Source organism: Hippopotamus amphibius, chromosome 4 (genome assembly GCF_030028045.1).
Source record: "Hippopotamus amphibius kiboko isolate mHipAmp2 chromosome 4, mHipAmp2.hap2, whole genome shotgun sequence".
In the NCBI taxonomy this organism is placed as follows: domain Eukaryota; kingdom Metazoa; phylum Chordata; class Mammalia; order Artiodactyla; family Hippopotamidae; genus Hippopotamus; species Hippopotamus amphibius.
The window spans coordinates 132,890,343-132,962,047 of NC_080189.1; the positions used below are offsets into that span (position 1 = coordinate 132,890,343).

At 46.7% G+C, this 71,705-nt stretch overlaps 2 long non-coding RNA genes across 4 annotated transcripts; both read left to right on the forward strand.

Annotated features, from left to right (window-relative positions):
• Positions 1 to 5,726: 5,726 nt before the first annotated feature.
• LOC130852503 (uncharacterized) lies at positions 5,727 to 43,441 on the forward strand. Of its 2 annotated transcripts, none has more exons than XR_009053370.1 (5): positions 5,727 to 5,885; positions 10,074 to 11,153; positions 12,265 to 12,717; positions 42,911 to 43,031; positions 43,236 to 43,441. It is a non-coding gene; the product is annotated as an uncharacterized LOC130852503 (long non-coding RNA). The 2 variants fall into 2 exon arrangements; XR_009053369.1 differs by having other exon boundaries at positions 10,949 to 11,153.
• A 1,669-nt stretch (positions 43,442 to 45,110) lies between these two features.
• Positions 45,111 to 50,715, forward strand: LOC130852502 (uncharacterized). 2 transcript variants are annotated; one of them, XR_009053368.1, is made up of 4 exons: positions 45,111 to 45,880; positions 46,003 to 46,181; positions 48,765 to 48,885; positions 49,435 to 50,715. It is a non-coding gene; the product is annotated as an uncharacterized LOC130852502 (long non-coding RNA). The 2 variants fall into 2 exon arrangements; XR_009053367.1 differs by having other exon boundaries at positions 45,111 to 46,181.
• The last annotated feature ends 20,990 nt before the right edge of the window (positions 50,716 to 71,705 follow it).

Below are 71,705 nucleotides of genomic sequence, written 5' to 3' on the forward strand. Positions count from 1 at the left end.
TTTTGAAGCTCTGCTGTTGGTATATTCATATTAAGGTTTATTATAGCTTCTTGGTAAATTGACCTCTTTATCATTATGAGATGTTCTTCTTTATCACATATAATCTCTGATAATATTTCATTCTCTGAAATCTACTGTTTTATAATAACATAGCCACTCCAGCTTACTTTTGATTACTGTTTGCATGGAGTATTTTTTCCATCCTTTAACTTTTAATCTATCTGTGTCTTTACACACAAAGAGGATTTCTTATAGACAGAGTATGTTTGGGTCTTGCTTCCCCACCCCCCCCCAGTATGACAATCTCTGCCTTTTAACTGTGGTGTTTGGAACATATACATTTAATGTATTTAATGATGTCATTGGATTTAAATCTATCATCTTACTATCTCTTTTCTGTTCATTCCAGCTTTTCTATGTTTCTTTTTTCTCCTTATCTGCCTTCTTTTGAATTAGGTATTTTTAAGGATTCCATCTTATCTCCACTCTTGGCTTATTATGTATGCCTCTTTTTTTGTGTGTGGTTGATCTAGGGTTTAAAATGCACATTGTTAACTTATAACCATCTATCTTCAAATAATGTTAAGTCACTTCATGTCTGGTGTAGAACATTCACAACATTACAGTCAGATTTCCCTTGCCTACCCTTGCCCATCCTCTATGCTATTGTTGTATTAAATTATCCTACATATGTCATAAACCACACGATATACTGTTATTTCTTTTATTGTCAGTCAACTGTCAACTAAAAGAAATGTTAAACATGAGAAAATCCTTTTAGATTTACCTGTTTCCCCCGTTATGGCCTGCTTCATTCCTTTTGTACATCCATCTGCCATCTGGTATCATTTCCGTCTGCCTGAAGAACTTGCTTAGATTCTTCTTGTAGTGTAGGTATGATGGCAATTCTCTCAGCTTTTATTTGTCTCAGATAAGACTGAATGCAATGGAAAATGAGAGTGATAAACATAAACCCAAATATTTTACTAATTGTGATACATTTTAGTATCATTTTGATACATTTTGTATCAGACTGGATTTTTAAAAACCTTGTTCTATGCTCTTTACAAGAAACATACCTAAAACATAATGACATAGAAATGTTCACAGTAAAGACAGATACTAATTAAACCGATGAAGCCACATTAATAACAGATAAATTTTAAAGCGAAAAGCACTATTAGGAATAAAGAAGTTCATTACATAATGATCAAAGAAAAATTCAGCACAAGACATAAATCTGAACTTGTGTCTAATAATTTAACTTCAAATCATATAAATACAAATTGGACAAAATTATAAGGACACATTCACAAATATACAATCTTGGTAGGAGATTTTAACTCCCTTTCCTTAGTCTTTGATAGAGGAAATAGGCAAAAAATTTAAATGACGTAGGGATCTGAATAGTATAATGACAAAGCTTATATATTGAATATAAATCTCTATTTGTATATCTAGCTACATGTAGAGAAAACCTCAGAGCCAGCAATTAGAAAATACACATTCTTTCATTCGTGTGTGTAATTTATAAAATGTATGATTTATAAAAACAGAGAAGACTTTAAAAATGTTAAACATTTAATATACTATATCCCACGTTCTCTACAACAAAGGAAAAAAAGAAAACAATTAAGTATCACAAGAAAACAAACAAAAAACAACATTGGTAAAATTAAAAACCCAATTCTAAATAATTAATGGTCAAAGAAAGAATCATGATAAAAATTTTAAATTAAATTAAACTTGTGGGATACAGCCAAAACAGTCTTCTGAAATAAATCTATACTTTTAAATGAATATAATAGAAGTGGAGAAATATAGTTATTAATAAAAGAGCAACTGATTAAGTAGAAAGTATAAGAAAAGAAATAATCAAAATGAGAACAGAAATTAACAAAATAGAAAACAAAGACTTGAAAAGATTAACAAATCAGATGGCTGGTTCTTTGAAAAGACTAGAAGAATAAACAAATCTCTGGCAAGGTTTAGCTAGGAAAAACAAGTAATGATACTAAACATACATATGATTGACATTTTAGAAATCTTTAGGCAAATTCTGTGGATGAAAACATGACAACTGAAATGAAATAGTTCCCTAGAAAAATTTAGCTTATAAAAGTATACTCAATAATAGAAGACCTACCTAGGTCTATAATCCATAAAAAAAATGAATTTGAAATTAAGTATCTGCTTGATTCCTGTCCTTTATAAAAACAAAATCCACTGCATTCTGCTGACACTGTAAGGGACAAATATACTTTCTACCTTATGCCATTTGTTCACAGAATATTTTAAAAAAAGGGAAAGTCCCCCTCCAACTCATTTTATGAGATTAGTGTAACCTGAATACCAAAACTCAGAGAAGAGTAAGAAGTAAATCATTGACAACCTCAGTTATGAGTATTGATACAAAATTCTGAATAAAGTATTAGCAAAATAAACCCATCAATATACAAAATATATTATTACCAAATTCTTAGGTTTTCTGAGAATACAAGAGTCACCCACCACTTTAATAAATTAGTCATTTCAGTAGGTACGAAAAATAAATTTTATGAAATTTAAAACCCATTCCTAATGAAAATCCTTAGTACATTGTGAATAGAGGTGAACTTTCTTAACTTAATAATCTACCAAAACTCTACAGTAAACATGATACTTAGGGTAAAATATCAGAAGCATTCCTTTTTAAACCAGGATCAAGATGAGGGTATCTGCCATCACAGCTTGTATTTAATATTAATCTTGAAGTTGTAGCAATAAGAAAAAAGAGCTGTATTGATGGGGAAAGAAAAAAATCTTAACTAGCAATATTTCAAGATAATATGTTTATCTGCAGATAAACTGTTAGATGAGAATAAGTATCTAAAGTGTTTAGACTATTAACTAAACTGCAGACAAATGAATGGGAGAATTCAGCGAGGTTGCTATATAAGACTTACATACAAAACTTAATAGTTCTTCTATATACCTGCAATAAATTATTAGGAAATGCAATTACAGACAATATTTTCTGTAGCAACAAAAAAATAGCAGTGCGATATGATGTGACAAAATAACAGGTCTTTATAAAAAAATTATAAAATGTATCAAAAATATCAAACAAGACCTAAATAAGTGAAGAGACATTGTCATGATGGAAAGGCTCAATATTATATAGTTAGTAGTTCTCCTAAATTAATTTATAAATGCAGTGCAATTCCATTCCTGACTGGGAATTTTCCAAATTGATCCTAAAATTATTGTGGTAGAGTAGAAAAGGCCATGCATAGCAAAAGCTCTTTCTTCTTTTTAAAAAATTAATTATTTAATTAATTAATTTATTGGCTGAGTTTGGTCTTCATTGCTGCACGTGGACTTTCTCTTGTGGCAAGGTGAGTGGGGGCTACTCTTTGTTGTGGTGCACAGGCTTCTCATTGCGGTGGCTTTTATTCTTGTGGCGCATGGGCTTTAGATGCACGGGCTTCAGTAGTTGTGGCATGTGGGCTCAATAGTTGTGGCTCGGGGGCACTAGAGCACAGGCTCAGTAGTTGTGGCACACGGGCTTAGTTGCTCCACAGCATGTGGGATCTTCCCGGACAAGGGCTTGAACCTGTGTCCCCTGCGTTGGTGGGCGGATTCTTAACCACTGTGCCACCAGGGAAGTCTGCAAAGGATGTTTTGTGGAAGATTAATGGTGCGGCAAGGTGGGGGATCCTTGTAGATACTGGTGAGGGATGGATAAACAGAGCAGTGGGACAGATTATCAGTTCAGAAAAAGATCCCATATTTGATAACTTGGCATTTGACAGAGGTCTCATTACCCATTAACAGAGAAGACATGCTACTCAAGAAATACTGCTGGGACAGCTGGCTCTCTCTCGAGAAAAAGAAAAGTACGTTTTTATGTTACTTCAGTCACAAATTACAGACTTGTATGAAACGCTATAAAACTTTAGAAGAAAACATGCCAGAATACTTTTATGACATCAGGGTAGGGAAGCTGTTCTTAGGAAAGGACAGGCTTGATCATTTGATCAGATTAGTGTTACTTCTGCATCACAAATCAGACCATAGACAAAAAGACAAGCCACAGAGAAGGACAACATATCCGCAAGCCCTGTAAGCAACAAAGGATGAATCCACACCGTATAAAGGAATCATACTGTATAAATGAACACTGTTAAGGCAAACACCTCCACGGAAAAATGAGCAAAGGATGTGAACAGACCATTCCAGAAAGGAAACCGAAGTGGTCAATGTGGAGATCTCAGCCGTAGTAATAATCTGGGAAAAAATTTTAAAGGGTAACAAGTTATCGTTTATACCCTTCAGGTAGGCAAAGTTTAGAAGTCTGATAAGACTGGCGAGGATGCGGGGAGATGGGAATCCCAGTAGCATGCTGGTGGGAGTATACATTGGTACAATCCCAGAGGGAAGTGGGGTGCTCTTGCGTTTGAAGGTGTGCATATGCTGTGACTTGGCCGTTCTTAAAGGAGCTGTGAGCAAGGCTGTGCATGGCAGTCAGCCCTCTGTGTGGCAGAGTCATTTCACCAGTGATCATACCACGTGATGTTTAATCTGAAAAATACCAACCATGCTCCCTACCCCCCTGCCCCGACACACACTTCTTATCCCCTTGTCTTCCTTAAATGTTCTCCTTAGCACTTACCACTGCCTTAGTATATTTTTCATATATACAATATTTCATATAAATCAGAGTATATATTTTACTTATTCTTTTTATTGTTCATCTCATGAGATTAGGGGTTTTGTCTTTGTCCCCTTTTTTTCAATTTCAGTACCCCCAGAGTTGCCTGGTTTCTTGTAGGTACCCTATAACTATTTGTAGCAAAAATAAATAAGTGAAATTGCAAAAACGTAATACTAAGTGAAAAAAGAAAGATGCAAAAGGGTGTGGATACCACGCATGTAAATTTGAAAACACATAATAGTCCAAAGTTTATGGCTATCTATTGGAAATGTATTTAAAAAAAAATGTGTGTTCACTACATGATAGTAGCTCTCTCTGGGGAGCCAGTGTCAGGGAAGTTTTGGGGTGGGATTTTAGCCCTATCTATAACATTGTATTTCTCAGAGAGTCCAGCTGACCTGATGTAAATTTAGCAAACTGTTAACATCTGTCATCTCCATTGTATGAAGCATTTTATAATTTTTTAAAGTTGCAGGTAAATAAAGAAGAGAAAGTTTGTCAGGTTATTGCCTTACATTAAGGCCGTTCCTGGGGTTCTGACACAAGGCCACCTTGGGTAGATGGAATTCTTCACATGAATCCCACTCTCCTGAAGGTCACTGATGCCGCCCTAGGCCATCATGCACGGTGTTTCTGCTTCTCTTCATGTTGGAAGATCTAATTCCGCTGTGCCTTATTTAATCAGGGCCCTCTTTTCCTGGGAGGAGAGGGCATCAAGTGCCAGAAATGAGCCCTTGCCCGCAGTCAGTCCCAGCGGCCTGTCCCGTCCCCGGGGTGCAGGAGCAGACACAGTCACCTCGCTGATCAGATGAGGGGTGTCTGCCAGCGAAACAGACTCCGAGGCTGGAGCAGACACAGACATTTATTGACACAGATAAGTTTTTATTGCGTTAAGAGAGAGCGCTTAGAAGGCAGACTGGAGAGAGTAAAAGGATTAAGTCATCTTGAAACGTTCTCCTGTCCAGGGGGTGAGTGAAGCATCATCGTGACCATCTGATTCCGACTCTGATTCTGATCCATTCAAGCGCGTGGCAGGGCAGCCACCGGAGGCAAAGGAAAGCGCTCATGGGCAGTGTCCAAGAAAAGCCACTGTTGGTGGCCGTCAGAATCCCCTGCCTACAGGACAGTTCAGTGACCAGAATTTCCAGAGAACACACTGCTCTGATTCCAGAGGAGGGCAACGTATAAGGTACCAGGATTTTTTTAATTATTAAAAATACCATTAAAAGTGTCCATGTGCTTTCCTTCCTCCATCAGTTTCTATCCGTAAGAGTAGACTGTGTTACACAAAGTGTCCGCCACCTTCACCACAGCCGTGCGCGGTCTTTATCATCCTTGTTGTGCAGAACGGCAGGCTCTGGGAAGGTTAAACACTGCTGGTCATGGGGCAGGGGCAGGACTCCAGGTGCCAGTGCCTGTGCCTCTTTCCAGCGCTCTGCCCTTCCCCCTTCCCTCTCCCCTCCCTACCCACCCACCCTCCCCGCCCACGCACATACCCACTTGAGACTCCCTTTGATGACCAAGCATCTTTGGCTCACATTCTGAACGTGAAATTGTATGCAAGGGATGGTTGAACATGTACTAAACTGAGATAATACTGTATAAACTGCTATTCCAGTGATCGTTTCTCTTTTCCAAGATTCCTAATTGGTTTTTTCCCCCGTCCATCTTTTCTTGTTTCATCGCTTCCTAGTTTGGTTATGGAAAGCCTTGTTAATAGTCGTGAGTGGCCCTCCTTTATGTCTTCAAGAGCTCAACATGCTCATTGTAAATTCCTTTGGTGAGATTGCTTCTATTACACAAATTCACAGAGAGGCGGTTTCTCTGGTGCTTATTGCTTGCGGGAGCCCTTTCTTGGGGCTACATTTCCAGCGTCCTTTAGAACTTCTGTTTGTAGGGCGGCCTGGACTGGAGATCGTTTCTGATTTCTCTCTGCCTGGTTTTGTGGTCATCTCCACCCGTCCACCTGAGATGGCCCATGTCCCTGACCTGGGGCTCTCTTCCTCGGTGGTAGGAACCCAGGTGAAGCCCTCTCTGATCCTTCCTCAGCTCTGAGGATACTTTCTGGTACCAGCCACACACTGTCCTTCCTGCCTCACTCCCCGGAGCCGGCTCTGGTTTCCCACCAGGAAGGGGAAGCCTTCAAACCCATTTCCCTCCAGGACTTAGTTTGGCCTCCTCTGCCTGGAGCCCCACAGACCTGTGACATCAGTGTTCAGCACTGTGTGTCTGTGCAATTTCTAGTCCTTGAATATGTTTCTTTTGGTTCTAATTGGGACCCTGTCTTTTTTATGTAAAGAAAAATTCATCTCTAAGTGCCCTGCTTGGAAAACAGAAGGGACTCAAAGGGTAAACGCCTAGTATCACTTTGATCTGCAGCCCCAGAGCTGCTATTAATTTCTTTTTTATTCTTTGAACAGGAATAAATGTTTTGTTTAACTGTTTTTCCTGCCTCCTTTTATTTTTATTTCACCTAGAAGGAGAATGCAGAACATTCTGCACTCCCGGTGGAAAGTCTCGATTTCTGAGGGTATTGGCAGGACGGTGCTGATTTTTTTCAGAGTTTTATGGTAGCACATTCAGCTGTAATGGGTGGAGCCTGGCCCATTCCTGTATTAAGAGGGCTAAAAATTGGAGGAAGGGAGGGAGGGGATGAGAGCTGCATTCCACACCTTATCTTTAGCTTTTACAAGAACGTATAAATGTATTCAAAGTCCCTCAAGCAGGAAGAGAGTAGTAAAACCCGTGTGTTCATAGGAAATTCCGGGGCTGTTTGCTCTGCTATGGGTTTTGGAAAGTACCAAGAGGTAAATGGCCAGAAGGGAGGTGGCCTGGGGGCCCAGAGTGGCCACTGTGCCCAGGTCACCCATCCCCAGCTTCTCCCAGGTCCCTGTGGATGCACAGTGACATTTGCATGCCAGCATGGGCTGGTGGCCTGCTCCAGGCCTGACATCTGCATCCTCATGTCTGGGTTTTAAAGGGTCTCAGGGTTGAGAAGTTGGGGAGACTGTCTTCCTGCTTGGCTGCTCTCCACTTTCCACAATAAAATAGACAAAATATCCGAGTCTTCAGGCAGCATGGCGCAGAGTTCAAGAGCACAGACCTAGGACTCAGGAGAACTAGGTCAGCATCACAGCCCGGCCACTTGCTGAGCAGGGACACAGGCTCCTCGGTCTCCCTGGATCTCAGGCCCCTTGGCCGATGGTAAGGTGGGACTAAGTACCTGGCTCATGGCAAGGCTCTTGTGAAGATTAAAGGGAGGAATGCACTGTGAGCACTTAGCACGAGGTAAATTACCCTGATTTGCATTATTTTATCATCTGTGCTCAGAAAGGCATGGCAGGCAAATTAGAAAGCCAACATTTTTGTTCCTGGGCCAGGTTCCAAGCACTGAACTCTCCCTGCCCCCAGTCCCCAGCCCAGCCCTAACCGGGATGCTCCTTCAAATTAACCTTGTAATTCTAACTGCATGTCTGTGTTGCTTAAGGTTTACGGCGTCTTGATTTCTGCTCCCGGTCTGTCTGAAACGCCACTGTTTCCATAAAAGTCAGTGAAAGAACACATTTCTCCAGGGTCTCAAATGCCTGCTTGGGAGGTGGCAGTGAGGGCTCCGAGCCGGGGTGACCCTGAATCTCACCACATTGCCCCCACCCCACTGAGAAAAGACACCATCCAAAGGAACCGCCCGTGACCACGTGTATCTGTCGGTCCCACGCCGCCCGGGCTGCCTGCCCCACCGTTCCACCCTTGAGGAGATACGTGGAAAATGAGAAACTGCTGTCCTCATCACAAACTGCAGTGGGCCGTATGCCTCTGTTTTCAGTGTGAACCGTGTTTGTTGAGGAGGATCACAAGATTGCCTCTAATGGGACTCCAGCTTTATATAGTAGGAGTGTGGGTGAGAATATGTGTGCCTGTTTTCAAGCACGTTATAGCTACACTTTTTGTGCTCCAGGAATGTAAATACGATTAATCTTCAAAACAGAATTAATCTTATTTTAATCTGTGGCATTTTTCCCATTAACTTATTATTGCTTCTCTGTATTGTCTATTTTTTTTTCGCTCATTGAATCAACAAACTACTTTCCCTAGTCAAACCTAACATTTTAGAACTAATTTTCTACATATTGGCTCAAATTCTCTAATGATCTTCTGACTGTGCTCTGAGGGCCCCAGAGGTCCAAGGCCCAGGGCGAGTGGGGAGGGGAAGGAGGTGGGGAGTGGCCAGGGTTGGCGAGGTTGTTCTACCTTGTTTTAATCCAATCAGCCTGAGTTTTATATAACATATTGGACTTCTGTGTAAGATTTTGCTTGAAGGAAGAATTCTGTTATTCCAAAATAGGTATTCAGTGCTTTTTGTGTGTGTTCACACGTAGTGGATTGTTGCTATATGAGTGTGATTAAAAGGGTATAACTAGTTTATCAACCAGAACTCATACCTGATATAAGTGGTTCCCCTTTGAAGTTAACACATTAAAACACTGCAGACCTATCCCTATGATAGTGATATTTCTCTAAACATTTTGGCATTTTTAAAGAATTGATTCCAGGGCTAATTTTTATATTCCTGTGGCTCTTTTTTTTTTTTACTAGAGACAGAATCTCATACATAAAATGGAGATTAAAAATAATACTTACTTCTGTTGTCCTGATGAACAAGGGAAAATCGTATAGAACTTACTTGGCAAAGTGTAAAACACTAAACAAATTTTATGTTTTAAAAAATTCTCTGGGGGGTGGTTAAATTTTTTAAATGGCTCCAAATCATTGCAAATGAAAACAATTAAACAAGGTGGATAATCAAACTAGGTAGTATAGTAAGTGGTCCAAAAATAGGAGTGACTCTAATGCAATGGGGCTGACTTTCTTGGTGGTTTAACCTTGACTCTGAAGGCAATTTCAGAAGGACAGCTTTCAAGATTAGAATAATATTACAGAGCAACACTTTTTTCTTGGCCACAGCTTGTGGCATGCAGGAATCTTAGTTCCCCAGCTAAGGATCGAACCCATGCCTCTTGCCTTGGGCGCGTGGAGTCTTAACCACTGGACCACCAGGGAAGTCCCCAGGGCAACACCTTTGAAAGACACCACTGGTGGATGTACTCTGCTTGTTAACATTGTAGCCCCACGTCTGGGGATGGGGATTTAGAGAGCGTGGGTCCCCTAAGGCAGTGAATGTCCCCAATCCTTGCCCCCAGAACCTGGCACAGTTGCTAGCAGGAGGCAGGTGAAGAACGGATGTTGGTTGAAAATAAAGCTTTTTCAAGGCAAAATATGTGCATACTTATAGAAATATTTATTCCTAGAAGGTGGATTTTATAAATAGCAAACTAGATTTGAAACCTTTATTTTCCTCATATCTTGTTCTTTGTCTCAGGTTTTTAGATGACCCAGAGACACTAAGTGACTCACCCATAGTCACACAGCAAGCACGTGGCAGCATGAGGACCAAACCTGGGGCTGCTGACTCTGGGCTTAGTGCTCCCTGCATCCTACCTTGTCGCCCAGGACCCAGGCCAGCTTCCTGGACATGTGACCTGTGCATTCACCTAGGGCCCTGTGCTTGGTTTAATGCTCTGCTATGCCAGTCTTGAAATTTTTAATAATTTTCAAAAATGGGGCCCCACATTTTAATTCTCCTCTGGGGCTCAGAAATTATACGGCATGTCCTGCCAGGACCTATGTGGGTATGATTCCAGGATTAGTCATGTCTCCCTGGAGAGCCGTGTTCCAGAACCATGACTTTCTAATGCTCTATCTTGAGGATCAAAGACAGAAGCTGCCAGCAAGGGAGGATCACCCAGGACTCTCTCTCCTTGGCCTTGGCTTCTGTTTGTTGCTTCATTCATGGCAACTGCTTACTGGTTGGCGTGTTCCATTCCAGCTCTTCCTGGGGCTCCTCCCTGTGCTGGGAGGTGGCCTGGAGCAGATGCCAGCAATACCGCCAGAGTCGGCCGGCCTCAGAGTAGCTGGTGCAAAAGTGAAAAACCCTCTCCTCGGGCGTAAGCACTGGCTGTTTGGTATATTGCCAAGAGAGTTTAGCTATTATTTTTGTTTATTTGTTTTCCCATTAGCTGATTTTGCAGTGAATTGCCTGAAATGAACAGTTGTTTTGATGTTGTGTGTGTTTTTGTTGTATAGAGTTGGTTTCTTTTGTGGTGGGATTGCGCCAAGTTATAGGCTCAGCTGATTAAGAGTGGAACCTGCTCATAAAAGCTAATTTATCAGCTTAACTGTCTTCTTCCTTCCAAGGCTGGTCCTCGGCAGTGCTCGGAGATGAGCACCGTCCGTCCACACTCTCCCCTTTCCTCTGGGCATTCCCTGACATTCTTCCCACCACATAAAGTGCCCACACGCTCCACCTCGGCCTGGAACATTGCTCTGCGTTTTCCTTCCCCATCGGTTTACCTGTACTGGTCCTTATTTCCTTGGAGATCGTGCCCTCTGCTGCCTGACGGTGAGCCATCTTCAGTTGATCCCTTCACCCCAGTGCCTGTCTTGTGTTGGCATGAGACCCACCGAGGGACTCACCGGTGACTGTCTTCTGGGTCATGGTTGGTGGCGGGGGGGGGGGGATGCTCTTGTGGAACTGGGCTCCCCCGAATTGACACATATGACAGAGGCCACACTTTTTTTTTTTTTTTTGCCACACTTCTGAGAACAGTGTAGAGAGCTTACACATCAGGGGCCAGTCCTCACTGTAACTGAGCAGGAACAGGCTGGCCCCTGGGGACACAGACCCACAGAGGTCTGTGGCGATGGTGAATAGACCGTGGAGTCCCAGGGGCAAGACAGACAGGAAACCAGTGGGTGTTGCTTGACCTTTAGCAGTAAATGAGATCACGGGGGACTGAGCAGAAGGTGATGGTGGCCACAAGGTGGAAATGGCCATCTTTTGCCTGGTGGCTGGAACTAAGCCTGTTCTCAGACCCAGAGACTAATGAAAGGGGAGGCCGGGCTTCCCAGAGGAAGGACCCTGCGGCACCCGCCGCGTGTGTTGCATGGATATTCCTCTAACCCAGGGATCCCCAACCCCCAGGCCACGGACCTGTAGCGGTCCATGGCCTGTTAGGAACTGGGCCACACAGCAGGAGGTGGGCGGTGGGCCAGCAAGCAAAGCTTCATCTGCAGCTCCCCATCACTCACATCACCACCTGAACCAGCCCCCCGACCCCCACTCCGTCTGTGGGAAAATTGTCTTCCACGAAAACGGTCCCTGGTACCAAGAGGGTTGGGGACTGCTGCTCCCATCTGTCCCCAGAGGAGCCAGTGGCTATTCCAGGAAATATACACCAGAAGAAGCAATCAGTCAGACTTTTGAGGGCTTTCGGATACACCGATCCCAAATATGTGGGTTACTCATTGTGTCACAAATCACCCAACACCTAGTGGCTTAAAATGACAATAATCATTTATTATCTCACTGTTTCTGTAGGTTAGGAATTTGGGGGCCTCTTGAGGCGCTATTGCTGGGGAGCAGCCCTTGGCCGGGGATGGAGGGGAGCAGCGCCTCGGGGCCCACTGGGTAACTGCGCCGGGTGCTGACTCTTTCCCTTCCTGCCCTACAGGCCCACCTCCCTGATGGTGCCTCCTGAGATCACTTCTCAGATACACCCCACACACACTCGCAGCCGTGTGTCAGGGTGTGCCTGTGCTGAACCCAGCCCTCGCTGGGTAGGATGAGGGCTACCCTCTCACCTACCTGGGACCGAGACAGCCTGTCTTTGGGGCAGAGAAGGACAGACCTGCGGACAGGCTGCAGGAAGAGCCCCTGGGCTTCAGCTGCCTTTTAAGGAAAGTAGTGAAACGTCATACTTCCCAGGATATGCTGCTGTGGCTTGTGCTACGCATGGTAAGGGACAGCACCGCTGCCACTGTCACCGCAGGGGACAGACCAGGGGTTGGCACAGCTTGGACACTTCAGAGGCGGATGCAGCTCCAGACTGTGATTGTATGAGGACAAACGCACCCAACGGACCCGCTGTCTGGGGAACGTAATGCTGGGCGGACGGAGAGGGCAGGTCAGTGAGTGTGTCTGGTTCTGACTGTCCGGCAGGTCTGCAGCGTACGCAAGGCAGCAGTGCTGTGCATCTCATCACCTGGGAGTTGCTGGGCATCAGCTGGCCTTGTGACCTAACGCAGCACCTGTAGCATCCGCATCTTCCCAGCCAGAGTCCCAAGGCAGCATCGCCCCTTGGGTCCATCAAAGGGTAGCATGGCTGGCCCTCCCCTGCTCCTGCCTGGTGGGCTCCGTGGTGCTTCTTCCATGGAGGACTAGAGGGGGGAGGGGAGCCCCAAATGCCAACTCCAAGGGAATGCTCCCAGGGGGAAGCAGAGGGCCTGAAGCTCCAAGGCCACATTACCATCACGTGTTTTCCTACAGACCCCAGGACATTGGTTCTCAGCTCTGCCCGCCCAGTATTGTCATTGAGGGGCTTTTGTAAAATATATATTTGCCTGGGTACCACCCCTAGAGATTTTAACTCAGAGGTACTGGTTTGAGATACAGGCATTGCTATGTTTTAAAAGTTCTTCAGGTGAGTTAAAAAAAATAACTTTATTTTGGGAATTCCCTGGTGGTCCAGTAGCTAGGACTCTCATCTTTCAGGGCTGAGGGCCCGGGTTTGATCCCTGGTGGGGGAACTAAGATCCTGCAAGCTGTGCAGTGTGGTTAAAAAAACCCCTAAACTTTATTTTGAAATAATTATAGATTCATAGGAAGTTGCAAAAAAAAAAAAAAAGTGCAGAGTGGTACTGTTTTCCCTTAACCCAGCCCCCCTCAATGGTAACATTTTATGTAACTATAGTAGACTGTCAAAACCAGGAAACTGACACTAGTACAATGCACAAAGCTATGCAAATTTCACAGGTTCTGCCAGCATTCTGCGTGTGTGCCTGTGTGTGTGTCTGAGTGCATCTCTGTGTGTAGACCACCTGCCCCCCATCTCCTATCTTGGACCAGCCAGTCTCCAACTCTCTGCACCTCAGTTCCATTGTTTATAAAACCAAAGAGCTCAGGTTTTGGTTTTTTTGTTTTTGTTTTTGTTTTTTTTTTAACCTCCAAGGTGTCTTCTAGGTACAGGGATGAAAATCAGGCAACTTGGGTTTGACCTAAAAGATGGCATTTGCTCCTCCCAGGAAGCTGTGTGAGCTGGATGGTGAAGGGAGGAGAGTGGACCCGGAGGCTCTGGCTGCTGAGAGTGGGTGGAACAGAGGCCCCTCAGTATCTGGAGGAGCTCGAGGGACAGGTGGGGCTGATGTTGTCAGGCTCACTTCCTTTCACCTCACCCAGGCCCCTCCAAGCTCCAGGGAAGGACCCGTAGCGCAACCCGGGCTAAGGGGCCACCACCGGGTCTCTGAGGGGCCCAGGAGCCAGTCTGAAGCGTGTTTCTGAGCCTCAGAGGTGCATGTGAGAGTGAATGCCAGGCAGGGCCAGGAAGGGGCGGAGGCGACGCTGGAGCCCTACTCTGGGCTGGTCTCTGCAGGTGCATGGGTAGGAAGGGGTGGGAGGAAGAGGGCAGGAGGAGGTGGAAGGGAGGGGGCGGGCGGGAGGATGCCAGAGGGGGAAGTGAAGGCTGCGAGGTCAACAGTGCCCGGGGCTGATGGCTGGGAGAGCTCAGCACGTGCTCAGGACGCAATCCTGATGGGCTGATCAGCGCTTTGCTGAGTCACGTGGGTAGAGCCCTAAAGTGGGTGTGGCTTAGGGAATCTCACAGGCCCTGCACTTGCAGCTGATGGCTTAGAACCGTATGACCTGACCAGTTGGTTCTCTCTTGACCGAAGGGACGGCAGCCTCCTTGCTCGTTGGCTTTGTGGGCAGAAATCTTGCTTGGCAGGCTCTTGGGTGGGGGTGAGAAACCAGGACCAGGACCTGAGTCATAGAGGTTCCAGGGGGACTGGGGAGTGTCCAGAGATCAGGAGGGGGGGGGGAGCACCCAGGCCTTCAAGGTCAAGGGTCAAGAACTGCGGTACCAGTTACAACCCCTCCTTGGGTAGAATTAATGTTGGAGTTTCTTTAGAAACTACTTAGAAAACTGCTTTTGGAGTCAGTCACTCTTTACTAGCTCTGTGACCTTGGGAAAGTTGCTGCACATCTCTGGCCTATTTCCTCATCTCTAAATGGAGGGTGACAGTATCACTCACATCCTGGAGTTGCTGGGGTTTAAGTGACATATAGGCTCAGTGCATGCCTGGCATGGAGCAAGTGTCCTGCATGAACCGTGTCTTGTCCATGTCTACCCCCTCCCCCCCCCCGCCCGGCGGCATTCTGATGCTTTGCCATCTGGGGTCTTACTGACCCGGAGGGACTGCCCCTCCCACAGTAGCCACTTCCTAGAGATAGTAAACAACTTGGCCGCGAGCCCGTTCTTCAAGTACAAACCAGCCAGTCCAGAGCCACACACCCAGCAGCGTCCTTTATCAGCTCCCTCACTGGGGCTGCTCTCTACCTGCCCTGATCACCCTGAGGCCAGGTACCAGGCAACCGGGGCAGCCCCTACGGCTCAGTCTGCTGAAACGATGCAAACCAGCCAATCCTAAGCTGCCTGGCCTCCCTCCCCCTCCCTCCCACGGGAACCACAGTAAAGGCTCCTCCCACATTTCCCCTCGCTCCCTCTGCCTCCTGACTGGTGCTTCCCTGCGAGACCCCGTGGCCTCCCATGTCACACATGCATCCTCCTCTTGAGAACTGTGACAAACTGTCATTTCAGTGGCAACCCTCTCCTGATCTATTGGCCTTACTGTACTTCAAATTTTCTATTAATACACTACTTTATTAGACTTTATTTCTTAGAGCAGTTTTAGGATCACAGTGAAATTGAGTGGGAGGCGGAGAGTTCCCATATACCCCCTTCCCCTGCACAGCCCCGCATCAACATCCCCCGTCAGAGTGGTACCCTGGTGTTGCTGCTGCTGAACTACACCCGCACATCATTACCAGTAGTGTATTTTAAAACACCTAAAGATGCTCACTACTAGGATTACTTGTTTACTTGTTTGGGTTTGTTGGTTCGTCAGTGTATTCGTCTAACCTTCCTGGAATGACAGACTCCAAAGCCGTGGTAGTCCCTGCCTCAGCGGCATTGTGGGTCTCGAATAGCCAGAAGCATTAGGGGATGAGGGCAAAGTACTGGAACAGAGGCAGAGCGGTGGGCCGCTGGCTGCCTTTCCGTAGCTCTTCTCTCAGGGAGGCATTGTCAGAGACGATCACCACCCAATGTAAAGGGTACAGTTCTCCAGGAAAATATAACACCTTGGAATCTTTATACATCTGTGTTCACCTACCAACATCACCTTCAGATAGCTAAAGCAAGAACTGACCGTCACGAGGAAGAGTCGACAGATCCACATTCGTGATGGGAGAGTTCAAAATATTTCCCTCGCAAAACAGGCAGATCAAAATGGTAACAAAAAATTGGTAAGCGAAGATCTGAACAACACCGTTAGTAGATATATAGAGAGAATTCTTTACCCAATACTTAAAAAATAAACTTTTCAAGTATACGTGGAGCATTTTATTTTTTAAGTTCTTTTTTTTTGTTTTGTTAATTTTATTTTTTCTTCAGTTTTAATAGTTTCTAATTGAAGTACACTTGATTTACAGTGTATTAATTTCTGCTACATAGCAAGATGATTCAGTTATATACTTATATATATTCTTTCTTATATTCTTTTCCATTATGATTCATCATAGGCTATTGAATATAGTTCTCTGTGCAATACAGTAGAACCTTGTTGTCTATCCGTCCTATGTATAAAAGCTTACATCTGCTAATCCCAAACTCCCACTCAATCCCCCCCAACCCCCTGTCCCTCGCATCCACCAGTCTGTTCTCTATGTCTGTGAGTCTGTTTCTGTTTCATAGATATGTTCATTTGTGTCTTATTTTAGATTTCACATATAAGTGATATCATATGGTATTTGTGTTTCTCTTTCTGACTTGCTTCATTTAGTGTGATAATCTCTAGCTGCATCCGTGTTGCTGCAAATGGCATTATTTCATTCTTTTTTTGATGGCTGAGTAATATTCCATTGTATATATGTACCACATCTTCTTTATCCACTCCTCTGTTGATGGACATTTAGGTTGTTTCCATGTCTTGGCTATTGTAAATAGTGCTGCTGTGAGCATAGGGGTGCGTGTATCTTTTTGAATTATAATTTTGTCTGGATATATGCCCAGGAATGGGATTGTTGGATCATATGGTATCTCTATTTTTAATTTTCTGAGGAATCTCCACACTGTTCTCCATAGTAGCTGCACCAACTTAATATTCCCACCAACAGTATAGGAGGGTTCCTTTTTTTCCGTGGAGCACTTTCAAAAGGTAATCACACACAAGGCCACCCACCCACCCAGATAAATACTAACATTCTATACCATCCCAGCCATGTTCTCTCAATACAATGCAATGAAATGAGAAAACAAGATGAGAGGAAAAAATCCCCAAATTTTCATGTATTTGGAAGTGTTAAAGCACTTCTAAATAATTCATGATGGAAGAAGAAATCACTTGGAAAAGAAAAATAGGAGGGAGAGTAGAAGCAGGGAGACGGCTGACGGGAGCAGTCAGCTTGGATTAAAATGGCCATGGATAAAAGAAAAAAGGATTTGTGATTTGTTGAAGTGGTAAAATTGATAGAAAATGCACTGTGGCTGTCTCCTATTTTCCTGACTAAAGCATGGAATCTACATCCGATTTTCTGTGTCATTGTGGTCATGCCTGGGGAGATGGTGTTCCCCTGGCCCAGATGGGGCAGGGGCTTCCTCTGGTCTCTGGATGTGCCACACACAGCCTGGATCTCTCCCTTCCCCCTGCCCTGCTCTGCACAGGTGTCTGTACCTTTTCCGCAGCTCTGAGTCCATCGGATGTGCCTGGCTGAGGGACACAAGCTCCACTCACCCCCATGATGCTATCCTGGAAACCTGATGAAACAGTGTTATGATTAAGGTCACATCCTGACCAAGGACTTAGCAGCAAATAACTCACAGACCTGATGCCTCCACCATGTAAACATTAATGCAATGAGTTATAGAATTTAGAGGTCACCTAATCCAACCTCCTTGATTTACAGTTAGACTAAGTGTTCTGTAGAGATAGCCACACTGGTTTCGCTCACCACTGTATTTCCAGGACCGAAGAATAAGATGTATGTGTTCTAATTGTGTTTTCTTAGATTCTGTCTTCGTCTGCTTGGCATCCATTCATCACTGAGCCAATTATATTAACTATATTTTCTCTCCCCCGCCAGCTTTATTGAGGTATGATTAACAAATAAAAAACATACATATTTAAGGTATGAGATGTGAGATTTTGATATGCCTTGGGAAATGATTACCACAATCAAGCTAATTGACATATCCATCACTTCATGTAGTTACTTCTTATGTGTGTGTGTGGTGAAAACATTTAAGATTTACTCTTAGCAAATTTCAGGTATACAATAGAGTATTTTAACTGTTGTCACCATACAGTGCATTAGAACTCCAGAACTTACTCCTCTAGCATAACTGAAACTTTGTGCTCTTTGACCAACATCTCCCCATTTCTCCCACCACCCACCTGCCAGCCCATAGCAACCAACACTCTCTACTTCTGTGAATTTGACTTTTTAGCCCCACATGTAAGTGAGATCATGCAGTATTTGTCTTTCCGTGCCTGGTTTATTTCACACCTCCAGGTTCATCCAGGTTGTTGCAAATAACAGGATTTCCTTTCTTTTGGTATGGCTGAGTAATATTCCAGTGTGTGTGTGTGTGTGTGTGTGTGTGTGTGTGTGTAATATCTTTTATCCATTAATCTGTTGATGGATACTTGGGATGTTTCCATATCTTGGCTGTTGTGAATAATGATGCAATGAACATGGGAGTGCAGATATCTCTTCAAGGTAGTGATTTCGTTTTCTTTGGCTATATACCCAGATGTTGGATTGCTGAATCATATGGTAGTTCTATTTTTATTTTCTTCAGGAACCTCCATACTGTTTTCCATAGTGGCTGCACTAATTTACATTCCCACCAGCAGTGCACAAGGGCTCCCTTTTCTCCATATCCTTGCCAACACTTATCTTTCGTCTGTTGATGACAGCCATTCTAATAGATATAAGGTGATATCTTTTTTGTTTTTTGGATTTGATTTGTAGTTCCCTGATGATTAGTAATGATGAGCATTTTTCATGTGCTCTTTGGCCATTTGTATATCTTCTTCTGAGAAATATTAGGTCCTTTGCCCATTTTTTATCAGGTCATTTTTTCTTGCTACTGAGTTGTTTGAGTCTCTTATGTATTTTTATTTTCTTTTATTCCATAGATTGTGTCTTCACTCTCTTGATTTTTTCCTTTACTGTGTAGAAACATTCTAGTTTGATACAATCCCATTTGTTTATTTTTGCTTTTGTTGCCTATGCTTTGTTTTCGTATTCAAAATATAATTATCTATACCAATGTCAATAAACTTTTTCTCTATTTTTTTCTCCCAGTAGTTTTATAGTTTTAGGTCTTACGTTTAAGTCTTTAATCCGTTTTTGAGTTGGTGGTTGTATATGGTGTGAGATAAGGGTCTAATTACATTCTTCTGCTGTTGATACCCAGTTTTCCCAGCGCTGTCTGTGGAAGAGACTGTCCCTTCCCCCATTCTGTGTTATTGGCACCTTTGTTGAAGATCAATTGACCATAGCTATGTGGATTTATTTCTGGGCTCTCTATTCTTTTCCATTGGTCTGTGTATCTGTTTTTACGCTAGTATCCTACTGCTTCAGTTATTATAGGTTTATAGTGTATTTTCTTGCTAAAGATTGCTGTGGCTATTCATGATCTTTTGTGTCTTTTGATTTTTTTTTATTTCTGTGAAAAATGTCATTGGAATTTTAATAGGGATTGCATTGAATCTGTAGATCACTTTGGATAGTGTGAATATTTTAACATTTTGATTGATTCTCTAATGCATAAACACAGGATATTTTTCCATTATTTGTGTCTTCTTCAGTTCCTTTTATCTGTATCTTATAGTTTTCATTGTACAGATATTTCACTTCTATGATTACATTTATTCCTAAGTGTTTTAATTTTTTGAAACTGTTCTAGGTGGGATTTTCTTAATTTTTTTCCAAATAGTTCATTGTTAGCATATAGAATCACAACTGATTTTTGTATGTTGACTTTTGTGTCCTATAATTTTACTGTAGTTATTAGTTTTAACAGTTTTTTTGGTGGAGTCTTTAGAGTTTTCTATATACAATATCATGTCATCTGCAAACAGAGACAAGTTTACTTCTTCCTTTCCAGTTTGAATGCCTTGCATTTCTTTTCTTTCCTGATTGCTCTGGGTAGGACTTCCAGTACTATGTTGAATAGAAGGCCGGCCTTATCTTGTTCCTAATCTTAGAGGAAAAACTTTCAACTTTTTACTGTTGACAATGATGTTAACTGTGGGCTTGTCATATGTGGCCTTTATTATATTGAGGTACATTCCTTCTGTACCTAATTTGTTGAGATTTTTTTTTTTTTAATCATGGAAGGGTGTTGAATTTAAACAAATGCCTTTTACCACCTATTGAGATGATGGTGATTTTTATCCTTTATTCTGTTAATTGTTGTGTCACATTGATTGATTTGTGTATGTTGAAACAACCTTGAATCCTAAGGATAAATCCCACTTGATCGTGGCATGTGATCTTTTTAGTATGAGGTAGAATTTAGTTTGCTAGTATTTTGTTGAGGATTTTTACATCTATCTTCATCAGGAATAGTGGCCTGTAATTTTCTTTTCTTATAGTGTCCTTGTCTGCCTTTGGTATGAAAGTAATACTGGCCTCAAAAATGAGTGTGGAAGTGTTCCTTCCTCTTCAGTTTTTTGGAAGAGTTTGAGAATGAGTGGCATTAATTCTTCATTAAATGTTTGCTAGAATTCACCAGTGAAGCCATCAGGTCCTGGACTTTTGTTGTTGTTGTTTTGGGGAGGATTTTGATTATTGATTCAATCTCCTTACTCATAACTGATCTGTTCAGATTTCCCATTTCTTCATGATTCAGTCTTGGTAGGTTATAGTTTTCTAAAAGTGGATCCATTTCTCTAAGTTATACAATTTGTTGGCATACGATTGTTCATAGTAGTCTTATAATTTTTAATATTTCTGTGGTATTAGTTGTAATACCTTCTCTTTCATTTACAATTTCATTTATTTGAGTCTTCTCTCTTTTCTCTTAGTGTAGCTAAATAGTTGTTAATTTTTTCTTTCCAAAAGACCACTCTTTGTTTTTTAGATCTTCTAAATTGTTTTTTTCTAGTCATTTATTCTTCTCTGATCTTTATTATTTCCATCCTTCTGCTAACTTTGGGCTTAGTTTGTTCTTTTCCTGTTCCTTGAGGTGTTAAAATTAGGTTATTTGTTCGAGATCTTTCTGTTTTTTTAGTGTAAGCATTTATCTCTAAAAACTTTCCTTTGGGAGCTGCTTTTGCTTCTTTCCATAGTTTTCATATGTTGTGCTCCATTTTCATTTGTTTCAAAATAATTTTGATTTCCTTTTTAATTTCTTCTTTGACCCATTGATTATTCAGAAGCATACTATCAACTTCCCATACTTGTAAATTTTCCAATTTTCCTCCTATTATTTCTACTTTTATATCATTGTGGTTAGGAAAGATACCTGATATGATTTCAGACTTCTTAAGTGCGTTAAGATGTGTTTTGTGGTTTAATATGTGATCTACCCTGGAGAATGCTGTGTGTGCACTTGAAAAGAATGTGTATTCTGCTGCTGTCAGATGGAGTGTTCTGTTTATGTCTGTTAGTTCTATTTCATCTAAAGTGTAGCTGAAGTCCAATGTTTCCTTATTGATTTTCACTTGGGACCATCTGTGCATTGTTGAAGTGAAGGATATAAGTCCCCTTCTATTATTATATTGCTTTCTATTTATCCTTCCAGTTTGTTAATATCTGTTTTATATATTCAGGCAGTCCAATGTTGAGTACATATACATATACAATTGTTATATCCTCTTAATGAATTGACCTTCTTTGTCCCTTGTGACAATTTTTCAATTAAAGTCTGTTTTGTCTTGATGTAGGTTTATCTGCTCTGTTTTGGTTACCACTTGCATGGAATGTCATCTGCATCTTCACCTTCAGCCTATGTGTGTACTTAAAGTGAGTCTCTTGTAAGCAGCATAGAGTTAAATTGTGCTTTTTAATCTGTTCATCCACTGTGTATCTTCTGATTGGAAAATTTAATCCATTTATATTTAAAGTAATTATTAATATGTGAGGACTTATTATTGCCATTTTGCTTTTTATTGCTCTGTAGATCCCTTGTTGGTTTTTATTTTGTGATTACTGTGAGGCTTACGTAAGACATCTTACAATTATTACAGTCTGTTTTATGCTGGTAACAGCTGCACTTCAACCACGTACAAAAACTCTATATTTTTACCTCTCCTCCTCCCACATATTATGTTTGATGTCACAGAGTACCTCTTTTAATATTATATATCCATTAACAAATTATTATAGCTATAGTTTTAAAAAAATACTTTGTCTTTTAATTTTTATGCTAAAGTTAAAAGTGATGTATATACCACCATATAGTACTAGAGTATTTGAATTTGACTACATTCTTACCTTTACAGTGAGTTTTATACTTTCATATGTTTTCATGTTGTTGGTTAGTGTCCTTTCATTTTAACCTGAAGAACTCCCTTTACCATTTCTTGTAAGGCAGGTCTATTGGTGATGGACTTTAGCTTTTTAATTTTTAAAATATTTTGGTCTGGGCAAGTCTTGATAACTTCTTAATTTCTGAAGGAAAGCTTTGCTGGGTATAGTAATTTTGGTTGGCAGTTTTTTTCTTTAGACATTTTGAATGTATCTTCCCATTCTCTCCTGGTCTGTAACTTTCTGATGAGAAATTCACTGATAGCCTTATAAGAGTTTACTTGTCTGTGACAAGTCACTCTTTTGCTTCTTTCAAAATTCTCTCTTTGTCTTTAACTTATGAGAATTTGGTTATAATATGTTTTGGTGATGATCTCTTTAGTCTATTTGGGTTTCTTTGGGATTCATGGATTTGGATGTTCATATACCTCTCCAGATTTGGGAAGTTTTCTCTCATTATTTTTTTAAATAAGCTTTCTGTCCCTTTCTCTTTCTCTGCTCCTTCTGGGACTTTAATAGTATATTGGTTTGTTGATGGTGTTCCATAATTCTTGCAGGCTTTCTTTCTTTCTTTCTTTTTCTTCATTTCATTTTTGTTCCTCTGACTTAGTAATTTCAAGTGACTTTGAGCTTGCTGATTCTTCCTTCTGCTTGATTGAGCCCGATGTTGAAGTTCTCCGCTGAATTTTTTAGTTCAGTCACTGTATTCTTCAGCCCCCAAAATTGTTTCGTTCTTTTTATGGTTTCTCTTTGTTAAACTTCCCATTTTGTTCATGTATTGTTTTCCTGATTTTGTTTAGATGTTTGCCTGTGTTCTCTTATGGTTCACTGAGCTCCTTTAAGATGATTATTTTGAGTTTTTGTCAGGCAGTTCATAGATTTCTGTTACTTTAGGATCAGTTACTAGTGCTTTATTTTGTTTCTTCGGTGGTATCATGTTTCTCTGATTATTCATGACCCTTATTGCCTTGTGTTGACATCTGTGTATTTGAAGAAGTAGTCACTTCTCCTAGGCTTTACAGATTGGCTTTGGCAGGGAAAACTCTTCACCAGTCAGTCTGTCCAGAGATTCTGGGCAGGCCAGCTGATGGGTTTCATAGGCTGGCTTGCTTCTGGGGTCCTCAAGGGGTTGGACTTTTGCCTAGGTCACTGGGTGGGTGGGCCTGGCACCTGGGTCCATTGGGGCCAGCCTGGTGCCTGGGTCTGCAGGGGTGTGCCTGGAGCATGAGTATACTAAAGTGGACCTGGAGACTAGTCCACAGGTATGGGCCTGGATGCTGGGTCTGTGGAGCTGGCCTGATGCTGGGGTCCACAGGGTCAGGCTTGGAGACTGGGTCTGCAGGGATGGTCCTAGAACCTGGGTCTGTTGGGGCCCACCTGGTGCTGGGATGGGCTTTGCGCCTGAGTCCTCAGGCCAGTTTGGCATTGGGATGGGCCTGATGCCTGGGTCTACAGGAATGGACCTGGCTTTCAGTCTTTGGGGGCTGGCTTGGCACCAGGGTCCACAGGAGCAGGCATGGAGCTGGATCCATGGAGGTTGGCCTGGTACTGGGTTAGCCTGGAGCCTGAGTTCATGGTGATGGGCCTGGAGCCTGGGTCTGTGGGGGCTGATCTGGGGCCTGGGTCCATAGGGGCAGGCAGGCCAGCCTGGCACCAGGGTTCACTGGGCCAGGCTTGATGCTGTGGTCCACAGCAAAGATGGGTGCCCATTTTACTTTCTGTCCTCCATGAAGTAGGTATCTTTCTCCATGCTGCACTGTAAGGGGTTGGGGCAGGGGTGGTGCAGTGGCTTAGTCCATTCAGGCTGAAATAACCAATTACTGCAGACTGAGTGGATTATAAACACAGACATTTATTTCTCATGGTCCTGGAGGCTGCAAACCCAAATCAGGGTGCCAGCATGGTCGGTTCTGGTGCATTGCAGAATGCTGACATCTCCCTGTGTCCTCACATGGTGGAAAGGGCAAGGAAGCTCTCCTGGCCCTCTTTTATAAGGAGCTAATCTCATGCATGAGGGCTCTACCTCCCAAAGATCTCTCAAAGGCCCTACTGCCTAATACCATAACAGCGGACATTAGGTTTCAACCTATGAATTTTGGGAGAAAACCAACATTCAGACCATAGCACATGGGTGATGTGAAACTGTCATTCCTGCCCTCTTCATTTTCTTATTTCTACGCTCTACTCAGGTGCTGCAAACCCTCACCTGGATTCCTTAGCCCTTGTGAAGATATTTTCATGTGTGGATGATTGTTCAAAGTGATATTTTTTTGAGGGACAAGTGCTAGAAATGATTCTGCCATCTTGCTGATATCACTCCTAGTAACTGTATTTTCTTATTTTATGCATTCTTGATACTCTGGCATTTGGGGGCCTTATAGACCCTGGGCAAGACCACCCTTCCTAGAACTAGCCAGTTCTTGGAGCTAGCAAAGGGCTTGGCCAGGAGCACATCTTTCCCATGCAAATCAAACAATCCCAAGTCTATACCCTCAACCACTGCTTCATCTAACTCTCAAGCACCAGGTCAGTATTTTCTCTGCCCTAAACCATCCCAGGGCCAGGTACCAGGCAACTAGAGAGCACCCATATTGCCCAAAGCCCACTGAAATGATTCAGTCTAGTCAGTCCTAAGCTCTTTACCCTGCTTCCTGCAGAAGCCCCAGTAAAGGCTGTGACTCGGCTTTCCCCTTGCTCCTGTCTTCTGCCTCGTGAGCATCCTACACTTCCCCTGTAGCCCTGCTTGAAGTGGTGTGTTCCTTTCTCTTGGGAAATGTATGTAATAAATTCTTCTGTCGATGGCACTGGCCTCTCTGTGTCTCCTCCATAAATTAAAATCCCACAGTACATTTCGGAAGAGAAGGTGCCTAATAAATACTCGACTGTCTCAGTGAATGAAAGAGTGAATGGATGAATTAAAAATAATGTCCAGCGATCTTAAGTGGCTTGCCCAAAGTCACCCAGCCAGGCAACAGCCAGAACCGAAACCCTCTCTCTCTCAGCTTTTATTTATTGCTGCCTTCATTTGGGACTCAAAGTACTTGTCCTGTTGGTGAACAAGGAGCTGGCACATCTGAAGAATACACACAGCCAACAGAATACAACTCTGTCGTATCATAAATTTGATCTCCTAAAACCATTCTTTCAGGCTATCTCAAATAACATGTGTATTTCCTTCATAACTGTATTTGCTCTTTCAGAATTTAAAAGGTTTTTGGGGATGATTCCTATGTTTCATTTTAAAAGCTGTTTCAGATTCTTAAAAGTGTCTTTTGATGCATAAGAGTTTTTAATTTTGATGAAGTCCAATTATCAATTTTAATTTGTTGCTTGAACTTCTGTTATATTTAGGAAACCATCACCTAATCTAGGATCATAAAGATTTATCCCATGTGTCTCCTTCTAACGGTTTCACATTAAAATTTTTTACATTTAAAAATAAAATAAAAGCTGTTTCAGGGAGAGGTGAATGGAAACCCTCTTTTTCTTGTAGTTAGTTGCCGTGCAGCAAGCAGAAGCTTCCAGAACTGTCCCACCGATGAATCTTCTGAAAGGTAGTTCTTGCATCTTCCAATTTTTTGAAGGCATTGCTATGGGACTTTACCAGGAGGACTTGGGAACAGGGTCTCTGAAATCTCTCATGTTGTTTCAGTGCTTTACCATCTCCCACTACCAAGGGCAGCCTGAAGGGTGAGAGTGAAGTGGAGGCAGCAGAAGCAAAAGTCTTATAGATTGAAGACCTTCTCTTATGACCTTGCTTCCCCTCATTGCTGCTGGAGTGCAGGAGGCCCTGCAGGTTAAACCAAGGAATGGCTGTAGGCTTTGGGGAACCACTCTTCTATGAGATGATCTGAGAGGTGAAGGATGAGAGCAGGCAAACGCAAGCTAGAAACCAGGGACTGTCTATACACTGTGATAGCTCAGAGAGGAATCCTCACACCAGTCAGACTTGGGTTTGAATTCTACCCACATAACCTTAAATATGCCGACTAAGCCTCAGTATGTGCATCTGTATAATGGGACTTACCCACTTCCCCCCTTATTCTTAGAATTAGATGACATAGCAACACAGAATCAATTAAGTGCTCACCAAAAGGAAGCTGTTGTTGCATTTCTTGGGCAGGTCTACAGGGAAGTGACAGTTTCACAGAAAAGGCACTGAACACTTGGTGCTGATGTGAGGGTGGCTGGCCCAGGGCCAGATCATCTTAAATGTCCAGGCTCAGAGACTTCCAAAGGGAGGAGAGAATGGTAAATTTCGACAAACTCGCAGAAGCACTCTGTCCCAGAGCTGGGAGATCTGCCAGGGGAGGCCCTGCACTTGCTGGTCTCATTTCTGTGCCCCCGGGTGCATCCTGGGACAGAGGTTGTCTGGTCCTCAGCACGTCCCATTAACCACAGTTAATGGGACGTGCTCAGTTCCAGGAAATCGATAGTCAACAAACCAACCAGACATTGGACAGACTTTATCGATCCCCTGCTGTGTACAGTGCATGAGGCTTACAAAGTCCATTCTTGTCCCTCCTCATGAGCCAAATGAGAAGCTGAACTTTCCTGGAAGCAAACAGGCTGGAGACTACCTGCTTCTGTCATGGGTTGAGGTTGTCCAGAGCACTGTGGAAGAGAGTCACTGTTGATCATAAAGTCAGTGGCTATTTGGGATTTTCCAATTCAGTGTAACCAGACATCATTGCAAAACTTCAGGAGGAAAAGGTAGAACAATGTGATTTTCAAAGCTATGAGTTTCTGAGAATTAAAAAAAAGTAACAATTCAAGGGTAATTTTTCAAAGATAAGCATCATCCTGTTGAATTATCTCCAACATTTAAAAATAATTTCATTTCTTATTTTCACACATTTGTTTTTAAACTTTAAAAATAGTGTATGCACGTTTACCATATGTAAAAACTAACTCAAAATGGACCAAAAACCTAAACATAAGAGCTAAAACTTCTCTCTCTTAGGAGAAAATATGGGGGGAAGCTTCATAACATTGGTGTTGGCAGTAGTTTTTTGGCTGACACCTAAAGCACAGGCAATAACAACAACAACAAATAGACAAACTGGACTTTCTCAAAATTAAAGCTTTTGTGTATGAAAGGACACAATCAACAGAATGGAAAGGTAACCCATGGAATGGGAAAAGTATTTGCAAGTTATATATCTGATAAAGGATTACTATCTAGAATAGACAAAGAACTCCTACAACTCAACAACAAAAAACAAACAACTTGATCCAAAGATGGACTTGAGAAAACTTGAACAGACATTTCCCCAAAGAAGACATAAAATAACCAATAAGCACATGAAAAGATGTTCAACATCACAAATCATTAGGGAAATGCAAATCAAAATCACGAGACACCACTTCACACCCATTAACAATGGGTATTATCAGAAAGGCAGAAGATAGCAAGTGTTGACCAGGATATGGAGAAATTGGAATCCTTGTGCTTTGCTGGTGAAAATGTGAAATGCTGTGGAAAACAGTTGGGAAGTTCCTCAAAAAGTTAAAAATGGAATTACTATATGATCCAGCAATTTCACTCCTAGATAATATACCCCAAAGAATTGAAAGCAGAGACGAACAGATACTTGCACACCAATGTTAATAGCAACATTATTTACAATAACGGAAAGGTGGAAACAACACAAATGTCCATCAGGAGATGAATGGATAAAAAACGTGGTGTATAGATGGCTAGTGGGAAGCTGCTGCATAGCACAGGGAAATCAGCTCCATGATTGGTGATGACCTAGAGGGGTGGGGTAGGGAGGGTGGGAGGGAGGCTGAAGAGGGAAGGGATATGGGGATATATATATAAAGACAGCTGATTAACTTTGTTGTACAGCGAAAACTGGCAAAACAGTGTAAAGCAATTATACTCCAATAAAGATCTGAAAAAAAATGTATATGAATTGTAGCACATATCTGTTAACTGAAAAAACACTACCCAGAGACAAATTCTACCACTCTTAGAAACGTCTGTTGTGGGATGAATTGGGAGGTTGGGGTTGACATATATATGCTAATAGGTATAAAATAGATAACTAATAAAAAATTATTCTGAAAAAATAAACGTGGTATATACATTCAATGGAATGTTATCCAGCCCTAAAAAGAAATGAAATTTTGACACATACTGCAACATGAACGAACCTTAAAGACATTATACTGAGTGAAGTAAGACAGACATGAAGAGACAAGTATTGTATGAGTCTGCTGGTGTGAGGTACCTAAAGTAGTCAAACTCCTAGGGATAGAAAATGAAATAGCGGTTTCCAGGGGCTGGGAGTTAGTGTTTAAGGGGTACAGAATTTCTTTCTGAGAAGATGAAAAAGTTCTGGAGATGATGGTGGTGATGGTTGCACCACAGTGTAAATGTACTTAATACCACTTAGCTGTACACCTAAAAGTTGTTAAAATGGTAAATTTTATGTCATGTATATTTTGACACAAAAAAGAGATGAAATTCTGATATACTTGATACATCATGGATGAACCTTGAAAGCATGCTAAATAAAATCCAGATACAAAAGGACAGGGACTTCCCTGGCAGTCCAGACTCCACGCTTCCAATGCAGGGGGTGTGGGTTTGATCCCTGGTCAGGGAGCTAAGATCCCACATGCCACATGGTGTGGCCAAAAAAAAAAAAGAAAAAAGAAAAAGAAAAGAGCCCATGTTATCCTACAATACACACAGTTGGGCATAAATGACAAATGGGCAATCCAGATACTATATTTCACCACCTAAGATGCCGTCGGCTTAAAGTTGCAGATACAAAAGGACAGATATTGTATGATCCACTAATATGAAGCACTGAGAATAGGCAGATTCATAGAGCTAGAAGGTAGCATAGTGGTTACCAAGGGCTGGGGAGAAGGCGTACTGGGAAGTTATTGTTTAATGGGTTTCTGTTTGGGATGATGAAAAAGTTCTGGAAATGAATAGTGGAGATGGTTGCACAACATTGGGAATATACTTAATGTCACTGAACTGTATACTTACAATGGGTAAAATGGTAAATTTTAGGTTGTTTTTATTTTACCACAATAAAAAGATATAATATGTGCTCGAGTTAAACCATCACACAATACAAAATAGTATCAAATGAGAAGGGAATATCTCCCCTCCCTTCCTCTCTCCCCTCCTTTTACGTGTCTCTTGTGGTCATCTCTTTAACTCTGAATCACCTGTGTGTATCTCTGTGCCTTGATTCTCCTAGTGTGGGTGGTGCCTGGGCCTCCTCTTACCCGATTGTGGGTATTCACCCTATACTTTTGGATATTCTAGTGGTTAAACTTTACCTTTTAAAACTTTCTTATTATGGGAATTTTCAAACATATGCAAAAGTAGAGGGAAGAGTAGTAAGTCCCTGGGTACCTAGGACACAGCTTCTACTAGGAACCCATAATCAATCGGATTATATCTGTGTCCTCACTCACTTACCTCTACCAATTATCTTGAAACAAATCTTAAGACATTGTATCATTTTACCTGTACATAATTTCCGTCTATATTTCTTAAAAATCAAAAAGATACAACATAACTGCAATGCCATTACTGCACCTAAAAAAAAAAAAAAGAATAATTCCTTAATAGCCAGTTACTGTTGATATTTTAGTCTCTCTTTTTCTTTTCAGTTTGTTCAAATCACTATCCAAATACAGCTCCTACATCCCAATTGGTGGATGTGTCTCTTTAGACTCTTTTAATCTTAGGTTCCTCACTCCGCTTTTGCTTCCCGCTGCAATGTAATTTGTTGAGGAAACTGCGTTGTTTGATCTGTAGAGTTTCTGCCAGTCTGGAGTTTGATGATTGCATCTCAGTGGTGTCATTTAAGTTGTTTTTCCCTTGTATTTCCTGTAATTTGGTGATTAGAGACTTGCTCAGACTGAGATTTGATTTTATGGCAAGAATACTTCATATATAGTCTTGTTAACTTCCACCAGGTGGTACATAATATCTGGTTGTGTCTTTTGAAATGATGCCAGCAGCTGCTGATGACCACTGCCTAGATCCTTCGATTCCTTAGAGGTCATGTTGATCTCGCGGTCCTTGTTCACTTGACAGTAGGAATGCTTCTATAAGAAGAAATTTCCCCTTTGACTCTTTGGTTATCCTAAAACACAGGAAAAGCAGAAATAATTGCTTGACTCTTAATTACTGAAAAGCTTGTTTAATTACCCGTTTTGAAAATGTTGAGTGGACTCCTGAGCATTCTCTAATGGTTACCTTTGAGTTCCTTTTTCTTTTATTTTTTAATTTTATTTTATGTTAGAGTATAGTTGATTTACAATGCCATGTTAGTTTCAGGTGTATGACAAAGTGATTCATTTATACATATACATATATCCATTCCTTTTCAGATTCTTTTCCCATATAGGTTATTATAGAATTTTGAGTAGAGTTCCCTGCACTATACAGTAGGTCCTTGTTGATTATTTTATATATAGTCGTGTGTATTTGTTAATTCCAGATTCCTAATTTATCCCTCCCCCCACTTTGTCTTCAAAGTGTGTGAGTCTGATTCTGTTTTGTAAGTTCATTTGTATCATTTTTTAAGGTTCCACATGTAAGTGATATCACATATTTGTCTTTCTCTGTGTGACGTACTTCACTTAGTATGATCATCTCTAGTCCATCTGTGTTGCTGCAAATGGCATTATTTCATTCTTTTTAATGGCTGAGTAATATTCCATTTTGTATATGTACCACATCTTCTTTATCCGAGTTCCTTTTTCTTTTACCATCATGATGAACCCATATTAGATTTGTTTCAGACCACTGCATTTCAGTTCCTACTGAGGTTCAAATTATCCTGTCTTTGGCCCCTGAAAGCCTCTTCACATTTGGTCGTGAGTCCTCCTGGCCTGATTCCAAGGGTCTTTGGTAACTTCCTCGTTTTCTAGTATGAGTAGATGTCCCAGGCTCCTGTGATACATTTGCTGCCCCACTCCTGGATTACTCATTTCTCCAAAGATTTCTGGTTCCTTTTAGTAGAAAATAGTATTTAGAGATCACAGTTTGGGCATTCGAGTGCCCATTGCTACTGCTTTGGTTATTGTGAAATCTTTATTTCTAAATCCGTAAAATCCAGACCAAATTTGTTAACTCCCTTCCCCAGAGCCTCATTCTGAGGGGCCTACTTTTTTCTTTCAACCTTGTTCATTTCTGACAGTTATAACTTTTACCCATCTTCAAGGCTTGTAGCCTTGACATTGGGCTCTGAGACTATATCTTCCTCACTTTGTCTGTAGACTGATTATAAAAACTGTAAGCCAAAACCCAGCATTTGCAAAATTATAATTACATAAATATCATCCACTGATGAACCTCAAAACAGTATGATTGGATCTATCGCAAAGGAAAATGTGTTCCTATTCCACTACCCTGGGGCCCTGGCATGAAATCTTTGTAACCTTCATGGCTGAATGCATTCTTTTTATAATTACGGTCCATTGCTTAATGTCATGCTGCTTCTTATTCTGATTCGTGTTTGTGCTATGATGTTGTACAGCTATTTTCCCTGGAATTTCTAGCTGTTTTATTTGTTGTTGTGTTGAAAGAAGAAACATACATGATTTCATCTGATTAAAAATTTCCAGGTTCCTAATTGTATAATTATGTAATGGAACCCATTTGCATTTTGAAAACTTACATGGTGGAGTCCTTTGATATTTCTCATTTGAACTTTGACATATTGTTTTTCAGGCTTGTTGCAGAATTTCAAGCTAAGATTTATTTTGGTTGCACTCCTGAGTTAATTTTGCTTTTTCACGGATCACAGATATTTCTTTTTCTTGGATTCCTATTTGCTGTGATGGCGTGCATCTTCAAATACTTTTTTTTTTTTTTTTGAAGTTTATGGAAGATAAGCTTTCTGGTTTCTTCCTACCTGAAACTATTTTATCTCCTCTTTGGTTGATAGTTTGGCTAGGTATAGATTCTCAGGTCTGAAATATTTCTCTCCTGGAATCATAACTGAATTTCTCTGTTGTTTTCCAGCATTTAGTGTTGTCAGTTATAAATCTCATATCTGTCTTTGTAGCAGCTCTTGGTAGTAGACTACTCGCCATCCAGTCTTTCCTTTTTCCTTCTTACCAAACCTGATTTTGTTCAAGTGTCAAGACCATTGTTTTGAAGGAGGGGGCCCTCTTCCCCAACCCCAGGGAGGGACTCATAATTTATTTAAGCCAGTCATGGTAAATCTATCCTTCACATCCAAGATTGCTTTAGTAATAGGTTTTTGAATGTCTCTGCTTGAGGATTTGATGATTCTAAATTGTTGCAGCCATCCTGTGACCATGAGGAGAACAAAATGTTAGAGACAGCTAAGTAGAAAGACGAAAATAATCTGTTATCGATGATGTAATCACACAGTTGAATTAACCAACCTTAAAACTATCTAAGTTGACTCTTGAATAACCTGGGGGTTAGGAGCACCGACCCTGATCCTGTGCAGTGGAGAATCTATGTATGACTTTACAGTCAGGCGTCCCGTATCCAAGGCTCCACATCTGGGGTTCAGCCAACTGTGAAGTACTGTGGTATCATTTAACAAAACAAATCCAAGTGTAAGTGGACCCACACAGTTCAAACCCTTGTTGTTCAAGGGTCAACTTACTTTACACTGTCTGATTTTTATTTGTAAATAGGTTTAGGCTGTCTCTTAGTTTGAGGATCACTTTGCCTCTTGAAGAGATCATATTTGTTACTATTATTCTGAATCATTGGCATCTCAACATGGCTGATTTTGGGGTTAAACATTAGGCACCTCAGGCCTGATGTTTCTCCAATCTCTTCTTCATGGAGGCATAAGGAACTTAAAAAAAAAAAGCAGACTTCCCTGGTGGCGCAGTGGTTAAGAGTCTGCCTGCCAATGCAGGGGTCACAGGTTTGATCCCTGGTCCAGGAAGATCCCACATGCCGTGGAGCAACCAAGCCTGTGTGCCACAATTGCTGAGCCTGTGCTCTAGAGCCCACGAGTCACAACTGTTGAATCCATGTGCCACAACTACTGAAGCCCATGAGCGCCTAGAGCCTGTGCTTCACAACAAGAGAAGCCACCACTATGAGAAGTCTGCACACTGCAATGAAGAGTAGCCCCCTCTCTGCAACTAGAGAAAGCCCCATGTGCAGCAATGAAGACCCAACACAGCCAATAAATAAATAAAAATAAATTTTTAAAAAAGGAAAGTGTCTGTACAATAAATTTGATAGACTTGCAAAACTGAAAAGGCTGTCAAGAGTTAATTTAGTCTCCTGCCCTGACTGTAAGCAGGTCTCATGAGAAACTACCCCATAAAATTGCTTCATATGCTTTTCATAGACACAGAAATGTCATCACCTCCCTTGCTGTGGTGCATTCCAGCGTGTTGATGCCAGAGAAAGAGGTGCAGCTTTAGAGTTTTATCCTGATAGAAACAGAGTGGCATTTTTCCTAATAGAACCAGTTGTTATTCTTAGCACGTGGAAGCATTTCTTATTGCAAGAAAACCAACTCATGTGCAAATTGATAAAATAGATTCAAGGAAGTGAGAGTTCGAACTGCAGAAGTGACTTGGTTTTGCAAAAGGTTTCCTAGCATGTTCTTTAAAACACAGAGCTCACCAAATGGATTAAAAATGAAACTTCATTTCAAAAATAAAAATCCCCAATACTGCCTACCTTATTTTAAGCACTCGTGCTGTCAAATTTACAAAACCCCTCTATTAAGTGGTAGCTGTGGGGAAGCCTCTAGTTTGGGAGTGGCATTTGGCTTTTCCCTCTGGGGACTTTCCTAGGGTGGGGACCTGCTTGACTACCCTAATTCCTTCCACATGGAGGCTCCGGCATCTGCAGTTGTAAACCACGATTCTTTGACACGCAAATCCCAGATGGCGCTTTGAATTTAAGGCCCATATTGCCTGCAGATTTCCACCACATGTGGTTTAATTTTTTTCCTCATTGTTGCTCAATGCATTCTCGTTGGGGGCTGGGGGAATAAATAAATATGTAATGAAATGAAGAAAACTCTTGTAGCCCCATGACTGTTAATATTTTGAAATTGATCCTTCTAGATGTTTTCTAGGTATATTCATTTATATGTATGACTATTTTTTTCTTTTTTTAATTGAATTTTTATTTTATATGAGAGTATTGTTGATTTACAATGTTGTGTTAGTTTCAGGTGTACAGCAAAGTAATTCAGTCATATATATACATATAGCCATTCTTTTTCAGATTCTTTTCCCATGTAGGTTATTATAGACGATTGAGTAGAGCTCCCTGTGCTGTACAGTAGGTCCTTGTTGATTCTCTATTTTATATATAGTAGTGTGTATGTCCATCCCAGTCTCCTAATGTATCCCTCCCCACCATGCTTCCCCTTTTGTATCCATGTTTGTTTTTGAAGTTTGTGAGTCTTTTTCTGTTTTGTAAATAAGTTCACTTGTGTCGTATTTTAGATTCCACATATAAGTGATATCATATGGTATTTGTCTTTCTGACTTCACTTAGTGTGATAATGTCTAGTTGCATCCATGTTGCTGCAAATGGCATTATTTCATTCTTTTTTATGGCTGAGTAATATTCCATCACATATATGTACCACATCTTCTTAATGTATTCATGTGTCAATGGACATTTAGGTTGCTTCCATGTCTTGGCTATTGTAAATAGTGATGCAGTGAACATCGGGGTGCATGTTTCTTTTCGAATTATGGTTTCCTCTGGATTTATGCCCATGAGTGGGATTTCAGGATCACATGGTAGCTCTACTTTTCATTTTTAAAGGAACCTTCATACTGTTCTCCATAATGGAACTTTATTTTTTCTTCCAAAAATGGTGTTGGACCCTGCCCTGCTCAGGGCTGCTCCCCATCCTGCATGTCACGCTGTGGATGCCGTAGCTCACAGGTGACCCGGATATACCCGCCGCGAGCTACTGCTTATGAGCTACCACTGGTCAAGGGTCCACGAGCCCATCATAGTCCACTGTGTTCATCAACATGAAGGGAGAAGCAAGGGGGCCATCGCACGCGAGAGCTACCATGCATTGAGCGCCTCCTGTTTGCTCGTGGAGATGGCGCACGCATTACCTCTGCTTCACAGACTTAGCTGAGGGAGAGTTGGCTCCCACCTCTCTGCAGATGAGGACCCCGAGACTCAGCTGAGTCAGAATTTAGGTTCAGATCGATTTGGCTCCAATGCCTACATTTCCTCGGACCCCATAGTGCTTCTAGCAGACCCGCAGGATCTGGGGTGAAGGCGGCCGGGAGAGGAGGATGCTGCCCCTGGAGGAGCATGGAGGTGGCGATGAGCTAGACTTACCTGTGATGGACTGAGCGGGGCACCCGGGGCTGCTTTCTACACAGGCAGGAGGGGGCCACCAGTGACCAGAGCTGAGCCTCAGTGGGAGAGTCTAGGGTAGATGAGTCAAGAGGCAGAATGAGTTCCTTCGGGCAGACTTGGCCTGGGGAAAGCCACGGGGCTGAGAAAGCTTGGTTTTCACCCATCTGCAGAGCTCTTGAGTTTGCCAGGTCCCTGAAGGCCCATCAGGGGCCTCAAACCCCATCCGTGCCTGCCTCTCTGGCCTCCTTGGGCGAGACTCTTCCAGAGTGTAGGTCTCCTTCCTGTCAAATCAACACTCCCATGTGCAGTGGTCCATCTCTCAGAGGGCTTTCTCTGGAAATGCATGTACACTATTAGGTTAATGGATATTATTGTCTTAATATGCGTCTCTCTCCCAAATACTTGCACTGGAACAGCACTGTTGGTACCTGGTGCTGGAAATACAAAGATGAAGCCACCTTCTCTTAAGCAGCTCGTTATAGTGGGGAGACGTGACACATATAGCGGGGAGGAGATGGGTACTAGGGGATGATAGAGGACGTGCCACAGGTTATGCTCCTTTGTTGTTGTTGTTGTCATTTGTTAGTTGCCCCTGAAGAGGGGTGATTGAGGGTAGCCCTGGAAGGAGATAATTGAGTAGGGCTTTGAGAGATGAATAGGAGCTGTATACCAGGCTGAGGAGTCAGTTAGCTGGGAAAGCAGCTTAGCCAATGCCTGGACATGATGATAGCCTCTGCCTTGGCTGGCTCAAGTCGGCAGAGGCCAGTGGGGTGAGCCAGACTGAGGAGGGCCTTGTGTGACATCCTAAGACACCAGGGCTGTATCCAACGGGCAGCTGCCCTTGTCAGATTCTAAATCTCTTTAATCAGGAGAGAGACTTAATCTGACTTGTGTTCTGGAAAGATATTCTTGGTAACAATGAGGGGGCTGGATGAGTCACTTGGAGAAAGGGAGGCTGTGTTGCTGAGTTCAGTAATCTGGACGTTTTCAGTGATGCTGAGAGTAAGTTTGGGTCAAGGAGGCTTTTCCCCAGGGTTCCAATGAGAGAAGACCAGCTCGGGCCTTAGGGAAAGAAAGACAGCCTCAAGGACATGTGGGGGGCGCGGTCAGATTCCCGGGGAGGTAAGAGGAGCAGTCACCCCCCACCCCAGGCCCCAGCGCCTTGTCCTCACGTCAGGGGCGGCAGGCCCTGATGCTGCTGTCACAGCCTCTTAAAGGAACGAAGGCCTTGGCCATTCATGCATCGCAGTAAATCCTGGCACAGGCCCGTGGGAGGCCCGGGGTACCTTTCCCGTGTGCACTTTTAATGGCCATCAAGCTTTGTGAAACTCTCCCGCTTCAGGAGGTGGGGAGCAACACAGGAAGCAGAACCCGGCAGGGCAGAACCCGGCAGGGCAGGGGTGTCCCGTTGGGCAGGAGGGCGCCGACGCCGAGAGACAGCCAGCCACAGGCTGTGGGGAAACTTCTGGGTGGGGAGGCGCGGCGTGGGCCGGGTGTGATGTGCCAGGTGCCTCCTGGGCAGAAGAGCTGATTTAAAAATGCAGTTAAAGAGACAGTGGAGAGTCCCCAGGGCTCCGCAGCCAGACTGTGGGTTCAGATCCTGGCTTCCTGGCTGCGTGTCTTGGGAAAGCCACCTCTCTCTCTGTGCCTCGCCTTCCTCATCTGTAATATGGGGGTGATGATGCAGGTTTGTTGTGAGGATGAAATGAGTTGATACACCCACAGCACTTAGAGCAGGGAGCACCTTGCCCAGGTGCCCATATGCTTTTCCAGAGACCGTCCTGAGGCCTGAGCTCTCAGGAGCTCAACCCACCCAGACTCACCCTGGCCCCAGGCTCTTCTTCCCACTCCACCGTGGGCGCAGCTGCACCCTGAGACACCACCCTTCTCCCCTGCTTCCCGCAGATCCAAGGACCAACTGATGCCCAGACACACCCAGTTAGAGGGCAGGGGACGGGTGGCATGGCACCGCCACCCGGCCATGGAACGCCGCCCGGCTGAGCCCCATTCAGCCAGGGGAGGTGGCCTCCCAGCTCAGACCGCCCAGCTGTAGCTGGACCCCCTCACCCCCCACCCCCAGCTCACCCCTCGCCTGGAGCTTCAAAGTGGTTTTTTTTCCTTTTGCATTTGGATTCCAAGAATATTTAATGGGGCGTGTTAGAGCAAACAGCCCGACGTGCAGTCTTCCTCTCGAGATTAAACAGGTGCTCAGGCCCACTTTAGCCAAGCTCGTCAGCTGCAGCAGCTGAGGGCTCCGGGGGCCTCTGTGGCTGTGCTTTCTTTCTGGTTTTGCCCCCACCCCTCAATGCTCCTCTCTGTGTTCAGGGCCTTCCCCCCACCCCCCAGCCTGCCTGGCCCTGGCTGGGCAATGCCGTCTCAGCTGTGAGGGGCAAATGAGAAGACAGGTTCCTGTTGGCAGGTGCCTTTGCTGAATTCACGTGACTTCTGGGGGTGGGATGAGGCCCAGTGGAGACCCCCTGGCACAGGCCCATGGAGCCATTTAGGTGACTGTCCTTCTCTCCCTGCAGAGGTGGTGCTGCTCTGGCACTGGGGACCGTCCCCTGTCCCAGCATCTCCTTGTGGACTTTGCTTAGCTCACGGCCAGGGGCCTCTGCCCGGGCCTGGCAGCCCAGCTGCCCAATGGCGTGAGTCCTGCCACCTCTCTTTTTTCTGGAAATTTCACAGCCATGTTCTAATGTAAACACTGTTGTGGGAGAGCCCCTTGGGGATCCTTCTAATGTAAACACTGTCGTGGGAGAGCCCCTCGGGCACCCGGCTGTGGTGACGGATGGGCGGGGAGGGAGCCCACGTCGCTCACAGCTCGGGCCAAGGTTCCAGCGCGGCGCATAGCCCAGCCTGACTTGCACCATTTGTCTCCAAGTACCAGGGGATTTTCAAACAGCTGCGGAGCCAGCCATTTCAAAAGGGAACATAGTTCTGGTCTGCGGTAAGAATAACACACACCGCGTGTGCTCCAGAATGCAGGCCTCCGCATCCCTGGGCGTGGGGCGTGGCAGCCTGTCCGTCCTCGGGCTCTGCAGTGTCACCTCGCCCCGCCCGCACCTCCTGCGGCAAGTGCTGCTGTCGTCCAGGACCACCGTGGGACTCAGGCTCAGGGCGCACGCGGTGGAGAGGCTTTCCCCTCTTCCCACGACCTCAGTTCTGTCCAACTCCCGGGGCAGCAGTGCTTGGAGAAGTCCTGGGCCGGGAAGGATGTTTCTTCCCACAGATGCGGCACTGTTTTCCCTCCTTCCTCTGCCCTCTCTCTGTCCCTCATCCCGTCTCCTCGCTCCTCCTCCTTTTATGCTTTCTCGCCCCAGAGAGGCCTTGCTCTGAGGAGGGATGGACTCGGGTCTGGAGTAGGGACCCCAGCCCACGGTGTTGGGATGAAAAAAGCAAGTGCAGAAAGTACACAGGGTGTCAGAGGCTGATCACCAGCCAGACGCAGGCCCGGTGGGGAGACAGACGTGGCAGCGAGAGCGAGGACAGGGGCACAGGGACCCCGTGTGGGAGCCACCGAGAGTCCCTGAGGGGAACTCCCCACCCACCCGGGGCACCCAGGGCCGCCTGCCCACAGGGAGCCCCTGGGCCTCCCGGGCAGTGTGTCCAAGTGAGCAGGAAAGTTCCGGAGCCCAGAGACTCAGCCGAGGGGTCAGCCAGCATGCAGAGCACTGCCCTCAGAAGACCCCACTTCTCCCTGCCCTGTCAGGGGCCGCAGGAGCCTCTAGTGGACACTCAGGGCCACAGGAAATCGGGACTTGCCTGCCGTGGTCTCAGCAGCGTCTGTGGAACTGGAATGCTTCCTCCTGGGGGGTTACCCCTCAAAGCTGTCTCTACAGGGAGAAAATTCCAGTCTGGGGCACATCAGCCCAGGCAGGATCCCCAAGGACGGCATGGGCTGGCGACCTGGGGACACAGGTGCCCTGGACTGTGACTCCCCAGACAGCCCTTCCAACGGAGCGACCAGCCTTCGCTAAGTCCAGATGCTCCCTCCTCCCCCTGCCTCAGTTCCTCTCCCCTGATGGCGTGTAAGGAGGGGACACAGAACATGAGGACACGCTGCTCAACACGCGTGCTCACGCGCACGTACGTGTACAGTCATAGCCAGTGTCTGAACATAACCACACTGCAGACACTTAGGAAACAGAGGAAGGAAACACCCCCACCCCCGCCACCATCTCATCTAGGAGCTGCTGACCAGTATCAAGAGTATTTCTAAAGAAAACAATATGTGTCACTAAAAATGAAAAAAAAAATTGTCAAAAAAAGAGTATTTCTTCTTACTCTGTAAAAAAAATGTTACTGAAGTAGAGTTGATTTACAATGTTGTGTTAATTTCTTCTGTACAGTGACTCAGTTATACATACATACATATATATGTATTTTTTAATATTCTTTTCCATTATGGTTTGTCACAGGATGTTGAATATAGTTCCCTGTGCTGTCCAGTAGGACCTTGTTGTTTATCCATCCTGTATATATCAGTTTGTATCTGCTCATCCCAAACTCCCTTTCCCTGCCTCCTCTTTGGCAACCACAAGTCTGTTCTCTATGTCTGAGTCTGTTTCTGTTTTGTAGATAAATTCTTTTGTATCATATTTTAGATTCCACATGTAAGTGATATCATATGGCATTTTTCTTTCTCTTTCTGACTTACTTCACTTATTATGATAATCTCTAGGTCCATCCATGTTACTGCAAATGGCATGATTTCATTCTTTATGGTTGAATAGTATTCCATTGTATATATGTACCACATCTTCTTTATCCATTCCTCTGTTGATGGACACTTAGGCTGCTTCCATGTCTTGGCTATTGTAAATAGTGTTGCTGTGAACATTGGGGTGCATGTATCTTTTTGAATTCTACTTACCCTTTTTAATATGCAAACACAGTTCAGTCATTTCCCCCCGATCTGCGGTTTCAGTTATCTTCAGTCAACCACAGTCTGAAAATATTAAATGGAAAATTCCAGAAATAAATAATGTTTGAAATTGCCCGCCATTCTGAGTAGCAGGATGAGATCTGCCCAGGAGACGCATCACCCCTCTGTCCAGGGCGCCCTGCCTGTTGGTCACCTCATAGCTACTCGGTTGTCAGATCCACCGTCGTGGTCCCGCAGTGCTTGTGTTCAGGTGACCCTAATTGTGCTTAATATTGGCCCCAGAGCACAAGAGTAGTGTTGCCAGCAATGTGGATGTGGCAACGAGAAGATGTGAGGTGCTTCCTTAAGTGAAAAGGTGAAAGTTCTCCACTTAATAAGGAAAGAAAAAAATTGTGTGCTGAGGTTGCTAAGATGTACAGTAAGAACGAATCTTCTACCCATGAAATTGTGAAGAAGGAAAAAAATTCATGCTAGTTTTGCTGTTACACCTCAAACTGCAAAAGTTACAGCCACAGTACGTGGTAAGTGCTTTGTTGAGGTGGAAAAGGCATTACGTTTGTATAAAAAGATGTTTTAAGAGAGAGAGAGAGCGACCAGATTCACACTTTTATTACAGTGTATTGTTATAATTATTCTATGTTATTATTAGTTATTAGTTGATTCCTCTGCCCAGCTTATAAACTGAATATTATCATAGGTATGTAAGGGAAAAACATAATATATATAGGGGTTGGTACTATTGCAGGTGTCCACTGGGGTCTTAGAACATACCCTCCTCAGATGGGGGGGATGACTATAGAAGTTTTATTCTCAATACAATTTTGTGCCCTCCTTTTCTCACGTAACATTTTGTCAGCAGAATTTTAGATGTATAGTATGAACAAGTATCACTTAAAATGAGAGATGACTCTTCCAGGAAATGATGTACAATGGATGACAGTCCACGTGTGGTGCTGGACATTTAAGTGAGTGCTGTGTTTTCTCTGCTCCAGGCAGTCCTGCCCTGCCACGTGGACCCCATTTTAAACCGCTTTCTGGGAGAGATGAACCACAAGCTTCACGTTTCTTGCACAAGTCCCGCACCATAGGCTAGGGCCGCCTTCATCCCTGGGCCGAGAGTGGGGTTGAGTCAGTGCAAGCGCAGCACCCCTTTGGGGTCAGCTCGGCCCCCACCGGGGAAGGCACATTATAGATTATTGTGTCATCTCAGGCAGAGACACCTTGTCTCTCTTCTCTGCCCCCACCCCAGAGGGCCCCCTCTCCTAGCATGGGAACCCCCAGCTGCTTGTCTGTCCCCTCAGTAGGGCGGGAAACCTTGAGCAGAGGACTGTATTGCGCTCACCTGCGAACCCCTCGTGCCTGGAAGCAGGACATGGGAAATTCTTTTTTTTTTTAACTTTTTATTTTATATTGGAGTATAATCGATTCACAGTGTTGTGTTAGTTTCAGGTGTACAGCAAAGTGATTCAGTTATACATATACATGTATCCATTCTTTTTCAAATTCTTTTCCCATTTAGGTTGTTACATAATATTGAGCAGAGTTCCCTGTGCTACACAGTAGGTCCTTGTTGGTTATCTATTTTATATATAGCAGTGTGTACAAACCATAAACAAAACAAAAAGACAACCCACAGAGTGGGAGAAAATATTTGCACACAATGCAACCGACAAGGGATTAGTCTCCAAAATTTACAAACAGCTCATGCAGCTTAATATTATGAAAACAAACAGCCCAATCAAAAAATGGGCAGAAGACCTAAACAGACATTTCTCCAAAGAAGACATACAGATGGCCAAGAGGACATGAAAAGATGTTCAAGATCACTAATTATTAGAGAAATGCAAATCGAAACTACAATGAGATATCACCTCACACCAGTCGGAAAGGCCATCATCAAAAAATCTATAAACAGTAAATGCTGGAGAGGGTGTGGAGAACAGGGAACCCCCCTGCACTGTTGGTAGGAATGTAAGTTGGTGCAGCCACTATGGAGAACAGTATGGAGGTTCCTCAGAAAACTAAAAATAGAGTTGCCATAGGATCCAGGAATCCCACTCCTGGGCGTATATCCAGACAACACTATAACTCAAAAAGATACATGCACCACTTTGTTCCCTGCAGCACTGTTTGCAATAGCCAAGACATGGAAAGACATGGTGAATTCTTCATAAATACCTGGGCTGGAAGGAAGGAGGGTGGAGGGGACGTGGAGGGGGGCAGTCACCTCCTTAGGCATGGTAATCGAGGACATTTTCATGACCACATGATCTAGTTTGTGGGGGGGGGTGGAGGAGCTCTGTTTATAACTTGTCAAGTCTTTTTTTCCTTTCGACTCGGAAGAGTAATGTGAAAAGGAGTCACAGACACGCCTGTCTTCATCAACCTGGGAAGTCGAGAGACTTGAGAATGCCGCACCAGCCCCGCGCAGCAGGAATCCCAGCGAATGCCATCCCCCACAAAGGTACGTTTCTCAGGGCTCTCCCTCCTGGAGGAGCCTCAGTTTCCTAATCTGAAAACATGAATAATAAAACCGCCCACCTTGGGGTGGTCAGTGCACATGAACTGATCTGCTCCATGGGGCTCCCCCAGAAGTCCTGGGAACATACAAAAGGTGCAGCCCATCTTAACTGAACCAAAGTCAAAATCTGATCTTCAACACCTGTAGGACCCCGTCGGGCAGCCGTGAACGACAGGCCATGATGTGACCTTGGACCGGTGCTGAGGAACTGCACTTCTCCTGGTGCCGTCCAGAAAGGAGCCAGGGAACAGCCCTTCATGGAGGCTGCCTTCCTTGATTGGCACCTTCTTTTACCTCTGAAGCATTTTGCCATCTCCTACCTGTTCTCTCTCTGGGTTCTTCTTTGGTCCATTCAGGGCTTTCTCCAAGGTGACTGGATCCTTCCTGTCCCTGGGCGGGGCTTCTGTCGCTCGTGGGTGGCATTTGGAACCCCCTGTGGCTCCTCTCATTCTGGGATTTGGCTCCGAGGAAGTGGCAGGAATGGTTGTAGCAATAACGGCCCTTTCTGTCCAGCAGGGTCTCGTGATGCCTTTGGGCTCCTGCCCTCAGAGGATGTTGCTGATGCTGCACAGTGTGGGGTCCAAAGACATAAACGTGGAATCTACTGATGGTAAAATTACGGGATACCGTTGAGGATGTTGCCAAGACAGAAACATCTGAGGTTTCAGCAGCAGAGAAAGAGTGTGCCTCGTCTAAACCACGGGTTTGTGTTTGCCCCGTGAACACCGTGGCTCCTGTAATTGCAGCTTTCACTTCTTGCTTCGGCTGCTCAGGAGCTCAGAGCCCAGACTATGTCCTGCCTCCCTGCACTGGGGGCAGGACGTTTAGTGTGCCCGTCTGTGAGGTCATCAAACCTTTATTTCCCCATTCATGTTTCCCCTCAGTCTCTCAAAGGTTTTGGTGGTTGTTATTCCAAATGGAACCCGTTGCTGTGAGGTTCACAGAGTCATTTCTCGACCATCAGCAGCCTGGACAGTGAGCAGCCAGCGCCTCTGCAGCCCACCGTCTCCACACGGTGGCTAGAGGCCCCACCCCAAGTCAGCAGCCCAAAGCGCGAGGTTGCTCGTGGCGTATTTTCGACGTTCACTTAAAATCCTGCCCGGTCATTTATTTTCTTTCGGTCCCACATGAGGCTGGGTTAATTTTCACAGCTCTTCACAGGACTCAACCGCCGGTGGTAGAGAGGAATGAAAGGTGATCTGTGTGCCGGGCACGTCTTTTGTTGAGTCAAATGATTTTCAAAAGAAATTCTCTGAGCCGTCCTCACAGCCTGTTCTTAAGATCTTCCTCCCCACACCCCCCTCGTCGCTCTCCTCTCTGGCCCTTCTTTCCTTCCACCCCACACTCATGTCACTGAGTAGCTGCACACGTCACTTCACTTATTTGCGCCTCAGTTGCTTTTATTTTTCCCCTTTTCATCCATAAAAGAGGGATTTAAAGAAAGCCGTAGGATGATTAGGTGGATTAAATGAAATCATTCCTGTAAAGCCCTGAGAGGCAGCAGAAGTGCAACGCATGTTAGCTCTCATTATTCACTCATTTAACAAACACCTATGAAATACCAGATGTTAAATGCTGGACACACACAAACATTTCTCAAGGAAAAAGAATTCTGCTTGTTTAAACACACCCCCCCCTCCATACACAGTAATTCGGGGGCAGCGAAGGCCTGAGAGTCCGCTCGTGGTGAGGGCGGTTGAACCTCTAGGATGGGCTGGGAGTGGCACCCTGCCCTGTCCTCCTCCAGAAGCCTTCTCACCCCCCTTTACCTCATCTCCTTTTCCCATCCCCCTCCTTTTGCCTGTGAGAGCTGCCTTCTCTGGTCTGGGGTTCCCTGTAAGGCCCCAGCCCTTGGCCACACGTGAGGCCGGGTACTTCCCAGACCTTGAACCCCACCGTCCACTCCCACCCTGGGGGCTTCGTTGTTACTACCTTTGTGCAAGTCCGCCTAAAAAAAGACGGGTCTCAGTATTTCACTTGCCCCCTTTCCCCCCCATCCTGGCCTGATGACTTTCCGTTTCCCTCTGCTTTTGTGGACCTGTTGTCCCTCTGGCTCCTCCATCCAGTGATGGCCGGAGTGATTAATCTGGGGCTTGTTTCCTCCCCCCTTCCCCGCGGCGTGTGCAGGGCCCATCCATCAAGATGCCCAGATAATTGAAGCCATCCACCTGTGGGCCTTACCCGGGCAGGGATGCTGGCCTGGAGACTGTGCTGTTCGCTGTAATTACTCTTTCTGAGCGAATCCCTGGGGCTCCTCTCTGCCTCCTGCAGGTCCTCATCACCTTGAATGATGCTTCTGTAAAAACCTCTCCTCTCCTCCCCACCAAGACCGTAACCCTAGACTGGCCTTAGCAACAGTTTCACCCTGACCCTAAGAAGAGCTATTTTTACTGAAGAACCAGCCAGATGGAAGCAGTTCAGCTGCAGTTTGAGGGAGCTGAGTTGGCCACTAGAAAGAACTTTCTTCCCTGAGGCTCGGAGAAGCTGAAATACACAACCGAGAAGGGTGATGGGATCTTCCTAAGAGAGCTCCAGGGAAGGGACTGAGAGTGGACCTCTCTTGAATGAACTGAATGTCCTCCCCCAGCCCCTCCCCAGTCTAAGGAGAGTTCTTGCAGCTGGAAGAGACCTAGCAATCATCTATCCCAACCTCCCTCTCAGTGCCAAGTTTGGGATACCTTCTCTTAGCACGAATCCTCCTTAACTGTTCATTTATTCATTCAGTCACTCCTTTCACAATATCTGTGACTCACGGCGTCCTACGACTAGATCTTCACTGTCCCAAGCACAGGGTGGGTACAAGTGGCAACAGTAAGGTGGTGTCCGACTAACCCAGAGGGATGAGAACGTTATATAACCATTGTCTCCAGACTGTCAAGTTAATAAAAGCGATAAACCTCTTTGGTTGTTTCAGGGAATATTCTGCAAAAAAGAGTTTGCATGCAAGGAGACATTCGGTCTTCTAACCGATGCCAGTCACCAACGGCAATGACATGAAGAGGCATCATCACTGCTGCGAAGAAACCTCTCACGTGTGTAGCCCTGGAAACGTGCACCGTCCAGCAAAGGATCTGAAACCCTGCATTAGCCTTGGTGAGTAACTCAGGGCCCCAGAGAATTTGAGGCCTTGGACCCTCCGCACATCAAGACATGCAGAGTCTGGCTGCCTTCACTTGGAATTCAGGTCTCCCAAAACATGGTCCCAATTTACTTTTCTCCTTTTAGGCTGCATTAGACCTTTGGAGGACCTAACCACTGGTGGTGTCCACCTCCACCCTCCAAAGAAGGCGAATATACACACGACTAAAAACCATAACACAAGTGTAACCATAACACAAGGAACAAGTGTGAGGAAGTCCAACTCTGTTCCGATTCTTTCCATAATGTCTTCTTAATGCTGTGTTTAAAATATCAAATACGAAATTCTTAAACAAAAATGGTGGGCATCCTGGTGGTGTTGATGGCCTGCGTAGGTGCTTGGCCTGATGGAAGGTAAGCAGGCATTGTCCACTGTGTCCCCACCAGGACCCTCCATTCACTCCAGCCTGATCTTGACCCCAAGCTCAGGACCTTGTAGGCTCTTGCTTCACACCAAGCATCAGTCTGTCTTTCTTTTCCTCCATAATTCTCACTTTTCATCTAAGGCTCCAGCTCACCCCCGAGACCAGCAGCACCGCCGGGCCGTCCCCCATCTGAAGAAGCCTCTGTTGGTTACTCCCACAGAGGGCTCTCCCGCCTCTGATCTCCTGCAGAAAGTGTCGCCTGCATCACTTAATAATATACCGCATGTGACACGTCTCACACTTTTGCTTCATGCTTATAATTAACTTTTCAAGTGTGCTTGTGTTTTTCTAATGAACCTATGAGTCTTTGCGGGTAGGACTCAGATCTTCTTTTCCATCTGGTGCTGCTAGGAACAGAGGCAGCCCTGACATATCAAATATGCTTATTCCTTGGTTCAGTCCTTTCTAATCTGAGGATGAAAGAGACTCACTTTAGAAGCAGAAATTCTCTGAAACACTGAGAATACATTTCACTTATGAAATACTGCACTAAGGGTTGGTGATCACTTGGTGCCAATGGGATGGTAAGTTGAAACGCACCACCAAGCACTGATTACCATGAAAGTGAAAATAAAACCTTAAATGTCATAAGAATGTTTAAATCCTCAATAATATATCTCTAGCCTCCTCTTCCACCCCATACCTTTCCCACCATCCTCTTCCACTATTATCCGTGTTTCAGACTGTTACCAAAAGAGCGACATAACGCACCCTTTACCAAACCTCAGCTCCAGTTACTTCATGAGGTGACTCAGCCTCACTTCACAGGAGAGCAGGCACAGGCCAGTGGCATTTTTATGGGATGAGAGGAATTGGGAAAGTCTAGAGCTTTAGATCCTCAGTACCTTTAGGTTCTGGTACCACTTCTGCAGGTCAAGCTTCTCTGTGTTCGAGCAAGAGGAACCAGGAGGAAAAGCCTCAAGGGAAGTGTGAGTTTCAAGACAAGGTGGCAGCAGGAAGGCTGGCAAGTGGGCGTGGTTTACAATGCTGAGGTGGGGTGGGGGTGGCGGGGGGGGGGTAGAGGGAAGGTGGGAGGGAGCCAGAGCAGTAGATTGGGTGCGAAGTAGGAGGTGGGAAACTGGAACTGGCAAGAGTAGAGGGGAAGGGGACAGAAGCTTCTGGAGCCTTTGCTTCTTCAGTTTTTTGAGAGGGAGAGGAGCATATTTGTAATTACCATGACTGAAGATTCAAGAGAAGTGATGTGAGTGATAAAACAAGCGTGGCCAGGGTGGGGACCAGATCAAGGAGGAATTAGCCAGAAACCAGAGAGGGAGAACCTTTTCTTCTGAGAAGCAGGTTGCATTATGTAAGAGGCCTTTGATTATAAGTGAGAGAAACCAATTTATTTTTTATATTGGCATTTAGTTGATGTACAATGTTGTTAGTTTCAGGTGTACAGCAAAGTTGTACATACATATGTACATTGTTTTTCAGAGTCTTTTCTATATAGGTTATTAGAGAATATTGAGTAGCGTTCCCTGTGCTATACAGTAGGTCCTTGTTGATTATCTATTTTATATATAGTAGTGTGTATGTTAATCCCAACCTCCTAATTTAATCCCTGCCTTTGCCCTTTGGTAACCATCAGTTTGTTTTCTAAGTCTGTGAGTCTTTTTAAGAGAAACCAATTTAAATCAGTTAAGTTAAAAAAAAAAAGACAGAAGCATAGCTGGGCCTCAGGAACTTCTGGAATGTTCCGGACTCTCCCTACATGGCTCTCAGGTCCCCTCTGCATCCTCCTCATTCTTCTCTCGACCCCTGCAGGTCCTCGGTTTCTTCCGTCTTGGGGGGAAACAAGGCTGAGGCTGCAGCTACAGGAGAGGGACTGGACTGACCCTCTTGGCCCCAAATGCAAAATTCTAGGGAAAGTGTCTCACTGGTCTGTCTTGAGTCTGTAGGAGCCCAGCTGGGGTCAGTAGATTGTGTGAGGCTGTGCAGAGTGGGCCGGCCATAACTAAGCATGTGCCTGTGGGGACCATGCAGATGGGAGGAAGTAGGGCAGCCTTCCCTGAAGAGGGGCGTCCATCCATCCGGAGGTGGAGGGGAGTTTAGAAGGTCTGACAGGCTCACATCTCAAGTTTGTTTGTTTGTTTGTTTTTTGTTCTCGGGGAAGTTAGGACATCTGCCAAGAGTCGGGGTGGATGGTGATTTGGACTAGAGACGGGTGTGGAATGCTGCCGCGTGAGATGAGACAGCCAGCAGGACAGCAGCGCCATGTGGAGAAACAGTCACAGGTAGAAAGCGTGAGTGTGCAGTGGGGTCAGCCCAGATTTATCCACTTCACAAACATTACTGACGACGAACTCTGTTATCGTCCAGTATCCTGGACCCGGTACCACTAACAACAGGTGGTTGGGCTGATTCAGTGCTGGAGAGTGGAAATACAGGTGCTTCGGGTACAGGGGGCAGAGGAGTGGGGGGCGGGAAGGGCTGGGGTAGGTGGAGACCTGGCCACAGAAGAGGACACAGGGACCTCATCAGGGAGGTGTCCTGGTCACGGCCCTTCCCAGCGGAGATGACCCCTTGGGTTAGGTGAACGCATCCTGCTTTGCTCAGGAAGGTTGCACAGAATTATCCGTGGCACTTCTTTTCACTACTGTCAGGTCCCGATTTGCACGCTGGATCACGTGGTCAGCCCATACTCATGTGGCCAGGTCCGAGTGACTGGGGAAAATGGCCTCTTGGGGATGTCACTTCTTTCTGGGTTGTAGTTCCAGGCCTGGTGATCTGGAAAGAGTAAGTCCTGGCTCTCAACCTGTGTCTCTCCTGTCGGTCCCACCCAGGGAATTGAAGACTTCTGGAAGTGTCCAGTGCCTGCAGTTATGAGGTCTGAAGAGAATGGATCAGAGACGAGAACACAGCTACTCTGGCCTCTGCAGCTGCTCTCCTGCAGGAGAGGCCCCATCAGCGGAGGCTAGAGGAAACAGCTCCCTTCCTTGTTGGCAGCAGGCTTGGAAATACCACCCATACCCAAACTGGATGCCCTGAGGCCACCTGATACACCCGGGGCGCCTCAGGGCAGGAAGTCCCAGAAACCATGTAGTTTCTGACCACCCACTTCAACTTTTCTTTGCGTGGAAGAGACAGGGACTGTGCAGGAGTCGTCTTTGTTTCTGCCACAGTGGAGACTGACGTCTTGCCCAGAGTAGCTTCTCCATACATTCTCACATGACTGAATGAATGTCCTCTCCAGAGCAGAATGGAGCTGTCCTGGCTCAGAGGTGCCTCAGGTGGTGGCCTTGAACTTGGTTTGCAGACAAAACCGTGCAACAATGCACCACAGGAGATGGGGCAGGTGAGGAAGAGGGGGTGGGGAGACTGGCAGGAGTGCGGCAGGATTTTTTCCTGACCCCAGCTAGTGATCAGTTTATACCCTAAAGCAGAAGGATTAATAACCAGGGTAATTTTATTCCTGTTAGAATGTAACTACAGATGTGGGCTCATTGGGTGAAACAGCTAATCCTTTCTGCATTTGGCTCACTTGTGAAATACGATGCCTGGGGTTGTCGAAAGCGCTGTTCGCACAGCGGCCTGCTGCTGGGCGCCTTCCTCTCTTCTGGGCTGAGTGGGCAGCTGTCCGGGGGCGTCTGTGCTCTTGCCTCTTGGGTGAGCTGACTTCTCACTGGACTGGTGATGGAGGGGAAGGCACGAGGCCTGTGTGTCTGGGGACTTGAAAGGAGGGACGGTGTCGTTGAAGGAAAACGTCAGGTGTAGGAGTGGGTGGGTGCACAGAGAGGCTGGAGGGAAAAAAACTCTTGCAGAAATCTAAGGTCCTGAGGGATGGGGAGGCAGCAGGAGGAGGGAAGGGGGAGCCCCGGATCGGAGCCAGCGGGCCCCAGGGATTTACAGCGTGGTAATAGCTGGAGGCTCCAAAGCCAGGAGATACAATTAATCAAAGAGCTGCTGCTGCTGGAGCAGAGATGAAAGGCTTTCCAGGCCGGTCGGCGCTGCGCTTGGAGCTCTCCCCCGCGCAACCACCTGCGGTGAGTAACAGGAGACGCGGGTCCTCTGGGCGCTGAGGTCTGTGAGTCCAGAGTCCAGAGCTGCCGGGGCAGGGAGGCGCCAGGGGAGACCTGGGGCGGGAGTGGGCGTGGCCGGGGCGGGGGCGGGGCGCAGTGAGCGGGCACACGTGACCGCCCCTCCTGCCCCTCCTTCCCCACCTCCCCGCCCCGCAGTTTCTGCCCACGCCTCCCGCTGGGCGTGGCCGGCGTCGCCCGGGCGGAGCCTCCCCTGCGTCACCGCCCCCGCCCGCGGACTCCGCCCGTGACCCCCGACCCTTCCAGGGAGGCGCAGCCCCTGGCGCTCAGGAGGCCCTGCCTGCCTGCCTGCCACCTACCGTCTCGGACGATCGCGTTGCATTGCCACCCCTTCCTCCACCCCCACCCCTCCCGACTTTTCAGTCCGGGATGCAGGGCTGGAGAGGTTCGAGCTCCATTCCTGGGTGATGCGTTCCAGAAACTTTTACACATGCCCCGGGATTCTTGGAAGACGTTGAGAGGAAAGCAGAGCTTCCGACATCCCCACCCGAACGCCCCAGAACCAGAGATGGCATTTGCCTCTGGCCCCTGTGGGGTTCGAAGGGGCAGAGTGACCAGGGGGCTTGTAAGAAAACCTTCCTCCCTTTCCCTCTTACCTGGGTCCTTCTTTGATGTCCCCTCCCCCTCCCCCAGCCCGCGACCCTGGAGCCCGAGACCCTCTCCACCGGGCGGGTGGCTCGGGAAGGATTTGGCCTCCCGGGGGTCCAGGGGTTGGGAGGCTCGCATCGCCATGGCAACGGGCTCTTGGTTGGGGGTGGGGGATTACGAACTCCCACATGTGCAGCAAATTGCAGAGGGACCCGCTGAGTGCCAGCTGGGGCTCCAGGCGGGCGGAGGGAGGGGGTGGTCTTCAGGGAGATGGGGGCATGACCAAGCCTGAGGGGCGGCCCCAAGCCTGGATGCAGGGCTGCACGCATTCCCTGGGAGTCAGATGGGGCCACACACGGTGACACATGGCGAGCCGCGTTCTCCGCTCCCCGGGCCTCGGGGTCTGCTGGCTTGCTTGAAGGGCCCCGCCGCCAGGGTTGCGCGGGCTGAGGGGGACGCTTCCCTTCTGTGGTCTGTCCCAGTGCCCTAGCTGGTGAGACCAGTAGCTCCTGTTGGGAGGGCAGGTGGGTTGGCTGTGGAATTCAGTTCCATGTGGCTGAGGCCACTGACTTCTTTTTACAATTTTTTTTAAAGTTTTAAAAGTTGTATCAGTCATTAAAGTATATATATTTTTTTCAGTTCAGAAAGGTGTAAAGAAATGAACATGAGTCAGAGCCCCTGTCTTTCCACCCAAAGATAACCAACCATTGTTAATATTTTGCTGTCATCCTCCAGATACGCCCACACGGTTACCTAAGGATGTACTAGTGCTGAAAGTAGATTCCATGATGTTTTGTCGCCTGTGTTTCCACTTAAGTTAACAAAGACATGGAAAGATATATAAAAGTCTGTATTATTATTTCTAATGGCAACATAGGGTTATTATAATTTATTAGGCAATTTGCTATTGCTGGAAATTTAAATCGCTTCCCCATTTTTACTCTTTGGTGTGGTGATAAACATGCTTCTGCTTACATTTTTGCATCCAGTCTGTTAGTTTCCTTACAGTACTTCTAGAAGTAGAATTACTGGGTCAAAACTTATGGGCATTTTATTAATTTATTTATATATTTATTGGCTGCTTTGGGTCTTCATTGCTGTGCGCAGACTTTCTCTAGTCGCGGCGAGCAGGGGCTACTCTTTGTTGTGGTACCTGGGCTTCTCAGTGAGGTGGCTTCTCTTGTTGCAGAGTACGGGCTCTAGGTGTGCAGGCTTCAGTAGTTGCAGCACACCAGCTCAGTAGTTGTGGCACATGGGCTTAGTTGCTCTGAGGCATGTGGGATCTTCCCGGACCAGGGATTGAACCCATGTCCCCAGCATTGGCAGGCGGATTCTTAACCGCTAAGCCACCAGGGAAGTTCCCCAAACTTATGGGCGTTTAAATTTTTGATGCTTATTTCTAAATTATGGGTCTGTGGGGGTTTTTTTTGTTTGTTTTTTTGAGAGCCAGTGGACTTTATTTTCCCCTCCCCCATTGGTATTAGGAATAACAGGGACAGATTCATTTTACAGTCTGTATTCCCTCCAAAGCAAGATCTGACACAAGAGTTTGGGTGTGAATAGTTTTTTCCAGAGGCAGCCCAGGGAGCGCTGTGAAGGGTTAGCAGTCAAAGGGGCACGAATGCATGGGTGACTGCGGTGGGCCACGGGGCCCGATCCCACTGGGGACCCTCTGGGAGGCCGGGCAGAACACCCCTCAGAGCGGACCCCCATTCGTTTCTGCAGGGCATCAACTCTCCAGATCGTCTGACCTTCCCTGCTGTTATTTGGAAAACGTCTGCAGGTAAATTCCGAGGAAGGCCCAGGGGACACGGCTGGAGCACCTATAGCTTCAGTTACAAACGAACAGTTGTTTCTTGCCCTGAACCCAAGCCAGGGGACGAAGTCAATTCAGGACAAATTTGCAGGATGGGTTAAGATTTCATCAGCCCCTCCCTCTTCCCTCTCTGTTCCCTAAACTATCTCTTGGTGCCCCCTCCCCACCCCCGCGCCGCCCCACTGCCCCAGACTTCCAAGGTATTTGATTCTCCAAGACACATCAAAGAGGTCTTCTCATGATTTACTCTACGGTGTCAGAGACAGAATCTGTTACTTACCCTTCCAGGCACGTTTACATTTTAAGACAGGCACCAAGGGGGAGAATAATTCTTCACCGAAGGAATTGATGACAATGTTGGCATTTCAGGAACAGTGGCAGCTGAAGGCGTTTCTGGTGGGGCACCCAGCTTGAGGCTGGTCCAGCACAGGAATCCTGCTCGTCCTCTCCTGACCTGACCTGCGGCAGGGGAGAGGCAGCAGGAAGGTAGAAGTGGGGGAGGGAGGAAAGAACCCAGAGCTTTGGTTTACTCGCCTGGACAACACTCCTTGGGCTGTGGATTTTTTTTTTTTTTTTTAATATTTGGCTGTACCACACAGTGGCATGTGGGATCTTAGTTCCCCGACCAGGGATGGAACCCATGCCCCCTACATTGGAAGGTGGAGTCTTAACCACTGGACTGCTGGGAACTCCCTGGCCCACCTGGAATTTAGAAAATGGGGCAGGAAAGAAGAAATCAGGCTGAATCTGCTGCTGGAGGGACGGGGAAAGAAGTGAGCCCCCACGGCAAGTGGGGTGAGAAGAAGAAGATTAAGAAGACTGAGCAGGTGAGGAGAACGAAGACGCATCTCCACGGGCTCTGGGTGAGATGAGGCACCTGAATGAGGAACTTGTGGCCATGGTCTACAACCTCGCTTCCTCCAGTGTGTCTGCCCTCCTTCCCTCTGGCTCCTCCTTCTCAGTGCCATTAGGGGGTCTGCTTTCTTCTGCCTGTCCCCTACAGGCTGATGCTACCTGGCATTCTGCCCTGTGCCCCTTTTCTTCTCCAGCTGCACCTGCTGTCTGGGTGGTGACCTGTGGCTTCCGCTGCTGCAACCGCACACAGATGCCGGCCCAGCTCCTCGGGGGCTCAGGTCCCGACTGTCCAGACGTTGACAGCATTGGGGGCAGTGGGAGGAATCTTGGGCCAGACATGTACTCACGTCGGTGTGCGTTCACTGGTTGTCACATTGGAGAGCTAGTGTCCCCAGTTGTGAGCTGTGTGAGGTCAAGGGCATTGGCTTTGACTTCCCTAATTACCCATGTGCAGTGACCACCAGACACTGGAGGAACTGCCTTCCGTAGGCGTAGCCTATAGGGGACAGGCAGAAGAAAGTGGACCTCCTACTGGATACCGAGAAGGAGGAGCCAGAGGGGAAGGAGGGCAGACACGCTGGAGGAAGGGAGGAGGTAGACCGTGGCCAGGAGTGCCTCATTCAGGTGCCTCTTCTCACCCAGAGCCAGTGGGGATGTGTCTTTGTTCTCCTCGCCCGCTCAGTCTTCTTCATCTTCTTCTCACCCCACTTGCCGCGGCAGCTCAGCTCTTTCCCCGCCCCACCAGCGCCATTGTGGGGACCTGGGAAGATGGGTCCAGTGCCTTCCTATGCAGCACCTGTGTTTTTACTGACACAGCCCCCTCGAACGTCCACCGTTCCTAGGGACCCTCTGCTCACCAAGCTGAGTACATTTCCTGTTCTCATTCTCCCTCCTCCCTTTGCAGTATCTGCGCTGTTTGCCGCCTCCACCATCTTGAAACTATCACACCCGCTCTCCTGTCCTTCTGTCCAACGAGCTGTTTTCTTTCATCTCCTAAACACAGTTCTCCCCTAAGACTCCATCCTCTGGAGCTGTGAGAGGTAGTGGAAAGAATGCAGGTTTGGGAGCCAGAGGGACTGTTTGATTCTGGGCTGTGTCATTTATTTGCTGGGTGACCTCTCTGAGCCTCCATGTCCTCAACTGTAAAATGCAGATTAATCACGAGGGTTGATGATATTGTAGGTAAAGGGCCCGACACAAAGTCGTGGCTACATGCAGGGCAGCTGTGGGTGTTCTCGTGCGACTCTGCCAAGCATTACACGAGGCCCTGTTGACTCACGGCCCGCCTCTGGGCTAGGGGAGCCAGCAGTCTCTCTCCACCCCTGAGTTCTCTCCCGCGTCTGGTCCCCGACGCCACGGATCTGTGAGTGTTTCCAATGTTGACGTCCTGCCGTGACCCGAGTATTGGCCTGCGTGAACCAACCTGGTCATTCTTTTTTCTCCAAAGCTCTTCCTGCCAGGATTTCCCTGATTCAGCCGTCCACACGGCTATTTCCCAGACTCTTGGGATCAAAAAGCTTGGGAGTATCTTCCACTCATCCATCTCGTGGGCCTTTCATGTTTGGAAATCGTGATGATTATTGGTCCAGTGACTTCACATGCATTTCAGACTTCATCTGAAAAGGATTTTGAAGTTGGCTGTTATAGAAACGAGGCCTAGAGACGCAAAATCATTGGCCTAAGGAGTAAATAGTAGAGCAGGACTCAGACTTGAAGCTTGGGCTTGTCCCATTTTTGGGAGGTTCCCTCCCCCGAGTGACTGGTAGCCAGGCCAGTCCCACATCCCACTAACTCAAAATGCTGAGGTCTTTCCATCTTAAAAACAAACTGATTAAACCTTTCCCAGTGTCTGTCTCTGGGGCTCAGCCTTCTCCTGCCTCCCCCCTTCACGCCCACCAGCCTGCCTCATGCTCTTGGGTTCCTTAGTCACTGCCGGCTAGCATTCACCTCTCTGGAATGGCCCCCGCCAGGGTCCTTCTGTCCCCAGGACACTGCGGGCCTCGCCATACCCGAGCCCTGTCTAACCCCCGCACAGCCCGTCTTCCTCCCTACACGCCTCCCCTTAGCTTCTCTCGTGGATTCCCTGGTGCCTCTCGGCCATCCTGCCCTAGCGCCCTTGCTCAAACCATCACCCGGATGCTGCGAATGCCCGGGTTTTGGTTCCAGACCATGTTCTCCTTACAACCCCCCTGTTCTCCCTGGTTGGCTCATTTCCTCCTGTGGCTTCAGTTACCGCCACCGTGTCAGCGACTCCCCAACCTCCCTTTCTAGCTCAGCTATTTCCCTGTCACTCAAGATGCTTGTGTCCTTCTGAATGTGGAGCTCTGATCCTGAATCTGTCACTTACCAGCTCGGTGGCTCTGATGGTTAATTTTATGTGCCAGCTTGACTGGGGCACAGGGTGTCCAGATATTGGGTCAGACATTCCAGGTGTTTCTGTGAGGGTGTTTCTGGATGAGGTGAGCATTTGAATACCCTGCACGAAGCAGGTGGCCCTTCCTGTTGTGCGCGGGCCTCCTCCGATCCGTGGACGACCTGGAGAGAACAAAAGAGCTTCCCCTCTGAGTGAGAGGGGACTCCTCCTGCTGACCGTGGAGCTGGGACGTTGGTCTTTTCTGTTTTTGGATTTGAACTGCAACAGTGGCTCGTCTTGAGTCCATTGGATTGGAACTTACACCATTGGCTCTTCTGGGTCTCAGAACTTCACACTCAGACCAGAACTATACCATCAGATCTCTTGGGACTCCAGCTTGTTTTTTCTGTTGTTGCTGTTTTTTAAAGGATTTTTTTTTTTCTTTTTTTGATGTGGACCATTTTTTTAAGTCTTTGTTGAATTTGTTACAATATTGCTTCTGTTTTATGTTTTGGTTTTTTGGCTGCAAGGCATGTGGGATCTTAGCTCCCTGACCAGGGATCAAACCCGCACCCCCTGCACTGGAAGGCGAAGTCTTAACCACTGGACCACCAGGGAAGTCCCCCGACTCCAGCTTGTTGACTGCAGGTCTTGGGACTTCTCAGCCCCTAAAATTGGTAAGCCAATTCCTTTTAATAAATCTTTTAGATATAGATAGATAGATAGAGATGGATAGAGATATAATATCTACTGTTAATATCAATACTTGAGTTTTCTTACTGTCCTAGGGTTTACTCTGTAGATCAAGGAACCAATGAGGTTTCTGTCAACTGCTAATATCCATTCCCATTACACATTTGGAAACAGGAAAATGGCCACAGCTGGGTTTGTGGGCCACAGTGAGGCACACACGGGTCAGGAGCCCTTATTACTAGATCCTCATATAACACTACTCTAACAGGGGCCATAATGGTACTTCGGGTCCCAGCACGTCTGCATCATTTCAAACCCTGTATCCTAGTCCTCAAAAGATCGGGGCAGTCTCCTTTCCCCACTGTATGCTTATCTGGGTAAATGGCTGTAGGTGCTTTTGGAGGAAAGACTGAGGTATCACGAGTGATCCAGCCTTTCCTTGAGCTGACGGATGTGGGTCTGAAAACTGGCTCAGGTCTGGAAACTGGGAAAAGGACTGTGACTTTCCACTGGGGTTCCTGACAGCCTTGTGCTCTGTTATTCTTGGTCTCTTTTGCTTGTATGGATCAGGTGGTGACTTTATCAGCTGTCCATCTGTCTTGCCTCTGGGAACACCGTGTTCTATTAGTCACGCCCACAGCTCACCACAGGTCAGGATCCTTGGTTGCCATTCTGCCTTGGCTGCCCATTTCGGTAATCGTGCCTGTCCCATTTCTGATGGTTACGTGCTGCCACTGGCCTCTGATATTCCAGGATCCAGTATCATCCTCATTACCACCAAAAAGCCCAAGCTAAACCACGTCTCTTACCATCAGCACCAGACTACAGAGGAGTCGCCACTGATTGAAGTGTCCTTGTGATGGTGGTGCGGCTCTCCCAGGCTCTCCCAGCACCGGGGCAGGTGTTTGTCCTCCGGGCCCACCCGAGGGAAATGTCAGCTGGTGTGTCTCATCGCGTGGTAGATTCGTCCAAGTGCATCCACGTCTATGGCCCTCTGATCCCTCCTTCCATGGTTCAGCACGGTGATCCTGGCCTTGCTTTCTCCAGGCTGCTAAAAGCCATCAGGACTTCCCTCTCTCATCCCGCCCCCAGGCCCTGCCCGTGATGTGAAATCCTTGTTGCAGGAGAATAGTTCTGTATTAGTAAATGTGCCCTGACTTGAAGTGTGCCCTCCGTGACCCAGCACCCTTCAGATGTACCCCCAGCCCACACCTCCAGCTCCCGCCGATGTACACTCACCCGGCCCCGCAGCAACTCTGGTGTAGAATTCTTCTCCCTCAGCAGGCCCAGCCCTCTCGTGTGGCGTATCCTGAACCTGACCCTAGTCTGTGGCCTGGTGGCCAGCAAGAAGGGGGAGGGGAGACCCTCAGAGAGCAGTCGTCATGTGGAGGCTTCTGCAGAATGTATAAGGGAAGGCTGCTCTCCTCTAACGGGTGGAGAGGCCACTTCCACAAACTCAGGAGGTTCAGAGGAATGGGGGAGCCTCAAGATTCTCAAGTGCACCCACCCAGAAATACCCACTCCCCCCGCGTCAGCCCCTCGGTCCCTCCTGGTCTGTATCAGGCCCTGACTTTGATGGAAGAGATTCACTTTTCTGAAAGTCCTTAGTTTAATTCTCAGCTTGGTCTACCTTCTGGCTCCAGGAGATGTTTTTTGTTTGTTTATTGAACAGTGCCAAGGAAGCCCCTGTCTCTCACAGTTGGCTTTGGGTTAGTAATTGATTTTCCCCAAGGCTGTCATTTTCCCTCTTCAATGCCTCAAATGATGGTCAGCAGTGGCCACCAATGCCACCGTCCTTTAATTACTCTTTGCCCTGTCTCTCCCATGTGCCAGAGATACTGCAAAAAAGTACATCGCATTCAACCTGTATTTCCTTTCAGCAGTTACACTGCTGCATCAGGCCAAGGGTTTTCAATACTCCCACTCGACCACCAGCAATGGGGGGGTCCTCCTTGCCAGGTAGGTGGCAAGTGATCAACTTCAGAATCGCATCTTTAGAATTTCCTCTAAAGAGTATTCTTGGTACCAGCAGTCTTTGGGTAAGCATCCTTCAATCAGAGGCTGAGAGAGCGATTTGGGGTCCTGTGATTTACTGAGGGGGTGCTCTTAGGAGACAGGAAGTGTAAAGGAAGTAGAGCAGGCCAGGAAGGACCGAGGCAGGGAGACGGTCTCACCTGCAACCCAGATACAGCTGATCTCTCAGGTAGTCCTGGAGCACAGCCTGCAATCTAGAGCCAATCCCACCTTGAAGCAAAGGAGCCAGGCTTTTGTACCCTCCTGTCAGTTGGTCATCAGCTGCAGATTTCTGGAGTGGGGTGGGGAGTGTGACCCCCTGGGTGAGGCAGCTCCTGGCTCCTGTTTGGCTGAGGACAATTTTCTAATAGTTCACAGTTAGGTTCGCTGGCCTATAGAGTGACCCGGGCAGGACACCCACAACTCCTAAGACGATTTCAGTAAATAACACCCAGTCCACCGGTTGCTCAAGCTAGAAACCTGGGACTTATTTTTGTCTTCTTCCTTTTCTTCAATTCTCAGTGCAGTCAATCTCCAAGATATGTCTTTAATTTCCTAATCACCCCAGTCACTTTTTCCTATTTTCACTGTCACAACTCGGGTTGACATCACCACCTTCTATTGTATATATATCCTGCAACAGTCCCTCACTGGCCTCTAGTTTATTATCTACAAGACAGCCAAATTCAGCTTTCTACAATCCCTGCCTCTTCATGTCACTTCCTTTATTAACCCTTCAGTGGCTCCCATCGCTCTTATGATCATTTGAAACCGCTTTCTGTGGCTTAAAATATCCTGCGGGACCTCAGTTCTGCTCTCCTTTCCTGGCTCAGCTCTCACCACTTACAATCTCAAAAAAGATGACCCGAATGGACTTCTTTTAGTTATACACAAATATGCCACACTCTCTCTTCACTCTCTGTCTTTGCACATATTTTTTCGCCTGTCAAGAACACCTTTCCCACATCTCACCTGATTACCTCCTGTGCGTCTTTAAGACTCTGCCTAGTTATACTTGCCCCTGAGAAGCTCCCGTAACACCTTGCACCTCAGGCTGCACCATCACACCCTGCATCACATGGCACTGCAGTGGCCTCTGTAGTTGCCTTGCTTCCTGTACTGTTGAATGTACTGTTGCACATTGTTTACTGCTGTCTGTCATCAGTGCTTGGGGTATGGGTGGAACTCAATCCGTGTTTGTTGTATAAAATAATAAATGAATAAAAGTATCTCATCTCCTTTTCCATGGCTGCTCTAGATGCCAGCACCTGCAACTAACTGTGCCTTGCAGATAGTAAGTATATGCTTAATAAATATTTGTTGAATTCAGTAATGAACTTACCTTTTCCTTTCCATTTTCAGGACAGCTGTTCTGCCTGATTCAAGACCCCAGTACCCGTGTCCAGAGTCATGTAGCAGAGAGTGACATCAGCAAATTGTAAACCAGGAAGCTCCAAGTTCTCATTTCCCCACAGAAATACACACACACACACACACACACAGAGGCACCAAACAAACAAACAAGAATAAAAAGAAATGGAAGCTGTCTTAAATAACTTTGTAGGAGCTTTAGAAAGTAGTGAAAGGTTTACAGCAAAGCAAATGCCCTCCAAAAAAAAAAATTCATTTTCAAAATGGTAGGAAAATTTTGTGATATTTTTACTCACCCTGGCTCAAGCCCACCTCACCCCTCCCAGCACAATGGTGATTTTGGTCTTGAGAAGGTGGCAGACCCATTCCTAGGTTTTCTCCCTCAAGCCACAAGGGGCAGAGCAGACTTTGTTTGCAGATTATTGTATATCTGTTCTAACTTGTCTAGGGCATAACTGGAGGAACAATGCAAAACACTAGTCCCTGTTCCTTATAACCTGGAATGCGGGTGGGCATTGCTTGTAAATGCTGCAAGGCAACTACAAAGCCAGAGATCTCTGGGGCAAGAGATTCTGGGCGGAGACATACAGTAGACCATCTAAGGCCAGGAGGGGAAGCTGAGGTTAGATGGTTTTAGAAATTAGGACATTCAAAAGTAGCCATGTATACAGGAGAATTTAGAAACACACGTGCATGTCCAGGGAAGATGCACGCTCAGCGAAATCCTGAGAACTTAAGTTTTTACGTTAGGCTGGTCCTTAGGCTCAAAGCAAGCCTCGGTATGTGGTGGAGTGTCCCTAGGGCAGAGCGAGTCTGCAAAGACCAGGGAAAGTGGCTGTTCTCTCGTTGTGGAGTCTTCTTTTGGCACTTTTGTTTGTTTGTTTGTTTGTTTTCAGCTCCTGGCATTTCAGGAAATCTCTGTCAAGACACTAGCTGAACGTAAGCTGAAGAAATAGAAACTTCAGTGAATACGCATGGCAAGGCATATAGTCTTTGCAAAAATATTTAGGAAAAGTTTCAAACAAATGTACTACTGTAGCCTTCAACAACATGGAAAGAAAGAAAGAGAGAAAGGACAGAGAAAACCAGTAAATGTTGAGGAAGGGGGAGAAGTAGAATCTGATTTCCAGAGTTACCGCATTATAATAGTCAAATGCACAATTTTCAACAACAAAAAATCACAAAGCATAAAGAGTCAGGAACACATAGCCCATTCCAAGGAACAAAAGTAATTGACAGAAGCTGTCCCTGAAGAAACCCAGACATCAAAATTATTAGACAAAGACTTTAAACCAACTCTCTTAAATATATTCAAAGAGCTGGGGGAAACCATGGATAAATAATAAAATGAAATTGGAAATCAATATGTGAACAAAATGAGAATATTAACAAAGAGAGAGAAATTATAAAAGGAAACAAGTTTTTGAGCTGAAAAGTACAATAATTTATATAAAAAATTCACTAGAGGGGTTCAGCAACAAATTGGAACAAGCAGAAAAAACAATCAGTGAACTTGAAGATTGGGCGATTAAAAGTATAGACTCTGAGAAGCAGGGGAAAAGAATGGATAAAAGTGAACAGACCATCAAGGACTTGTGGAATGCCATTAAGTGGAACAACTTATGGGAGTTTCAGAAGAAGAGAGAGAGAAAGAGGAAGAATGGTTATATGGAGAAACAGTGGCTGAAAACCTCCCAAATTTGAGGAAAGATGTGAATTCAAGAAGCTCTGTGAACTCTAGGAAGAACCCAGAGAGATCCACACTGAGACATATAATCAAACTGTCAACAGCCAAAGACAAAGAGAATCTTGAAAATAGCGAGAGAAAAGTAACTCGTCACATACGAAGGCTCCTTGGTAAGATTATTAGCTGATTTATCATCAGAAGTCATGGAGGCCAGAAGGCAATAGTATAATTTGTTTAAAATGCTGAAAGAAAAAAAACCTGCCAACCAAGGATTCTATATCTGTCTAAACTATTTTTCAAAAATGAGGGAGAAATGAAGACATTCTCAGATAGACAAAAGCAGGAGTTCATTGCCACTAGACCTGCTCTACAAGAAATCGTAAAGGGAGTCCTTTGAGTTGACATGAAAGGACTTTAGACAGTAGTGCAAAGTGATGTGAGGTCCCTGACAAAGGTAAATCTATGGGTAAACACAAAATCCATCATTGTTGAAATTTTGTTTGTAAGTCCTTTTTAAAAATTTTCTATAATATTTAAAAGACAAACATGAAAATAATTAGAAATCTGTTACTGGGGACACAATGGATAATAATAAACTTACTAACCAGCATCAGGGCTAGGGTGGTGCCCGCTGGGATCCAGAGCCTTCCCTCCAGGGAAGGAAGCAGCAGGGGTCGGGCAACAGGGCACCCGGGGCTCCGTCCTCTGTGAGCTGAGCCCGTCACACAGCAGAGCAGGGTGAAGCGTGGGACGTGCCCTTCCCGGAGCTTCAAATCCCAGACGTGCCGTCCACGGCAGTGGCTGCTCACTTCACCTGTGAGGAACCAGGCACACCTTCCTTTTCCCTGGTTGACCGTGTGCGCCTGTGTTTGTCTGTTTGCTCGTTTGTTCATTTGTTGTTGTGGTTTACTCAGAGTCCTCATCATGTCCTTCAAGTCTCCCGGCTGCTTCTCCAGCCTCATTTCTTACCACTCTCCCCACAGTCTGGCATCCTGTCCGATCTTCACACGCGTCAAACATCCTTGGGCCTCAGGGCCTTTGCACTTGCTAAAAAGACTCCTCTGCCCCAGGCATCGCTCACCCTCCAGTAGGCTAAGCTGGGCTTGCTTTCACGGTAACCTCGCAAGCTTCTGAGAGAAAGAGAGGACCAGGCCTCCCAAGGCCTAGGCTGGGGCCTGGCACTCAGTCACATCTGCTGCATTCTACTGGCCAAGCAGGCCACAGGGCAAGCCCAGATTCAAGGGATGGGGAAAATGCTAAAAACAGTGTGGTGGAGAGACTTCAGGCAGCCGGTGTGACTACTGCCTCCTGGTGTCTGTAACCTCGTATAATCCTTGAGGGTGAGCAGGACCTGTGCTTCTATCTATAGAATGATAAACGTAACAAAACATCACTCCTCTGATTAGGTAACATTACACAGGACTCTCTCTTCGCAGATGGGGGCTTGAGACTCTCCTTATGTGCTTAATGAAACCTGCAGCTGTGTTGGAGAAGCTTGCATGTCAAGGAACTGTGGGCAGCCTCTAGGACCCGGGGGTGCCTCCAGCCAACAGCCTGCACGGAGCTGGGCCCTCGGCACAGCCATAGCAGAGGAACTCTGCCAGGAACCTGAATGAGCCTGGAAGCAGATTCTTCCCCAGCCGAGCCTCCAGATGTGGACGCACTCTTGTGAGAGCCCGAGCAGAGGATTCAGTCCAGGCTCCTGCACATGGAAACTCTGAGATAATAAATGCATATTGTTTTAAGCCATTAAATTTGTAATAATTTGTTATGCAACATAGAAAATGAATATAGTCTGGGTTCTGCCAATAAACAGTAGCTGAGAAATGGAGTGTCCTTAAAGAGTCTGATGGTTCTTTCAGCTTTACCTGGGAACCCAGAGCCCTGAGCAGGTGGGTTCTGATAGACCGTGTTTGCCTGGTGTTGGCTTTCTCATGTGAACTGGCCTACCTAGAATTCTAGTGTGTGAACACATGGAAAGACAGACGGTATTGATGGATAGAGCCCAGCATGGTCATTCCCTGTAGAACGGGATGTTATGAGGTCCAGATTGGTCCTCCCTTTCCACCTACAAACACACCCAGACCCAATTTCCAATGGAATCTCTAGGGGTGCTGTGATTGGGATACAGTCTTTTTTTTTTTTAATTTTATTTATTTATTTATTTTTTTGGGGGTACACCAAGTTCAATCATCTGTTTTTATACACATATCCCCGTATTGGGATACAGTCTTAATCCCAGTAACCTGGAAGGCACGAGAGGAAAAGAGGCTAGTCTCAAATTAGTGATAAAACCAAATAAAAAAAAGATTTCAAAATAAGTTCTGTCTTGTTTGCAAGCAATTAAAAGAAGATGCAACGCTTAAGGAATTCTTATTAGGCTTGTTTTTGTGATGAGGGAAGCACCGTTTGTAATTAGCATATTAATTGCTGATATTCAAATGAGAGGTTGAAGATTTCAGTTTAAAAACTAGACTAACCTTATCACAGTCCTCTTTATATTACCAGTTTGTTTTGAGAGAGAGAGATGGTGCAATAGTAAATGGCGTAGCCCCTGTTTAAAAAGTCACAAACATCACATGAGCTGGACACAGATGATCCAGTTTTCAGTCTGTGCTCAAGTGGCAGCCCTGAAGCTGGCTTTGCCACCTGAGTGACCGAAGAGGGAAGGGCGTGATCGTGCTTGTCAGCCGAAGCTGGGGAACAGCGCTGCTCTGGTGGGATTTAACGTTCTGTCTTCTTCCCCTTGGAAAGCCCTCGAAGAACAGCCCACAGTCCACGTACGATGTGGGATTCTGGGGCTCCAAGTGGCGTGGGGTAATCGGATTCTTTCCAGAGAATTGGGAAGTTTGATGCAAGACCCAAGTTGGGAAATGTTGGCAGTTGCAATGACGAGGTTGCGTTACTTGATGAAGACAGACAAGCATGTGCGGTTCTGGGTTCTGGGCCTTTGTTTCCTCTCTTCTTCCACTGTCACTCCAGAAACTGCAGAGCTGATGGAGAGCATCCCAAGAGGCTGCGGCGGAGGAGGGAGCCAGACTTTTCCCTCCAGCATCCAAGGCAGTACCTTCCCCTGGAGGAGGGTCCAGGCCTTAACCCCGGCGGCCAGAATGGCAACTGAGGGGCTTGACAAGGAGTGAAAACTCAGGTTTTGCTAAAACTCACCCCAGGACCACCTTTCCTTCCAGAAACTTGATCTCAGAGCTCCAGGCGCTGAACTGCTGGTGATACGCTTAGGTCTGCCCAGAGAAGAAAGGCAGGCGAGGCAGACGGGGGCGGCAGCCCCTCCGTCCCACCTACACGCCCCTGGGAGGAAGGCAGGCTGCACGTGCCCGGGGTTGTCTCTCTTGCACAGCCCGCCCCTGGCCCCCGGCCATTCCCAAGGCGCCCAGGCCTCTCCGCCATCGAGGTCCCGCAGCAGGAGCTGAGTTCAGCACCACTCAGGGCCACTTCCAGTCCAGAGGTCAGCTCCTGCATCTCCGGCCTGGTGCACCCGCCACCTGCTGTGTGACTGTAGTGCGTCTCTGAGCCGCTCTGGGCTTCGGGCTTCTCTCCTGCCTGTAGAACACAGCCTGTTCCCCTGGGGCCCTGCGTGTGGCATCCAGCAGGATCTCATGACCAGGAAGAAGTCTAATTTTTCTGTGTCTTACATGAAGGAAGATTTATTTGGTGCATATAACAGGCTCCAAATAACAGTAGCTTGGACAAGACCACAGTTTCTTCCCCTTTGATGTGGAAGGCTGGAGGAGGGCACTTCAGGGCAGTGTGATGGCTCCTGCGCCTCCCTAAACCGGGCTCTCCAGGCTGCCTGCTCAGCTGTCCTGAGCGTGTGGTTTTGAGCCCCAAGGTCCAAGGTGAGCTTCGGCCCCATGTCATCCAGGCCCCCAGAGCAGGATGGAGGACGTGGGAAGGAGAGGCAGGACCCCTCCTTTAAGGGATCTTGTCGCAGATGCTACACACGTCCCTTCCTCATCCTCCACCGGCCGGCAGTCACCTGGCCACAGGAAGGCGGAGAAAGGTAGACTCAAACCCAGCTAAATGTGGGTGGAGCTGTTAGTGCGCGAGAAGGAGTGAATGATTATTGAGGAGCCGGCACTCAACCTCTGACGTGGTTTTTTCCATTCACCTTTTCTATATCAATTTTTTAAATTTCAAAATACTTGCCTGCAACACGCCAAGCAGAACAAAGATATATAAAGAAAAGCTCTAGGCCTCCAAAGAAACTACCATGAACAGTTAGATGTGTATTCTTTCACGTCTTTCTTGAGAGACATGAAAAATATACAAACCTTTGTCTCTCCACCCACTTTTAATTTTTTAAATGAGAACTGCATTTTAGAGATAAAATATTTTTTCTGCAATCTGCTCGTTTCCAATATATAACGAATCTGTTTATCGGTAACTATATGTGGTTCTAACCTGTTCTTTATAATAACTGTATAATAGCTCAAAGTATGGATTTCATAGTTGAATGCACTGTCATTTCTTTTACCATTCCCCAACAGAACGTATAGGTTATTTCCTTTTATTGTCACTGTAAATAAGGTTGCAAAAAACAATCTTGTACACATTTCCTCAGGTATGTCTTTCTGTAAGATGCTTGATCAAAGGGGCTGTACGATGAAGCTGCAGTCGGTCCCACACCCCCTCGCTGTTGGAAGGAAGAGGAGAAAGGTGAAGAGGGGGTGCACAGAAGACACCATGATTTCTAGGAACCCATTCCCTGGTCCAGTACCTAGAACATGCTTCATTCTGTCTGCTCTCGGGGAGGAAACAATGGGGCATCTTCCCTCTCGCTGCTTGAGAAGCGATGAAGGCACAGTGCCTGCCCCACAGGCAAACCACCCTGCCCTGGGAGGCTGAAATGAAGCTTCAAAGGGTGAGGAGCATGGCCTGGGTGCCCACGGAGGACACAGGGACCCCCCCAGCCCCGGACGCACAGAGTCAGGGGCTTGGGGGAGAACCGGGCTTGGCCCATCCTTCCTTGGACCCGCCTAAATGCCCCCTTCCCACCCACCTGACAAGGAGACCCAGGCCCAGGGAGAAGCAGGACTTGGCCAGGTTCACGGGGGCAGGGTCTGGGGCCCCGAACCCACCGCCCAGGACCCCCAGCTTCCCGTCCCTCCCTCCCTCCTGTCCCTCGCAGTCCTGCCCTGGGCCAGCATCTCCGCCCTTTATCCTGAGGTGTCCTTGGCTCGGTCCCGTTGAAGCCCAAGGGGCAGACACACAGGCCTGGGTGAAGGTCGAGGAGGGGGTGGGGCCACAGTGGGGAGGGGGAGGGGCACAGCGCCCCGGACCTCTCCTCCTGTCCAGCCTCCTCTGCGGACTGGACTCCCTGGCACTGCAGGGCTGGGCCTGGAGGGAGGTGCTGGGCCGGCAGGGATGGCAGACATCGCCCACCCTCCAGCCGTCCAAGGCAGGTTGGGGCTGTGTCTCAGCCCTCCGCCCCATGTCACAGACTGGGGACTGAGAGCTACACACCTCTAGCTAGTGAGTGACAAAGTGCAGCCTTGAGCTGGGAACGGACCCCCCCCCCAACCCCCACCCTCGCTTCCCCTTCGCGGCCAGGGAGAGGGGCGGGGCGCTGGGGACGGCCGCCTCAGCACTTTGCAGGGCATCCTGTTTTTATGTTGGGATGTGAACACCCCGGTTGGTGAGGATGGGTGACCTAACCAGGTCAGCCGGCAGCCACACGGCCTCACAATCATCCGGTGCTTCCTGGATTCCCGGAATCCCACTCCCAAGGTTTCTGGCTCCTGGAAGGATGCAGCCCACCCCACCCCCACCTGAGGAGACATATAATTGTGTCCGGACTTATAACAGACACTGACCGTTGTCAGCTGCCAGCAAGAGAAAATGACCCGCACAGGTGGAGGGAGGAGGACAGTTTCTTCCATCTCTCGTGCATCTTGTGTCTTCTAGCAAAATAACTGCCATCGTTGTCCACAGACACATCAAAGTTATTAACCCCGAGTAACCCCAGTTCAGGAAATGGCCTTCCTCACTCGGGCCTGTCAGCTCTACCTGTCGATGTGAAGCTTCTCAGCTTTTCTCAGCCTGGGCTTAGCGGTCAGCCCAGCCCAGCCTGTGGAGCCGGGACGGGGAGCCAGCCCCACTGCTCCCTCACCTTTTATCCGCAAGCGGCTTTCACAGTATAGGACACCTTGTTCCCAAGAACCTACCCTTTGTTACTCAGGAGCTTATTTTAGCTGTTGCTTTTCTCACATTTGGGGAAGTGCTGACGTTGAGCTTTTCAGGGTGAAGACAGAGGCCAGAAGCGTCCTGTACGTTTGGCTCAGCAATCTGAAAGCTGTTGCATCTAAGGATGTTTCTGAGTTCGGAAAAGCAGGGGAACAAGATTCCGCAGGACGGCCCTGGATGGCCGGGGCGGGGCAAGAGCAGGGGCCCGTCTTGTCCTATTACGTAACGAGGTCGAGTGAGCTCCCTGAAGGGCAGTGACTGTGTCTTATTTCTGAATCCCTAGCACCTGTGCAGGGCCTGGCCCAGAAAGTGCTTGATAAATAGGACTGGGCAAATGCAGACAGAGGCTGAGCTCACAGGCAGGCCCCAGGCCAGGAGTGACTGTGCCCAGGAATCCAGTCTCTTGGGGGTCGGGGACCCAAGGGTGGCTGCAGCCCAAGCAGGGCGGGACCCCACGCTACCGCCACAGCCCCCGGAGCAGACTCTGGGGGGACTTGGGGCATCAGCTGCGTGTTTGTTCCACGGCTTCCCAGGCTGGGCCTTGCTGGATGGGGCGGCTGCAGGTTATACCAGGTGCACAGCTGTGTGCTCTGGGGCGGTGGGCGGGGAGCCCTCCTCCTGCGAAGCTGTCTGGGCTGTTTATTTCTGCAGCACCAGTTCTGCTGCAGGGCTGAAATCCACTGGCTGGGCCTAGCAACAGTCACCAAGATGAATAAACAGCAGAGGACACCTAGATCACAGCTGGCTCCTTTCAGGGGGTGGGAGGCGTGTCGCCGCCGCCCCCCCCTCCTCCGGGTGGTCTCATGGGTGTGGGTAGAGGCAGGGAGCTGACAAAGACCCTTGGGATGGCTGCACGCATGGTGATTCGCACAGCCATTTGTTTTGTGTAATTAGGTTGAGCGAATGTCCTTCTGTGGCACAGAGCTGGAGAGTCTGGTTTCTCAAAAAAATGTTATCTTATCTCGTTTTGTGTAAATGTCATCATGGCGCAGCTGGACCAGGAAGAAAGAACATTTTTGAGATGTTCCTGGTCCCCTACACGGGTTGCGTCCTGTTCCTTCGGCGTTAAAGTCGGTCTAATGCCAAGGCCTCCAGGAGCCCATGCAGAGGCAATTCTGCATGTATATAATCAGTCCACAGATGCACAGGAAGATGCTTTTTCTGGATAAATCAAACACCTGAGTGAGGGAGACTCAGAGGTCAGACAAGGGAGCCCCCAGGGGCCCGGCATCTCTGCTCAGGAACCCGCCACAGCCACTAATCTAGGTTTGTCCCAGAGGAGAAATGACAGAAACAGAGAAATAAACCCACGACAGCTGAGTTTCCCTTTGAATCACTGTCCTTGAGTGACTCTGTGAACGTCGGCAGCCCTCCGAGACGGGGCTGAAAAAGATCAGGGAACCAAAGAGAATGACCGAGCCCTTCTTTTCAAGATGAGAATACGAGACGCAGAACAAACTCAAGACATGGCCTGGGGGCCCTGGGCAGGCCCCTGCAGCCTCTCCACCCGCCATGGCTCCTGCGGCCCTGGCCTCACCCATGCAGTCTCTCTTCTCCAGCTGCCTGGCTGCTGTCTTCACAGGGGACCAGCTGTTGTAGATGCTCAAGGGTCCCGCAAGGCAGTGTTTACCTGGGTCAGGCTCCCTAGAAGAACAGCCTGGCTGGAGGGACCAATGGCCATGCCACCTTGGCCAGAGCCCAGCCCTTCCCCCGACCGTCGGATGCTCTGCTGGCCTCTCAGAGCATCTGTTCTTGCTGGTCTGCCTTCTGGCTCCCGCAGTGACCACGGGACACCTGCAGGCTGGGCTCCAAGCACAGTGAGTACCCCCCACCCCCAGCAGTCCTCCACAACATGTAGGTTTCTGGGGGTGCTGCAGTTTGCTGTGCTAGAGAGATCGAGGATGGATTCAGAATGTAGAGTGAAGGAGCCAACAGGAAATACCCCCAGCTTCCAGAGGCGGTGTCTTGGATTGTGAGGACCACACACATCATTCTGTGATGTGCTGGCGTTTCTCCATGTGACATCAGCCCCTGTGATGGCCACATGCTCATGTCACGGGGAAGATAGCCTGTGGCCGTCCAGCTCTTCCTCCCCCGATGCTGTCCACTCCCCACCTGCCTAGTCGTCAAGTCCCTGACCCCTCCCAGTCTGGATTTCACAGAAACATACGCATGTGGCTTAAGACTGGAAGGGACCTCCGGAAGTATTGATAGTTGGTATGTCTGTCATGCTACTAGTTTTACGTTGCTTTCATGCACATTTTCTCATTTGCTTATAAAGACTGTCATCCACCCCACGGACAGCACGGACACAGACACTGACACCAAGGTCTGGGGAGCATCAGCGACTTGAAGGTCATGCTGACTCCACCCCATGCCCTCCTCCGGGCTGCAAAGCCCTGGGCCTCCTCATCCCCTCCCTCCTTGGACGAGCCCCAGCCCCTGCTGTTAAACGGCCCCGTCACACCTCGGTCCAGCCTTGGCCACCCCTGGACGGGGCCGCGGGGGCAGCAGCCTGGCTCAAAGCCTCCTGACTTGAACGGGAGTTTGAAGAGCTGGTTCTCCTGAGGCCCGTCCCAGCTGGGAAGCGTGGCGACCTTTGCATATATGCCCCACCATGGGGTCCAGGGCAGGGGCCACCCAAACGCAGAGGGTCCGGAATCATCCTTGGTCACGGGTCATGCATGGCAAGCCGGAAACTGGCTGAGCACACGTGAAGCCCCGGTTGTAACCCTAAGTGAGGCTATTGATTTCATTTCTTTTAAAAAAAAATTATTAATTTACTGGCTGCATTGGGTCTTCATTGCTGTACACAGGCTTTCTCCAGTTGCACTGAGCAGCGGCTACTCTTCATTCTGGTGCGCGGGCTCCTCACTGCGGTGGTTTCTCTTGTTGTGGAGCATAGGCTCTAGGTGCGTGGGCTTCAGTAGCTGCGGCACGTGGGCTCAGTAGCTGCGGCACACGGGCTCTAGAGCACAGGCTCAGTAGTTGTGGCGCACGGGCTTAGTTGCTCCGGGGCATAGTGGGGTCTTCCCGGACCAGGGATTGAACCCGTGTCCCCTGCATTGGCAGGTGGATTCTTAACCACTGTGCCACCAGGGAAGCCCCTAATGATTTCATTTCAAGATCCCCAGGCTCTTTGGCCCATGTGTCCGATGGCCCACTTGTCCAGGACTCTGACCAGCCTCCTCACACAGACAGGCTCTCCCGCAGGCCTTTCGTGCCTCAGCTCGTGAGGTCTGTGTGCTCGTGACCCCCTCCTTGACCAGTCTTCCCACCTGCGGCTGAAACGCCCAGGACCTGGCAGGGGCCTCCCCATCGTGCGTATTCACAAACTCCAGGTGAAAGGACGGTCCCTTGTTCCCTCAGGCCAGGTCACGACTGACCGTCTGCTCCTCGTGGTCTGACAGGTATTTAGTTCAACCTCAGGAAATCGTCTC